The following is a 72,089-nucleotide window of genomic DNA, read 5'->3' on the forward strand; positions in this document are numbered from 1 at the left end:
TAATTCTCTGCCATGTGTCAAGTCTAAGACAACAGATAATTCTATAAAACATCCTTTTTGTATTTTATTGATTTGTCTATAAAATTTCATTCAAATGAAATTAATATTTATGCAAAAGATTTCGTAAATGCTGGGCGACGCAGTAGGTAGTCCTGTCGCCTCACAGCAAGAAGGTCTCTGGCCTCAGCTGGGTCAGTTGGCGTTTCTGTGTGGAGTTTGCATGTTCTCCCTGCGTTCGCGTGGGTTTCCTCCTGGTGCTCCGCTTTCCCCCATAGTCCAAAGACATGCGGTACAGTTGAATTGGGTAGGCTAAATTGTCCATAGTGTATGAGTGTGTATGGATGTTTCCCAGAGATGGGTTGCAGCTGGAAGGGCATCTGCTGCGTAAAACATGTGCTGGATAAGTTGGCGGTTCATTCTGCTGAGGCAACCACAGATTAATAAAGGGACTAAGCTGAAAAGAAAATGAATGAATGAATGAATGATTTTCTTAAACGATCTTAGCATATCACTCCTGTATCACTCCAGAAAACAACAAAAATTTATTATATATATATATATATATATATATATATATATATAATATATATATATATATATATATATATATATATATATATATATATATATATATATATATATATATATATATATATACACTAGGGTGCCCCTGGTGACTGCTAAACAAAAACATTACAGAAAAGGTAAATCACACTCTAATTTAATCTCTCTTTTGTATTTACACTGTACTAATCTAGTAGGGTTTGCTTTTGCTTTTATTTTTATCAGGTAATCCCAGTAAATGCCTGGATGCAGAAAAATACAGATAGAACTCTACATGAGGCAATAGTTAATTGTTTTAAAGTAACATTTTTGAATTAACAGTGGCTTCTGAAGTTTAGATGGTTAACGTTAGCTGCAGATGTGAACCTGTGGCAGAAGAAAGCAGTTCCTCACACAAAAGGATTTATGAGACCCCCTGTGGTTGAGTTAATTTTTTATTTACATAATTAGGCTTTCAAACTGTTGTATAAATCCAAAATCACACTCATAACACTGTGTCATGGCTGTATATCAGCACTGCTGTGCTGCATTTTACTATGCAGTGCAAATATACAGCCACATCACTGTGTTTTTATGTTATATAAACAAATGTTTATCCATAAAGTTACACTGTAAAACCCAATAAATTAACTCAAACTGTTTTAAAATAAAATGGGTTGAGTACTGTAACTTAAAATCAAACTATCAGTCAAAGTATCTTCAATAAAAAGTTAAATAATAAATTAAATAACTTATTTCATTTGGTGATTTTCACTGTTTACAATGTATCATTTAAAATTGATATCCTCTCCTTATTTTGCTTTTGCATTTCTTTAATTATTATTATTATTATTATTATTATTATTATTATTATTATTATTATTATTGTTGTTGTTGTTGTTGTTATTGTTATTATTATTATTATTGTTGTTGTTGTTATTATATTATTATTATTATTGTTGTTGTTGTTGTTGTTATTGTTATTATTATTATTGTTATTATTATTATTATTATTATTATTATTATTGTTGTTGTTGTTGTTGTTGTTGTTGTTGTTATTATTATTGTTATTATTATTATTATTATTGTTATTATTATTATTATTATTATTATTATTATTATTATTTTTGTTGTTGTTGTTGTTGTTATTGTTATTATTATTATTATTATTATTATTATTATTATTATTATTATTATTATTATTATTATTATTATTATTATTATTATTGTTGTTGTTATTATGTTATTATTATTATTGTTGTTGTTGTTGTTATTGTTATTATTATTATTATTATTATTATTATTATTGTTATTGTTATTATTATTATTATTATTATTATTATTATTGTTATTATTATTATTATTATTATTATTATTATTATTATTATAGTATGAAAACATATTAAGGAATTGAATTTTTTCTTTTACAAATGTAGTTATTACAATAAAGGCTTTACATTCTTTCAAGCTTCATTATAGTTCATAGTGTTGCAGAAAGAAAATCTCAAGAGGAATTTACAGGGTGAACCATAGTCATTTGTGTCTTTAGGGCAGTGTATAAGGACAGAAGCTGCTTTTCAGATCACCTGAGCAGCTAAAATTCTCCCTACAGGGCAGAAAAGATGGGAATGTTGGCATCATAATCCGAGTGATGTCTGAAATGGAGCAGAAACATCTCAGAACGGTTGTGTTGCAGTAACTGAGACTCCACTGAAATGTCAGCATCTTTAGGGCTGTAGAGATGGATGATGGGATGCGATTGTCTCCTTGAGCCTCCTTATTTTTCCTCTAGTATCCATATTTTTCCCTTTTTCTTTTGCATTTTTCCCTCTATTTCCATGTTCATAATATCCAAAAATATGCTTCTATTCTGCGTTTTTAATGACATTGCCAAGTGTGCCGCTTCCCTAATGCTATATTAATCCTCATAGAATCATTGAGGCGCTGTTCACTCGTCCTCTGTTTCTCACTGTGAACGATATTGTCTGGTTGGAATTGCTAAATCCCCCCCACTTGACTGTGTCGAGAGGCTGTGTGGTGATAAATTACGTTGGTTGTTAGAAGAAGGTTAGTCTTAATGGCATGTATCTAAGGGAGGTTTTGAAAGCTAGGGTTGTCATGGTTTGTGTAAACGTTCAATAACAGTTGCTTGATGGGTTCAATGAGTCTCTAAGATGTGTTTCACAGATTGTTGGTAGGCAAGACTGGGTGGAGGCTGTGGTCAGAATTGTGCTGGTTTTGATGTAAATGTAATGTAATAGCAATTACTCGCATCCAAAATAAAAGTCTTTTTTGACATAATATGTGTGTGTATTATATATTTATTATGCATATGTTATACACACACATATAATTGAAGTAAAAATTATTAGCCCTCCTGTGAATTTGTTTTCCTTTTTAATATTTCCCAAATTATGTTTAAAAGAAAAAAAATGTTTCACAGTATTTCCTATAATATTTTTTCTTCTGGAGAAAGTCTGTTTTGTTTTATTTTGGCTAGAATGAAAGCAGTTTTCATTTTTTTTTAAACCAATTTAAGGTTAATATTATTAGCCCCTTAAGCAATATTTCCGATTGTGTACAGAATAAAACCATCGTTAAACAATAACTTGCCTAATTACCCTAAATTGCCTAATTAACCTAATTAAACTAGTTAAGCCTTTAATGTCACTTTAAGCTGAATAGTATCTGAAAAATATCTAGTAAAATTATATTTACAGTGATCATGGCAAAGATAAAATAAATCAGTTATAAACAGTACGCACACATATATTATGTCAAAACACACTTTTATTTTGGATGTTATTAATTGCGATAAATTTTTGCCAAGCACTAATAATATCTAAAACGGCAATGTGGCTATAACATAATAAGAAAATTGTAAACAGCAATGCATAATGCTAATTAAAGATCAAGTTTTGAAAGAATACAGTAGGGAATTTACTAAATGTCTTCATGGAACATAATGTTTACGTAATACTTATATATTTATTATTATTTTTGGAATAAAATTAATCCATAGATAAGTTTGATTATAAAAAATAATTAAATAAATAATCCTGCTAATGTAGACGTTGGACTGAAGGGCAGAGGGTTGCTGAAGAACTACTGAGAGATTTCAGTTGCTGTCTGGGCTTTCACTGCCTTTTTACACCTCCCTTTCTTCATGTGTTCAATACTTTTTCCATACGTCATTTCAATTTTATTACATATAACTTAATTTGTAAACTAATTAGATTTGCTTGCATAAATGGATTTCTTTGGTTGTTACCAACATACAAAAAATTTATGAAAATTCAGTGGCACCTTTAGGAATGTTTTCTGAGAAAAAACATGTGTTCAATACTTATTTTCCTCATTTTATATATATATAGAGAGAAGATCTTTTTCAACACATTTCTAAACATAATAGTTTTAGTAACTCATTTCTAAAAACATTTATTTTATCTTTGCCATGATGACAGTAAATAAAATGTTACTAGCTATTTTTCAAGACCCTTCTATACAGCTTAAAGTGACATTTAAGGCTTAACTAAGTTAATTAGGATAACTAGGCAGGTTAGGGTAATTAGGCAAGTTATTGTATAATGATGGTTTGTTCTGTAGACTATCGGGGAAAAAAGCTTAAAGTGGCTAATAATTTTGACCTTAAAATGACATTTAAAAAATTAAAAACTGCTTTTATTCTAGCTGAAATAAAACAAATAAACTTTCTCCAGAAGAAAAAAAATTATCAGACATACTGTGAAAATTTCCTTGCTCTGTTAAACATCATTTGGGAAAAATTTTAAAAAGGAAAAAAATTCAAAGGGGGGCGAATAATTCTGACTTCAACTGTACATATAAATGGAGCTTGCTATCTTCACTCCCAGACCCTGCAAGCATTGGATGTTGAGCTGCTCACATGCAAATGAAAAATATGACATTGCAATATTTTGTTCTGCTGCAATTATATTGTGATATGTATAAAATTTCACTAGATAAATTGGAAAGATTTAATTAATAAAGATGTTTTGTCTTTTTTAATCCAGTGCATCTGCATAAATTATAATTAATCAGCAAAAATAAACAAATAAACAGTGCTTTATGGTTTTCTGCAGTCTAACAGTACAGAAATTTAACAATCAAATGTAAAAAAACATAGTCATCATTGTGTGAATAATTAAAAAAATAATAATATTTAATAATATCTATATCCTCTAATCTTTTTTAAAAAGAAATTTAATCCTGTGATGTGACTATTAAAGATACACAAACTGCGATATCAATGCTCAAACAATATATTGTTCAGCCCTACCTCATTAGCCATGTTTAGATTTCACTTTAATTTATTATACATCCCTACACACGCATGCAAAAACGTGTGTTGTGTCTATGCATGGTGGAAATTCACAAATTAAAAACAGCTTAATGATGTTGGACTGATGTTTCTCTCAAGCGTTCTTCTTGTTCTTATTAGGAATTCCTAGCTTTACACAACCAAAGATACAATATCTCTAGAAGGGATCAGGAGCTGCTAATTAGCGCAGATGCAGAGGCTGCTGCCCTGATCTGAACGAAGGAATCATTAATGAGAACTCAGACCCTGTGGAGAGCGGGGAACGGGTAATCGTGCGTGAACACAACACAGATGAAAGAATTCAACGTCTTCATCAACACATATCTCTGCTGTTGCTCGCACACAGCTGTCAGTAAAAATATATTCTGGAAAACATCAAATATGGGAATAAGGAGAGTGCTCGTATTGGGGGAGGGTATTTGAGAAAACATTTGAGAATACTTGAGAAAACATGAAGCGACATTAAGGGGTAGTTCACTCAAACATTTACATTTACTTTTTAATCACAATCAAGTGGTTCCAAGCATTTATGCATTAATTTGAACACAAAAGAAGATATTTTGACAAATGTTGGGAACTGGTAAACATCTACAGTCATATACAGCAAACAACTTGATGTCAACATGACATTAGATTAGATTAGATAGAGTCAACTTTATTGTCATTACACGAAATGCAGTTTAGGTCTAACCAGGTGTGCAATAGCAGCAAGTGCGGGATATAGGTATAAGTGCAATTATAGAAAGCTTTGGTAATATTAACAGATGGAGGAACTATGAACATAATATACAACTCGTATTAACTAGAATCAGATATTTACAAATAGATGAACATACTGTACAGTTTGATATTAATAATCAGGGATTAGCAAATAGATATGAACATAATATTCAGGTTGTTATTTGCTATAAACAGGAATTACAAATAGATATGGAGGTATGTATATCATACATTTATAAATGTATATTTGCAGTGTGTATTTAGATTACAAATGGTATGTACAATGTAGTACAATGATTATGTGCTGTATTATATTACAGTGATGTCAACGTGACATATTAAAAACACGTCAAAATGCAAATCAGTTTGATGTTGACTGACTACCTTGTAGGGCTGCTCGATTTTGGGAACAATCATAATCACGATTATTTTGGTCATAATTGTAATCACGATTATTCAAAACGATTATCAGTTGAAGTCAAAATAATTTGCCCTTCTGTGAATTTTCTTTTTTTATAAATATTTCACAAATTATGTTTTACAGAGCAAGGAATTTTTCACAGTATTTCCTATAATATTTTTTCTTCTGGAGAAAGGCTTATTTGTTATATTTTGGCTAGAAGAAAAGCAGGTTTAAATATTTTGAAACCTATTTTAAGGTCAATATTATTATCCCTTTAAGCAATATATATTTTTGATTGTCTGCAGAAGAAACTACTGTTATACAATGACTTGCCTAATTACACTAATTAAGCCTTTGAATCGCATTTTAATCTGAATACTTGTATCTTGAAAAATATCTAGTAGAATATTATGTGCTGTCATCAGAGCAAAGATAAAAAAAATAGAAATGAGTTATTAAAACTACTATGTTTAGAAATGTGTTGAAAAAAATCTTCAGAATTTGGGGGAAAAGGGTCGCTAATGTTACGGAAGCAGATGGACAAACGGAGTGAGTTGGTAAGTATAAATGTTTATTTAAACAGCGGAGCAACTAAAGGATTATAAGGGGCATGTGAATAGAGTCTGGGATGATTATCAGTCCTTATCCTCAGCAGGATGGATGAACAGCAAGGAGGAAGACCGAATGCACACACCAGATGACTTGCGGGGAGACAGACTGAAGACACACACACTCACACTCTTAGACAGGACGCTGGGAACACTGGACAGACTGGAAACAAACAGAGATTAGGTAAATATTCAGTGGCAAGATAAAGGTAGCAAATACTGAGAGAGTATCAGCTCAGAGTCCGCTTCGTATGAACGAGACCGGACAATGAGTGAAGTGAAGGTGTGTGTTTATATAGTGTGCCAAGGTGATAGGGTGCAGCTGTGCTTGATTAAAACTCAGGTGATGATGGGCGCTGTGTGGAATTGGTGGAAGAGCCTGGCCAATCCGTGACATTACCCCCCTCCCCAGGGCCCGCTCCTGAGGGCCTAACCCTCCGACGCCGTGGTGGTCTACCTCGTCCACGAGGTGCCGGGAACTCGGGGTGATTGGAATGGAACTCTTCCATAAGTACGGGGTCTAAAATGTCAGATCTGGGGACCCACGATCTTTCCTCTGGTCCATATCCCTCCCAATCCACGAGGTATTCAAGCTGACCACCACGACGTCGGGACCGTAGAATTTCCTTGACGGTATAAATGGAACCTTCTTCCAGCATCATTGGGGGAGGAGGTTCCTCTTCGTGGCCAGGCTCTGTGGAGGGAATCAAAGGTTCGTGATAGGGTTTGAGAAGAGAAACGTGAAATGTGGGATGGATCCTGTGTGGTGGTAATTGTAGTTTGTAGGTGACGGGGTTGACCTGTTCCAGGATGTTAAAGGGACCAACAAATCTGGGACTAAGTTTTCGGCAGGGCAGTCGCAAGCGGATGTCTCTGGTGGAGAGCCAAACTTTCTGTCCCGGAGCATAGATAGGACCTGGAATCCTCCTCCTGTCGGACACCTCCTTGGCTCTGCGAACTGCCCTCTGGAGATGGTGATGAGCATCGTCCCAGACCCTCTCACTCTCCCGGAACCAGTAATCCACTGCGGGGACATCAGAAGGTTCGCCATCCCAGGGAAAGAGTGGAGGTTGGAATCCCAGGATGCACTGGAATGGCGTAAGTCCGGTGGTAGGTTGCCGCAGGGAATTCTGGGCGTATTCCGCCCAGCCCAGAAACTGGCTCCAGGAGTTCTGATGACCGTGACAGAAGGTCCTGAGGAACCGCCCCACTTCTTGAATCTTCCTCTCTGTCTGGCCGTTGGTCTGTGGGTGATAGCCAGACGAGAGGCTGACGGTCACACCTAGGAGTCTGAAGAAGGCTTTCCATAGTCTGGAGATGAACTGGGGTCCTCGGTCCGAGACTATATCTTCAGGTAACCCAAAGCATCGGAAGACATGGTTGAATAGGTTTTCGGCGGTTTCTAGGGCTGTGGGCAGACCCTTCAAGGGAATCAGACGGCAGAATTTGGAAAATCGATCGACAATGACTAAAATGCAGGTATTACCTTCAGATGATGGGAGGTCTGTCATGAAGTCAACTCCTAGGTGTGACCAGGGGCGGTTCGGGATGGGCAAGGGAAGGAGTTTGCCTGCAGGTAGATGTCGAGGACTCTTTGACTTGGCACATTCTCTACAGCCTTGCACGTACCGTCTCACATCCCTTGCCATATCCGGCCACCAAAAGCGTTGGGATAGCAGCGAGAGGGTATTGTTGGCCCCGGGATGCCCAGTGCCCAGAGATGTATGAGTGGAATGGATGAGAACTACCTGTTGATTTTCTGGGATAAACTGCCGATTAGGGGGGCAGCCCGGCGGAGGTATGGTGTCAGGAGTGGCGACGGCTGGAGGAGCAGACCATTTGATGGGACAGATAACAATGTGATCTGGGAGAATCTTGGCCGGGGTTTCAATGGTGATTTGAGGATCATAAATTCTGGATAGTGCATCTGCTCGAACATTTTTAGATCCTGGTCGATAGGCTATGGAAAAATGGAATCTGGAGAAGAACAGTGACCAGCGGGCCTGGCGAGGACAGAGTCGTTTAGCATCTTTGAGGTATTGCAAATTCTTATGATCTGTGATTACCTGGAAGGGGTGTTTGGCACCCTCCAGCCAATGTCGCCACTCTTCCAGGGCGAGCTTGATGGCGAGAAGTTCTCGATTCCCGATGTCGTAATTCCTCTCCGCCGGGCTAAGCTTCCGAGAGAAATAGGCACATGGATGGAGTAACTTGGGAGTACCGCGGAACTGAGAGAGGATGGCTCCTACTCCAGTGGTGGGGCATCTACTTCTACCACGAACGGTAGGTCTGGATCAGGGTGAGTCAGGAGTGGAGCTTGTGTAAAGGCTTCCTTAAGGTTTTGGAAGGCTGCGGCGGCCTCGGGAGGCCAGGATAGTTTTTTGGGTTTGTTCTTGAGAAGGTTGGTGAGTGGAGCGGTGACGATACTGTAATTGTGAATAAAACGTCGATAGAAATTTGCAAATCCTAGAAATCTTTGAAGTTCCTTGATGGTTGTGGGTTCTGGCCAGGAGACAACAGAAGTGACCTTCCCCTCGTCCATACGAACCCCTTGATCATCAATGATATATCCCAAGAACTGAACAGAGGATAGATGGAATGAGCATTTTTCAGCCTTGAGATATAGGTGGTGTTGCCTGAGGGTTCGTAGGACCTCCGCAACGTGTTGGCGATGTTCGGCCTCACTCCGGGAGTAAATCAAGATATCATCTATGTAGACAATGACGAAGTGATGGAGGAACTCCCGGAGGACTTCATGGATGAAGTTCTGGAATACGGAGGGGGCGTTGACCAGACCATAGGGCATGACTAAATATTCGTAGTGGCCAGTAGGGGTCACAAAAGCCGTTTTCCACTCGTCCCCCTCACGTATTTTTACCAGATTATACGCGCTGCGGAGGTCCAACTTAGTGAAGATCTTGGCGGATCGAAGTTGCTCTAGGGCTGCAGGGACGAAAGGAAGGGGATATCGGAATTTGACTGTACCTTTATTGAGAGTTCTGTAGTCGATGCACGGCCGCAGCCCTCCATCCTTCTTTGCAATGAAGAAGAAGCTGGATGCTGCGGGTGACGTGGAAGAACGGATATACCCCTGACTCAGAGCCTCCTGAATATACTCCTCCATGGCCTTAGTCTCCGGAAGTGACAACGGGTAGATTCTACCTCTGGGAATTGGAGCATCAGGAACTAGGTCTATGGCACAGTCCCATGGCCGATGTGGAGGTAGCTGGGAAGCTCTCTTGGGGCAAAACACGTCCTTGTAAGCGGTGTAGACTTCAGGAATCTGAACGGATCGTTTCTCGATGGGGCTTTCGACTGACGTGACGCAAACAGATAGGGGTTTACGATTCTGTAACGGTAGATCAGGAAAACAGGTTGGTGTACAGCCTTCACCCCATTTCTTTATTTCTCCTGTACCCCAAGAGATGATGGGATCATGCTTCACCAGCCACGGGCGCCCTAGTATGATATCCATGGTGGCGCCCTCCAGAACCAGGAATTGAATCTCCTCTTGATGTAACAGCCCAATGTGGAGACTGACGGATTCACATTTACAATGAACACGGGCCTGTGATTGGATATGGTTGGTTATGTGTTGAATCTGGTAGATTTGCATCGAGGCTTCGGTGCGGAGCTGGAGTTGGCGACAGAGGGCATACGAGATGAAATTTCCAGCTGACCCGGAGTCGATAAGGGCAGTGGCTGAAACAGAGAAAGATTGGGTAGATAACTGAACTTTGGTAGTGAGAGGATGCATCTTTTCAATGTTCGAACTGAACACACTCACCGAGGAGCTTATGGGACGGAGTGGACAGTTCAGTCTGACATGTCCTCCTGCACCACAGTATATACACAGACCCCGGGTCAGCCTCCTCTGTCGCTCAGCGGCCGTGAGTCGACCAGATTCAATGATCAGGGGTTCTGGTTCTGGAGGGATTACTGGCGCAGAGGGGCGGAGGAGTGCTTGAGGTACTGGATCTGGGTTATACTGGTAGATCTTCAAACGATCCGAACATCGAAGAGAAAGTTGGATAAATTTCTCCAAACCCATCGTATCATCTAGGGCTGCTAGCTGTAGACGAAGTTTTGGTTCCAAGCCGAGCCGGTAAGTGGTGAGGAGAGATCGCTCATTCCATCCACTAGCAGCAGCCAGAGTGCGGAACCGAAGGGCATAGTCCTGTGTGGACATAGTTCCTTGTTTGAGATGGTATAGTTGTTCTCCAGCTGCTACCTCTTCATCAGAGTGACCAAAAACCTCCTTGAAATATTCCGTGAAAGCTTGAATGGAATGAGTTTCCGGTCCAGCTTGTTGCCAAATGGTCTCAGCCCACCGGAGAGCAGATCCAGAGAGAAGCGATATGATAAAAGCGATTTTGGATCGATCTGTGGGGTATAAAGCAGGTTGCATGGTGAATACAAGAGAGCATTGTAATAAAAATCCGTTGCACTCCTCCGCCCCGCCAGAGTAGGGCGCTGGTCCGGCCATGGGACTGGATGAGTTGGTGGGTGACGAAGAAGTGCTCGGTGCTGGTGGTGCATCGGGAAGTGGTGCAGATGATAGCAAAACCCTCTTCAAGGAGTCCACCAGTTCTTGAATTGGATCGAGAGTGCTCATGCTGTTTAGCTGTATTTGGTCCGGTCTTCTGTTACAGAAGCAGATGGACAAACGGAGTGAGTTGGTAAGTATAAATGTTTATTTAAACAGCGGAGCAACTAAAGGATGATAAGGGGCATGTGAATAGAGTCCGGGATGATTATCAGTCCTTATCCTCAGCAGGATGGATGAACAGCAAGGAGGAAGACCGAATGCACACACCAGATGACTTGCGGGGAGACAGACTGAAGACACACACTCACACTCTTAGACAGGACGCTGGGAACACTGGACAGACTGGAAACAAACAGAGATTAGGTAAATATTCAGTGGCAAGATAAAGGTAGCAAATACTGAGAGAGTATCAGCTCAGAGTCCGCTTCGTATGAACGAGACCGGACAATGAGTGAAGTGAAGGTGTGTGTTTATATAGTGTGCCAAGGTGATAGGGTGCAGCTGTGCTTGATTAAAACTCAGGTGATGATGGGCGCTGTGTGGAATTGGTGGAAGAGCCTGGCCAATCCGTGACAACTTGGGACTTAATTTGTCCATTTTTTAATATAAATGTACACTTTAAAGTGTACTATAAGTGTGTGTATATTCTACAGTTAGTTAAGTTTTTCATAGGCTATTGCAAGTGAACTATTAGTATACTGGTAGTTTACTTTTGTCAGACTTGTAAATAATTAGCTTGTGAGGGAAGGAAATAAAGAAAGTCATGATGTGACTCAAGCCATGCAAGTACAAAGTAGTGAACACACACAACACACTCAATTAACAGTTTTTCAAAAAAATAAATAAAAGAAAATAAACCAAAAGAAAACGGTAGCACTTTAGTTTAAGTACCATTTCCCATATTAACAACTGGTTTATTATCTGCTTGTTATTAAGATATTGGCTGTAAATTCGTAATCCTATGATCCTATTCTACACCTAGTCATATCCAATACCTAACTCAACTACTACCTTACTAACTATTAATAAGCAGCAAAGTAGTAGTTTATCGAGTTAAAGGTTTCGGTTAATGGTTTATTAATAGTAAGAATTGTACCTTAAAGGGCTCCTATCATGTAAAATTTACTTTTGTAAGCTGTTAGGACAGAACTTTGTGTAGGTATAGTGTGTGTCCACAGTCATTTAGGAATGATGTAAACACAAGTCTCTTTTAAATTTGCTGATGTTAAAATATGATTTAAATCCCAGTGATTGTGATGCCCACCGCAATGTGACGTAGTAGTGTAGTTTTCCGATAGAGATGAGCATATAAACATGTCCACAGAACAGGATTAGCAGAGAAACTGGGATTAAAAGATCTGTTCCAACTATCTGTGATCAGCTGCACCTCAAGAATGAGTGTTACAATTGTAAAGCGTTTTTAACACAGTTTATGTAATTAATAAAGAAATGTAAAATCTCTATGTAATTTATAATCACTGGAATCACTACAGCTGCATAGTGTCAGTACAACTATAAACGAAGACGCTTCATTTACACTATTGTGGACATTAAATCAGGTTTATTTTGTACAATAGGCCTTTTTCACGAACGGTCGAACTCACATCCGGTAGAGCGATAGTTGTGTATCCATACTTCCGGCCGAAGCAACGGAGTCCGATACGCTATAGTTTTCACTACCTCTTTGAAAACTTTGCAAACATTTACCATTTACAGTGGATGTTTATTGTCTTGTGGACTGACATTCTATTGCTCCACGCTCTAAACCTAATAAAAGATATAAGTTTTTCCACAAAAATTGCGTTTTTAATTATGAAGGTGGGTGACGATTCATATGTTAGAATGATTTAGGAAAGGCTGTTTACATTTGTGCAAATTGTACCTTTATCATAGCGTATGCTCTTAGTTTTAAACCTTTAAGAGATATAAGGGAGCTAACGTATATAATAATAAATGTTTCAATACATGTATAATATGTAAATGTATAATAAACATGCGATGTAATAAATATTTGATGAGAGGGAACCTGGACCTTTACTATTTCTGTACGTACATGGATGAATATTTTTAAGGGAGGGCAACAGGCTTCATTTGACTCATGCACTGTGTAAATGTATAACATGTTAATACTGCTGAAATAAATCAGTCTGGAATTGTTTGTTCATGTTTTTTATTCAATGTATTGTTTTCAAGATTTGTATCATACATTAAATATTACATTCGGTATAACATTAAATGTGTGTGTGTGTGTGTGAATGTAATATAATATATATATATATATATATATATATATATATATATATATATATATATATATATATATATACAGTTAAAGTTAGAATTATTAGCCCCCCTGTTTATTTTTTCCCCCAATTTCTGTTTAACAGAGAGATTTTTTTCAACACAGTTCTAAACATAATAGTTTTAATAACTCATTTCTAATAACTGATTTATTTTATCTTTGCCATGATGACAGTACATGATATTTAACTAGATATTTTTCTATATAGCTTAAATGACATTTAAAGGTTTTAAGTAGGTTAATTAGGGTGACTAGCCAGGTTAGGGTAATTAGGTAAGTTATTCTGTAGACTATCGAATTAAAATATAGCTTAAAGGGGCTTATAATTTTGACCTTAAAATGGTTTTTAAAAATTCAAAACTGCTTTTATTCTAGCTGAAATAAACAAATAAGACTAAAGAAAAATATTATCAGACATATTGTAAAAATTTCCCTGCTCTGTTAAACATCATTTGGGAAATGTTTAAAAAAGAAAAAAACATTTAAAGGGGGGCTAATAATTCTGACTTCAACCATATATGCGTTATGTACATATATATATATGTGTGTGTGTGTGCGTGTGTGCGTGTGTGTGTGTGTGTGTGTGTGTGTGTATATGTATATGTAAATTTTAAACAAAAAATTTGTAGCTATTTAATCACATTATGATGAATAATTATACCTGTAGCCACTTGTTTTCTGATTTTAAAAAAGACCTTGCACTTAAAAGGTTGCACATAGAATTTTACAGTCAAGACTACATTTGTAAAAATGACCTATTTATTTCAAAGGATTAATTATTATTTTGAGCTCACTACACATGAAATCTTAAGTTTATGCATTGTCATGGTACATAAGTGAAATTTACTCAAATTTTTAGTGATAGGTTACAGTTATGTACAATCAACTTTACTTAATTAAGTAAAAGACAACATTAGGGTTTACAGTGTAGGTTCTGGAGTCCATGGAAAATACTTTTGCCCTGACATAGGTGGAAGGTTCCAGGGCATCTCAACTGACTGCCTTAAACCACCTGGATCAGCTTAAATGAAATGGCCGAAGTGGATGCCTGACCTCTGTCAATCCAGCTGCAAGTTTGCTGTCTGAGCTATTGTTATTGACTGCTGCTGTGGATGTGCACCACAAGGATAGAATGGCAATTTGAGTATTATGCAAATAGATAACATTAACTTGAAACACTAAGATGTCATAGCAGTGGTTCCCAAAACTGGTCCTCATTTTTGTTTTCTGATAGCAGGGTGACAAGTTGTAACTGGTGTCTTTTATTCAGGTAGACTTGCAAAATATGTATATATAATATATATATATATATATATATATATATATATATATATATATATATATATATATAGATAATATATATATATATATATATATATATATATATGCTATTACAAAATGTACATATTGTCTTGTCCACACTGGTGGTTACTTTACATTCCCATTTAAGACTGATAATTAATTTTAAACTTTTATGAAGGTTGATGTTGCTGATTTCTTGGAATCTTTGTGTGCAGATGTTGACTGAAATGCCATTACCTGTTACAGCAAGGCAATGAGTTCATGACACTGGGATATCTGGACACACTTTACAATAAGTTTGCATTAGTTAATTTTATTTCACGTGTTTACAAACATAAACACAAAGAATGAACAAAACTTGTACAGCATTTATTAATAATCAGCATTTTCATAATTTATAAATGCATTATTAAAATTTAAAGTTGTGCATATTACAGTTTTTCTCAGTTGCTTTGATGCATTTCTCACAACACTATTTACATTTGCACAACAGTTTTCTCAAAAGTGCAATCTCTCATGCAACTCTCTGCTGTTTCATAACATTATTATTTGCTTATGTCATGTCAGTCAAAATGAACTAAACTTGTGAATGCTAAATAGTCATATATATATATATAAATTTTTTTATTGCAATGAAAAAAATGTACAGAGTAAACGGTCATAATGAAAACATGACAAAGTCGTTTGACTATCTTGTTCATAAACAATGGTGTCAGGGACTTTTCATCTTGATGACAATGACACTTTCATTGAGATGAATAGTTGCTTTTGAGGAATGATCTATCCATTTTGAGCAAGTGACATGCTTTTGCAGGTTATCAACTAGGTTTTGCAGTTTGTACTAATTGTTTTGAGAAATGCATTAACTGTTGTGCAAATGTAAACAGTGTTGTGAAAAATGCATCAAAGCGACTGAGAAAAACTGTAACATTAGTTAATGCACTGTGAGTTAACTTTATTTATAGTAGCTAATGCTGACAAAGATAAATACTGTGATAAATACATTGTTTGTTTATGTTAGCAAACACATAAACTATTATAAAGTGTTACCAGATATCTTTAGGACCATCCAGTCACCTGATCCAAAAAGTGTTGGCTGACAATATATTATTTCACATGCCCACTATAGAAAGAGGGAGAGAGAGCATTTTTACTACCAAATTTCAGTGTTCCCTAATGTCCCGAGTTCCCTGTCTGCCATTTTGATAACTGTGTGGTTTTCATTGTATAGTAGTTCTTCTTATTATTATTATCAATTATTATTATTATTATTATCATTATTATTCTTATAGTTTTTTTATTATTGTTGTTTTATATTTCCAATGCTCCTTGTTAGTAAGGATACATTCTTTGTTAGTAGGCTAGGCCTATAGGCTAATATGGGAGATCTGTTTTTATTTGTTCCACCACATGAACGGTGCCCCAGTCCAAAACAAGCATAAGCTCTGCGAAGATTATTCCGCGCAGTTTATTCAGTTGACTAGGGTTCTCCTCTGACCTGTCTTGAATGTACCTGTTGGCATAACGCCTTTTTGAATTAACCTGAAGGTTCCCCTGGAGGAGGGGCTCTGCTGTAATCCGTGGGGAGGCGGAACCTGACGCGTGATGTCACCGGCTCGTCATCATCAGCTGCTATAATCAGCCTACGCGTGTGGTGATTCCCAGTGTACGAAGGTTTATTTCTAAACGTCTCTCATCCCCGTATCTCTGAACATATTTACATCTCATCCAGGGGTTAGAAGAATAGCACTAGTCCAATCGGAACCATGTCTGTAGCGGGACTGAAGAAACAATTCCACAAAGCCACTCAGGTAAGATGCAACGGTACATGAATTCAGCATTCTGTTCTGTTGACCATTACGAGCCTGAAACGGGTTTGCTGCAGTGCTACAGCAGACAGTACAGCTTGTGTCCTGAATCGTAATGCGGCTCTTCACTCTGAACAGCGTGTGCTTCATTCAAAGCACCGTAATATAAACAAATAAGGCACTATATTGCCATCGGGCTAGTCGCTGTCAAAGCATTTCGTTCAGATGTTAAGATGAATGTGCGTTCATTGTTTTTTTCCGTACGCTTATCCGCGCCGTTGAAATGAAAACGCGTGAACATCAATATTTTAAGATGCGTAGATAAGGGCTGTTACATAATAGCTCATATCCTTAAATTGACCTCGATGCCCTCTAAAGCATTCGTGATGCTGTGACGCTAAATCCACGATGTTAAAGCCACCACATATAGCCTTTAGGTCCAATTTTATGCAATTGGAATTTTTACATTATAATATTTTTTTCATATTTAGACCCCAAAGTATGCTTGAATTTTCGTTTCAACCATTATCATTATTTTCTGTGTGTGTGTGTAAATTTCTGTATGTTTGTGTCAGTGGACTTAAAACCAGATTTAATATCTGGTTACCTTGTGAGGCTGCTTTACTATTGGTTTTTGCCTGTTCTGTCCATCTAGTGTCCTTGTTTAAGAATTCACCTTGCATTAATAGAGGAATGAGAGATGCATGTCTCACTGAGAGTTTGTGCAGACATAATTTGGGATTAAGATTGCGTAATTTTTAAGTATAAAATCTCAAACACGAAAAACATGACTTCAGCATCCCTTTACATTGTTCTTAATATGAAATTCTGTAACTTGCATATCACTGCCTGACATTAAACAACATAATCTGCCTCATTCTGACCAATCGTCAGGCTGTGACATCATCAGTGCACGCTGCAGAGTGGAGAGGGTGGCATGACTCAGAGCTGCTCTGTAGAACAGATGGTTCCTCAAACACACTGCTCCATCTCACAGCTTGCTGTGTACTTTATACACAGCCTTCTTGCAGTCGTGACAAAATATAGTGCCTGCTCTGTGAAATGCGGAGGCAGGTTTAACTAGTTTTACCTGCTTTATTCCTGGAAATTTGCTTGGATAGTTAATATTTGCTTGAATTTGAAACAAAGGTTTGTCCATTACTAACCAAAAAAATAAAATGTTTACAAACAGAAAATATATCATTCTGATTGTTTTCAAAATTGTGTACCTGAATAGGCCTTGAGAGACAACAAGTCTCTGTTTTTAAGAAATTTTATTTATGAGCACTTAGTATTAAAATGACAACAACAACAACAACAAAAAAAAAAAACATAGCATTTTCAGCACTCTTTAACACTTTAGGACACGCCATCTGGCTTTTCAGCCAATTGTGATTTGTTGCACAAAACTAAAGTGAGATTTCATGGAAACTGTCTCTGACTATTCTGTTTGGCTGTGTATGTAGTTATGCAGAGATTTTTTTTTAAATGTCTTTCTTATGAAAGTGATTTTTGTGAGAATACACACACACACACATTCTGTTTTCATAACTGCAAATTCATTTTGAGACTGTGTACAGAAAATGTAATTTCTATTTTATTACATGTAATGGATGAAAACTCTGCAATTAGACAACATCATTCTTGATTCTTTCACCATTGGGTGTTTAAGAACGTTTGATCACATTGTCACAAATTCGTGTTTTTTTTTTTCAGTTGTGAGCAGCACTGTACTTGGACGTGTAGAGATTTCTTTAGCTTCCATCTCTAGGTTTCTTTGATGTAAGGAACTATTTATGCACCACAGCGCCTGTCCCAAACATGGCTGATGTTTTATTCTGCTTTCCCCATTACAAATTCTGGACATTGCTTACTGCAGTGCACACATTTTTCTGTTGAAGTTTTTGTCAACTGTACCACATACTTGGCAGGCCAGTGTTTTTAAATGACCCTAAAGAGTGGGACATTTTACCTCCTAAAGAATGAGATGTTTTCCCTTAAAAATATAAAAATTTATTCTTTTATTGTTATGTATTTTATCACATCGCTACCTGCACTTGAACAGTATGTTCAACATTATCAGTGTAGTGCATCTAGCCATTTTTAAATGCTAATCAAATTGTGAGCTGTTTATTGTCCACCTACACAGAAATGAAGGATGTCTCAAATTGTAGATTGCAGAATATACCGTCTCCTAAAATAGTACTTTCAGGATGGAATGTCTTTTTATAGTGTTAAATAGGTGAGCCTGTAGTAAGGTGAGTACACAGTCACTAAAAAAAACATGCACTGGCAAGCTAGTTAATAGTATAGTGTCTAATGCAGGTAACTGGTGATCAGACCCTAACTGGCCTCAGGAGGAGATGGCTCCGGTTCAGAAAATGCAGCAGTGCTCAAAATGGGTAAAACATTTGTTCCAGCTGATTTACCTCAGATGTCAGATTTAGTTCCAGATGGCAGAGGGGCAAAAGCCTCTGAGTGAGAAAGGCCTTGCACAGTTTGGTAGAGAATAGGGAAGAAGACATTTGTTAGTTTTAAAGTGCTTTCACCCATATAGTAACTTATATTATTTAACTACAAATATAGTGATCATAACAAACATGTATCAATGGTTAACAAGCTCTATTTATTGCTGTACCACCAAAAAATAGAGTATTCAAATTTTATAAGCTTATTAACTTTATATCATAAGCCTTCTATCTTTAAATGATTCCCTAAGCCTACTTTGGTGATAAGTAGTAGTTTGCTCTTTCCTGGAACCAGCTCATTTGTTTTGTTCTAATCTCCAGCACCTGCAGGATTTAATTCAAGTCTATGCAGAGTCAGTGTTAGAATGAATTATTGTTAATTTCGAATGTTCTCATGTTCAATTTGAGTACAAACAGAACAGAAATGGTTTATTATTATTCTCAACACACACTACAGACCATTTCAATGTGGCTGGCCTATAAACATTTCCTGCTTGTTACCAAGCTATTTCATAACTGTAACAAGAGGCAATTTAATTATATCCTAATGTTAAAACGGCTGCCATAACATATTTAATCAATATGTGGACCTTTTGGATTCTTGGAAGCTATTGAAAATTAAAATGTAATACAGGAAATACATTAGGACGAATGTTATTGTTTATATCCATCAAAATAATCCATGAGAGAAAAATGAAAGATTTTTTTTCGTCTGCATGTTCACATAGGAAAATTGACATCGATAAATGGTGGTGCACAGAAACGCACTTTTACATAAATGGCTGATTTTTCATATATGGCACAGCAGCTGAATATTTAAACAAATACTTGGTTTAAACTTTATTTTAAGGTGTTCTTTTTGCAGTGCATCTTAATTCAAGTACTGAGTAGTAATAACTACATATACTTACTATATGATTACAGTTAGAATGCAGGTATAGTGGTAGTTGCATGCAATTATGTATAATTAATTGTAATTACTATGGTAAGTACATGGAACGTTTTAAAGGGACACCTTAAAATAAAGTGTTAGATAATATGGTTTTATTTACTGTTTGGCCTTTAAGTATCTTCATGCTGTCTGTTGAACTGACTGTGAATTTGCTTTAGATGAATCAGTGAAAGAGTGAATGTACTAGGGCTGTGCAATATATAGTTTCATCATTGATATCACAATGTTATCATTCGCAATAGTCACATCGTGAGTATTCACAATGTTGAGTCTGGATTATAATTGATCATTTTGCAAGTGTTTTTTGAGACTGTGTGAAGGTTTTAAATGGGGCAATTGTACCATTTTAAATTTAATAATAATTAATTTGATTGATTTGTCTATACGCTGAAGACTATGCAGTATTATTTACATTTGACTATTCAATTACTGTACACCTGAATACTGTTCGACTCCTCGGGAAAACAATAAAATTATTAAAATTATCTTTATTAATTGAACTATGCTTGTAGATTGTTTATTATATTTTATGCACTCCCAATTAATCTAAATTTATAAATTCTTTCCAAATAGTTATTCAACTCAAATTGTATTCATACAGCAATATATAGTGCACTATTAAAATATATTGCGATGTTATATTTTTTTCAATATCGTGCAGCATTAGAATTTACTGTATATCTATTCAAACCTGCAAACCCATTTGTAAGCTAAAAGGAAAAATAAAACTACATGAAGATTTATTAATAAATTATTGACCTCACGTTCATACAAGGGAAATACAGTGGACACATTGTAATGTTTAATTTTTGTTTGTTTTTGAATGCTTAGTAACTCCTATGAAATTTAATTAATAGGTTTTCAGTTGTCACTGGGTTTTTGAAATACCCTCATGTTCAGGTTATGCGACTTGTCTTCATCCTCAAAAACCATGAACAAAACCATGCAAGCTAAAACAAGATATGAAACCACATATGAAATGAGGACAAATAAAATGGTTTGTGCTGAACACCATGCAATTTCCGCTGTGTTTTTGGCCACCAACAGCTTTAACCATCAAAATGAAAATGTATACAAAATGTAATTCTGCATATTCTATGTATTTAGTTTATTTTGTAAACAAACTTTTTATATAAATGCATGTTTATGGCAAAAACTGAGAGCCATTAAAATATTTATGTTAGTAATAAGTTATGTTTTCTTTGGATTTGACCTGAATAAGTACATTTTTGTCATTTTAAAGGGCACCTACAGTGAAAAATCTACTTTTCAAGCTGTTCAGACAGACATATGGGCAGGTATAGTGTATAGACCATAGAGCGCAAAGCAACCGGGAATAAAAGGTCTGTTCAGTTCGCTTGAACCATCATCAAACGGGATCAAGAGTGAGTTTTACAACTTTAAAATGTTTAAAACAGAGCATGTGTGTAATGAATTACACCGATTTACTTCAGATTCACTTCATCAGCACAGCCATGTGTCAGAACAATTATAAAAGAAGATGCTTCAATCCCGCTTTGTGGACGTTAAATCAGGTTTATTTTGTACATTAACATAACAGATATTCATACAGCAGTGGAGATTAACCTGTAGCCTGTCACATTTGTCTGTGTCTGTGTGTGTGCGTGTCTCGTCCACGCTGTGTCTGTGTATCTGTGTGTGCGTGAACTTTGTAACGACATTGTGTGTGACTCATCATAGCAACTCTACAACAAATACTAATTGGTAAAGTTCTTACTGTAGTATTTCTCACAAACGTTACATCTTCTTACGAGATCTTCTTCCTTAATGTGTGTCTGTTGTCTGAATCTGCCGAGGGAGAAGATTAAGGCACGCAGAAAGGCACGTAGAAAAGGTGGGCGGGGAGGACTAGCCTTAAAGGAGCAGTACACCAAAACAGCCTCCTAGTGCAAAAATTTATAAATTAGAATTTAATAAAAGGTATAATAAAAAAGATGGGTGTTGAGCTGAAACTTTATAGACACAAAAGACTCATATTAAATCTGAAAAAAAAGGGTAACCTAGGTACCCTTTAAGCATTTATTTGGAGAAAATGATAATAGGTCAATATAAAATACTCCAAATATTGGTTTGGAAATATGTATAGATATTTAAAATATGCAATGTACTCGTCTTTTTCTAATATTTAAGCTCAGACAACATGGAATAATTTCCTTTGACCTATTGTCATTTTCGATGATAATGTACTTGCTTGAAATGTTGAAGATAGGTTATCAGTTCTTTACAAAATCACCTATTCAATAACACAGTTCTAAGTTTTAGATCTTCTCACTCTCAATATATTAAATGCTACTTCAAGCATGCTAATATGATTTCAGTACACTGCAAAAAAAAAAGTTCTAAGTTATAGTTTTTGTCTTGTTTCTAGTCCAAATGTCAAGAGGCATTTCCTAGACAAGCAACGGAATAAGTTTTTTTTTTTTTTCTTTAAAACAAGCAAAATAATGTTGCAGTGGGGTATGTAAAATAGTCTAGTTTTCACTTTTAAATAAAATCTATTTATTTAGCCCAATGACAGATTATTTTGTTTGTTTCAATTAAAACTCACTTAATTTTGACATTCATTCAATCATTTTCTTTTCGGCTTAGTCCCTTTATTAATCTGGGGACGCCACATCAGAATGAACGCCAATTTATCCAGCATATGTTTTACGCAGCGGATGCCCTTCTAGCTGCAACCCATCACTGAGAAACAGCCATACACAATCATTCACACACATACACTACGGACAATTTAGCTAACCCAGTTTACCAATTCCACATGTTTTTGGACTTGTGGGGAAACCGGAGCACCCGGAGGAAGCACACGCGAACACAAGAAGAACAAGCAAACTCCATACAGAGATGCCAACTGACCTAGCTGAGGCTCGAACCTGCGACCTTCTTGCTGTGAGGTGATTGTGCTTCCCACTGCACCACTGTGATGCCTTAATTTTGACATTATATTTCTAAAAACAAGACAATGTTTTTTTTATTTGTCCAGAAAATGCTTCTAGATTCAAGGATCTTTAGATATTTAAACTGGAATCAAACTCAAAGTAAGAATAGAGTAGTATTGTAGTGTATTTGTTTGGCAATATCTAAACCATATGTTTGGTGTCAAACTAATTTGAAGTCAGAGGAGATTTTTTTTAATGCCTGTGTGAAAGTCATGCAGGTTTGAAGCAAATAAATTGATAGAATAGTTTTTTGCCTTTAAATTATGCCCTTTAAATGTTTTAGTAATCAAAGATAAATTGATTTATTGATGTAAAATTAACATTTACTATATGGTGCACTCTTAACATGCACATTAGCGTGCTTCTCTTCCATTTTTGACTGTTCAGTAGCACTGTTACCTCATAGCCAGAAGGTTGCTGGTTGCAGTCAGGAGACCTTTCTGTGTGTTTTCATGTTTGTATGGGTTTCCTGTATGTGGTCTGGTTTCCCCTGAAGTGAATTAGAAACTGGTCGTAGTGTAAAAATGTGTACGTGTGTAAATGAGACAGAATGAAAGCGAGTGAGAGAGAGGAAGATACAGCAGCTCATCCTCCTAATAACCTGTGCAATCTACCAAGACCAGTTCAAATTAGCTTTGGGTCATAAACAGACAGCCCATGATAAGCAGGTGCAGGTAGATAACAAAATGGGCATAAGATGATTTCATTTGGACATTAGACACACAAAATCAATCAGTTGACAATCTGTTGACACAATCCAAGGTCTTTGGTTCAATAAGACATTCGGCAAGAAACGTCCTCCCATGTTTTATTTTTATAACATACCTAATACACGCTGCATAGAGTTGATGTCATAAGCCCACCGGTGAAATTGTCTTTTTCAAATATTTCCCAAGTGATGTTTAACAGGTAAAGGAGAATTTCACGGCATTTCCTTGGTTGTTTTTTTATTTTTTTTTATTTTTTAGTTTTTTATGAACAAAGTATTTTTTCTTTTAGGGTGGAATAAAACCAGTTTTTAAATTTTCTTTAATAATTTTACAGTCAACCCTCTTGAGAGATTTTTTTTCTAGATAGTCTACAGAACAAACCAGCATTATTCAATAACTTGCCTAATTATCCTAACTTCCCTAGGTAACATAACCTAGTTAAGCCTTTAAATTGCATTTTAAGCTGAAATAGGTAGAAATTTCAAGCAAAAAAAAAAAGAAGAAGAAAAATATTTTGCACCATTAAAAAAGACAAAAAAAATTGACAATTAGAAATTACAACTCCAAATTAGAAATTTTGGACAGTATGAAAAACGCAAATAAAAAAAAAGGAAAAAGGTGTCTAAATTTACTTTGACTTGTATTTCATTGCAGACAATAAACAAACATTATGTAATGTCTTCCTCATGATTATTATTATTATTATTATTTAAATAAACGCATATTCCAATTTTGGTTCTTGCAACGCATTTTTAAAGAAGTTGGGACAGGAACAATTTAGAGTTAGTGTTAAAAATGTTTTGTAAAATCTATTGAACATGTTAGCCCTATTACCCAAGTGTTTAATGGAAAAAATATTTTTTATTTCTCTGTGAAACAATACTTGGGAAAGAGGGCTAATGATTTTGCCTAAACCAGAAGCGAGTGTTGTGTCACATAAAAAGTGAACAGAGATGATAATAATCACACAGATAATGTATAGAGTCAATTTCACACATTCTCTATATGATTGAGTTTGCTAGCAAACAGAACAAACCTAACAGTAAAATAACAGTTGATTTGATGAGTCCAGTTAACACAGCCTAGTTTCATCTCTGTGCAGACTTTAAGAGGATCTATGCGTCAATGTGTGTGTTTTAGTGTAAAATAGTTTATTAATATTAAGAGTAAACCTCAAGGTACTGCTTAAAATAATTGTTTTTAAAAAAATCCATGACCCTTTAAATAATACTGTAGATACCAGTTAACGAACAATCACAGAAAGTTCCATATTTATTTGAAAGCTCCCCTATCATAAAAGATGGGTCTGAAATGTTAGGCATGTTAGGCATTAATGCTAGCTGCTAAAATATTTATGCACACACCTTACAATTGAGCGAAGATTAACTGGTCACCCTAGCTGAGCCTGGTTTCTCCCAAGGTTTGTTCCCCATTTCTGTAAATTTTTGGAGTTTTGGTTTATTGTTGCTTGTTGTAGAGAATTGCACTTCAGAGAATTGATCTTCAACAGTGACATTTGTATTAACTAAACTGAATCAATTATACGGTAATATATAGCTACAGTATTCTACCACAACATTGTTCACTGTCTGATATGCTGAAATGTTCCAAAATCTGAAAGCTCATTATGGCTTTATATTCTCTTTTCTTTATGTTCAGCTACTTTGAAACCATCTACATTGTAAAAGTGCTTTGACTTTCTCACGACTTTTACTTTTGTTCTGTTCTGCATCCCAGTCATCACTTAGTTGTAGTCTGAGGATGCTGTATGTGCCAGGACAGGGGCTCATCCTGCTGTTACATAAGAGCAGTGAGGCTTAAAAATTACATCACCATCACCATTACATCCCAAAGCATCAAAATGACACTCGATTGACATCAGAATATGTCCTTGGTATTTTATGAATATTAGGGTTTATGCACTGAAATAATGTGCTCCTCTTGCTTTATATAATAATGTATATTCTGTAAGATGTGTATACATTTTTATAAAGCTATATCTTTGCTTTGTTATTCTGCATTCAATGCTTTTTTGGCACCCTTAGCATTAAATCAAACATGCAATCCAGCAAGGGCTTTCACATGTTCTGAGATGCTTGTTTACAGGCTCTCCACTTGTTTTAGTTAGCCTTTTTGGACTGTTTTATCATACTTTTTATTTTATAGTGCAGCATATTTACTGTCCTCTCTATATGCAACACCCTAACTGTTTTGATTGTTAATAGCGTGAACTTTTTTTTTTTTAAGCTGCTTTAATGAATGATAATTTCAGTGGAAAGTGGTGTGCAAATAAGCTTAAATTAAATTGAACAAAAAGAATGTTTGTTAGAATAGTTGTTGTAGATTGTGTGTGCGTGTGTATGTGTGGTATGTATGTATGTATGTATATATATAAATAAATTCAGAGTATAATATATATCTACTCTACAAAATAGAATAGACAGACTCTTGCCTCCTCTAGCCATCTTTATGCATGAGCTTTCTCAGCTGTCCTTAATTATATACACGCACACACACACGCACACACACACACACACACACACACATACATACTTAGACACACGCTCAATAATAATAGGAGTCAGATACTGCTGTGTGTCCCAGCCCAAGGGATGCACACCCCTTTCTGTCATGCAGACAATCACAAATCAAGGGAGGACATCCTCCCATAACCTCCGTTATTTGTCCATCTATCTGTTCTATTTATAAACTGTTAATCTTTGGTGGTTGTAATCCAGAAGGCACAGACTCAGGGGAATATTTTAAGACCGCCCGACTGGAAGGTGGGGGTGGAGTTTCTGTACTCCATGCGCTGCTGTCACATTGGGCTTCATGTGACTGCCATCCACCTAGTCAGTGGCACAGCATTTCTTTTCCATTGCAGGTAAAAAGGTTTTCATGAAACATTTAGCAACCCCTGATTTGAGCATTAGAGCCTATATGTGGATATGTGAGTTTATCCACCTTTCCTTCTCTCTTGCTCTCCTATCAGAGCCACTCTTCTGCAGACTGTGTTTGCTGTAGATAGCATGAACTGAAATGATGGAGAACCTGTATGTGAGATTCATGTCAATGTCAGTATGTGGCCCTGCAGCACAAAGGACAGAATGCGTTGCTTTAGCCTTTTGCGGGGTTAGTTATTGTGATCTCGCGATTGCAATAGAAATACTGGGAAATGTGTCTAGACTGATGGCATTTCATGCTGTTCAGCTTTATAATCTTAAAATGTGAGCAAAATCACCTGTTTTTTCGTCACTTTAGACATTATGCTAGAGAATCATTTAAATATAGCTCTAAACTGACGTTGGTGAAGTAGCAACGTTTTCTGTTGTTTTGATGACAGCTGCAGATGTAATGGCGGAAGAAACTAGTTCCTCATACAAAAGGACTCTCTGTCTTTGATTTTCTTTTTTTATATACACAGTTATGTTGTCGAACTGTTGTATAAATGCAATAGCACACTCGTAGCAGTGCGATGTGGCTGTATATAGTCACTGGTGGGACACTAGGGCAAGAGCCACCATATCTGCGGGGCCTTGGAAAGCGAGTGTGGAATCATGGGAGTCTATATTCATAGCTATTCAAATGTATTCAAAACTCATCAATATTATGGAAGTATGAAGCAGGCTGAAAACCATTAAAGCACATCGAGACCACTGAAGCAACTGAGTCTAAGAGCTTTATTATGCCACAGATGACCACTTCCAGTTCATCTGGTCATAAGTATGTGGGGAAAGTATGCAGCACTGTCTTATCATTATAATTACATTTTGAAGTTCTCTTTTAGTGCTGATCTGTGCAAGAATAAAACAAACAACATATTAAAGATTCTTTGGTGTTTCTTTTGTGTTTTTCATAAACCAAGCTAGAAATTGGTGACGTAGGTATGTCAACACAGGACATGGTCTGTTTCGCTAATTTCAGTGGCTTATTTCTCTGAATTTGAACATTCTTCTGAACATTTGGAATAATGCAAGTAAGCAAAATATATAACTCTGTTCTAGTGGTTTTTGGATATTTTAACGATTCTTTTTACATATTTGGCCATTTTAAAGTCTCTTTACTTTTTATATGCAAAATAAATACAAATTTGGTATTTCAAATTATGACTGTCATAAACTAAAGTGTACTTTTTAGAATTATTACCAATTTTATTATACTGAAACCTAGGTTTGATTTAAATAAATGCAAGCACATTTGTGTAGTTAGAACTATATACAGTTGAACTCAGAATTATTTGCATCCCCCCCCCTCCCCCTGTTTATTTTTTTCCTCCCAATTTCTGTTTAACGGAGAGAACTTAAATGTGTTTAGAATTCTAAATGTGTTTAGAAACACATTTCTAAACATAATAGTTTTAATAACTCATTTCTAATAACTGATTTATTTTATCTTTTCCATGATGACAGTAAATATTTTATTAGATATTTTTCAAGACACTTCTATACAGCTTAATGTGATATTTAAAGGCTTAACTAGGTTAATAAGTTTAACTAGGCAAGTTAGGGTAATCAGGCAAGTTATTGTATAGTGATGGTTTGTTCTGTAGACAGTCAGACAAAAAAAAATTGCTTTAAAGGGGCTAATCATTTTGATCTTAAAATGGTTCTTAAAAAAATTAAAACCGCTTTTATTCTTGCCAAAATAAAACAAACAAGACTTTCTCAAGAAAAAAAATATTATCAGACATACTGTGAAAATTACCTTGCTCTATTAGACATCATTTGGGAAATATTTAAAGGGGGGCTAGTAATTCTGACTTCAAGTGTGTGTGTGTGTCTGTGTGTGTCTGTGTGTGTCTGTGTCTGTGTGAGTGAGTGAGTGAGTGAGTGACTGAGATAGTGCATTTTATCCAGTGCTGAGTTCTGGCTGGAAGGACATCTGCTGCATAAAACATATGCCAGAGTAATTGGTGGTTCATTTCATTGTGGCTTAGTCCCTGATAAATCAGCGAGTGAGTTAGAAAAATTGCAACAAATTACAGTCTAAGTTATTGGTGTCATCTGGCAAAACATTGGTCATTGTAGTAATGAATGATAACTTTTGTAGGATATCCAGTTATACAGGTGCATGTTCAAAGTAATTTCGTTCATCTGTAATTCACTGATTCCCATCCAGCTCATATTTCTCACAAATTTGTTAAAGTTATGTAGAGGTAATCTTAGAGCCAAAGACTTTCTTTACAAATGAGATTCAGTAATTTAATCTACTGTAGGGTCCATTATGGTATGGCCTCTTACAAATTTCAATGGCTTCACAGGCTCTCTGTCTGATGGCTGAGGATCCACTGCAAACTTGATCTCATTCCCCTGTGGAGAAAATTGGGAGAATAAAGATTTTTATCCTACGGTACATATCATTTTAGGTGTTTATTGGCATTGATCAGGTCTTAAAAATATACTACATTTACTGTACTGAAGTAGCTTGGTGAACAGAGAATCTCTAGATACTACAAAAAAAAAACAATGTAATGCAAATGCATTGTATTGCAAATACAAAATGTTTTTAAATGTTATTTACTATGCTGTACTGCCATAAAATGCATTAATACATTGTTTAAACTGTTCTTTGATGTCTACATAAAGTATGTGGCTTAGGTATGTGCAAAACAATCTCCACAAATGTTTTTTTCAAGCCCCTTTAGAACCCCTCTGAATTGCCCCTAGAATGTAAAAGCTATATTTTTACCTTATTTGGAAGGGATATGGATATTAACAAGCTCTGCATTATTCCACCAGAGCTCTCTATATCTACAATCTCTGGCAAAAAATATCGGCACTCTTGGAAGATGTTCATTCAAATGTATAATTGTGTCAAAAAAAGCAAACACACACATGCCACAAAACTATTATCAGTAACAATCCTACCTTCTGGCTGTATGAAACACTTAAAAAAAAAAAAAAAAAGAAAGAACACAGCCATTTTTACAGATCAAACAGAGGACAATTATATGGAATCAACCTGTACTTTGCCATTTTAAAACGAATAACTGTATTAGATTACAACAGCTTATTAGTCTATATATATATACACACACAGTTATTTTCCTCCCTGCAAATAAGAAAAGGGAATTAAATACAATAGAATAAAAATATGAAACATCTATGATATCATCATTCTATGAAACATATGGTGAAAAATCTGCTTTTCAAGCAGTTTGGACAGACTTATGTGTAGGTATAGTGTAGACCGTCATATTGGGGTGATATAAACACACCCAGTCCCTTTTTTCAATTTAACAACATAAAAACGGTGGACCAATTGGAGTGATTTTCAGACTGACCGCAATTTGACGTAGGAGTGTGGTCCCCCCGCTCACTGAATTGAATGACAGCTGCATATTAACATGTCCCGGTAGTCACCTGGTAGTGTATAGTCATACCAACAAGACAGGTCGTGCACAAAGCAACCGGGAATAAAAGATCTATTCAGTTTGCTAGGATCATTAATCATCAACAAATGTTATCAAGAGTGAGTTTTACAAGTTTAAAATGTTTTAAAACAGTGATTGTGTGTAATGAATTACAGCGATTTACTTTAGCTTTACTTTATCACCACAGTCAGAACAATTATAAAGGAATATGCTTCAATCCCGGTTTGTGGACATTAATCAGGTTATTTTGTACATTAACATAACAGATATTCATACAGCAGTGGATATTGTGTATGTGTGTCTGTGTGTGTGCGTGTGCGTGTGTGTGTGTGTGTGTGTGTGTGTGTGTGTGTGTGTGTGTGCGTGTGTGTGTCTGCGCTAGGTATATGTGTGTGTGTGTGTGTGTGTTTGTGTGTGTGTCTGCACTATGTATGTGTGTGTGTGTGTGCGTGTGTGTGTATCTGTGTGTGTGCACGTGAACTTTGTAACGACATTGTGTGTGACTCATCGTTGCAACTCAACAAATGCATCAAATACTCATTGGTAAAGTTCTTACTGTAGTATTTCTCACAAACGCTACATGAGATCTTCCTTTGTCTGTCTGTTGTCTGAATCAGCTGAGGGAGGAGATTAAGGCACGCTGAAAGGCATGTAGAAACGTTGGGCGGGGAGGACTAGTACAACAAAACTGCAAGCTGATGCAAAAAGGTATAAAATAGAAACTTATAAAAAGGTATAATAAAAAATCTGATATGTGTTTTGAGCTGAAACTTTACAGACACATTCTGGAGACACAAAAGACTTGTATTAAATCTGAAAAAAGGAGTAACCTAGGTGCTCTGCTCATCTCTGAGGCTGAGCGCACATACAACATCATGCAGTCTCTTTCACGCTTTTAAAAACATGAATGATTCGAATCTACATCAATGAATGATGCGCATCCCGTGCTGCTGCAAATTTTACATTACAGTACATGTATTTAGTAATGTTCATGTGAAAATGAGCTTTGCAGAGCAACAAATGTGAACAACAGGAAAGGGGCGGTAAATGATGCAATAATCTCGAGTAATGCTTTTTCATAATCGTTAGAAGCCAAAATCGAAACTGAATTTTTCGATTAATTGCACAGCCATAGTAAGGGTTGAGTGCTGTCAAAAGATGCATAAATGTGCATTAAACACTCAATGGTGACTGCAGTTGGTGCCTCATTACAAACATACACGTGTGTCTATTACCACATTACAATTGCATATAGTACAACATGTATCATACGTTAAATAAACCAAAAAAATTTTTACACTGTCTTTATAACCTCAGTGCTAATTACTGTCCAGTTTTGAAATAGGAGTCCCACATACATTAGGAAGTACAAGAAGCTGTATCAAAATAAGGGAAACAATATAGTTGTAATCTTACTAGGAAACGTTCTTTCATCCCACCTCATTTTTTTTTCAAAAACTAAGAAACAGAAGAAATTCTGCAACAATAATGACACGGCATATAGTGTAATATTTGTGCAAGCCTTCTATCTGACTGAATTGTCCAAGGGCTTTTGATGTGATTTCCAAGGATTTTTCCATTTTGCCCTTGCCTCTGTGGAGGTCTGTGTATGTCTGTGCGCTGTGTTGTGGAAAATAGAAGCCTCTTTTGTGCTTCTGCTTTGCTCACAGGATTTATTGTCTTTAATACAAAGAAAGACTAAATATTTAAATGCAGTGATGAAAACAATTCTCATATCTAGATCTGAGTGTAAATATTCTTTTTGACATATATAATAAAGTTTATGGTCATTACAAGACCTCAGAGAGTCTAATTACTTCCCTGGAGATTGTTGCTGTATTTAAGGAGAGCAATGGGAAATAAGATGTGTTCTTGTAGAAAAAGCTAAGCTGATAGAAAATGGAAATAGAAATTGGTTTCTGGTTATGGAAATACTGCATGTAATTTTGCCCACCTAAATTCGTTCTGGGTAAAGAATCCTGTAAGACAATCGACTGTTTTCTGAGCAGACATTGCTTGCTGTCCCTAACAATGCGTGTGATGTCAACTAGTAACTGATTTCTTGAGAAGTGTTGTCAGAAGAACCCAAAAAGATTAAAAATCTAGCGTTGGACACCGCTGTTCACGCAATAAAATATGATACTATTGTGACGTCTGAATCTGATAATATATGTTCAAAAAAAAGGGCTGCACAGGGCGCAGTGGGTAGCACATTCACCTCACAGCAAGAAGGTTGCTGGTTCGAGCCTCGGCTGGGACAGTTGGCATTTTCTGTGTGGAGTTTGCATGTTCGCCTCGTGTTGGCGTGGGTTTCCCCCGGGTGCTCCAGTTTCCCCCACAAGTCCAAAAACATGCACTATAGGTGAATTGGGTAAGCTAAATTGTCCTTAGTGAATGATTGTGTATGGATGTTTCCCAGTGATGTTGCACCTGGAAGGGCATCCGCTGCGTAAAACATATGCTGTGTAAGTTGGTGGTTCATTCCGTTGTGGCGACCCCAGATTAATAAAGGGACTAAGCCGAAAAGAAAATTAATGAATGTACAAAAAAAGCAAACTCATGTACTTGCACTCCACAAAGTTATCCATTAAGCTTAAGCTCCATTACAGTATTATTTATAAAATAGTGTTTGTCTGTCAGACCTTTTTGTTTCCTTTGCAATTAGAATTGTTTAAACCACCATCATAATGTCAGAACATAATGAAAACAGGTTAGTCAGGTTGAGTCTGTTATCATGCCATATATTGGCATCAAAGTCTTTGTTTTCATGAATGATTTCAATTATTGTTATTATGCTAGAGCAGGGTATTTGATGTGCAAATAAAATCCAAATTAAATGATCATGCCACACCTTGTTCAGTTTTTATTTATAATAGTTCAAAGCGAATACTTCTAGAATGTCATTCCCATCAAGGTTATTAAACATATAGTTTTGTTTTGGGGGTTTTTCTGTGTATTTAATAAACATGTGATGAAAAACATTTTCCAGGGGGGAAACTTTCAGTAATAACAAGCCTGCGTTTAAGTACTGTAATCAGCATTCATTTTCTTTTCCTTGCTATGATACCAGACTAGGATTAATGATGGAGGAGGAAATGTAGGCCAGTAATCATTTTAAAAATGAGGCTGGGATAGTGCGGTCATCCATCAGTATTTTGATTTATGATCATTTCTTTTTAATGAAATGGCATGGGTCAACAGAGATTAAACACCCTTGCTACTGTATGCTTTCCGTCGAAAATGAAATCATTCATTCATTTATGGGCTCCCAGATCTTAACAGGAAAGTCATTTATGAAAGGGAAGTTCACCCAAGTGAAAGATAATCTTTTATTTTATAGTGAATGTCATTTGTTGAATCGATCCCATTTAATTTGTTTGCCCGTTTTAATTGGCCCTGGTTAAAGTGATTGACTGAATTGGTTGCATAATATTCAATATATTTTATTTGTAATTATACTGTTCAATCGTTTTAAAAGAGCTATTGTGTAGAACAGTTGATGTTAATCTAATTAATTGCTTATCTGTGTCCACATTTACATTTTATTTTCTTCATCTTACATAATCAGCATTTTTTTGTTTTGTTTTGTTTGTTTTTTTACATTTCACATTAAAAATAGATTTAATAAATAATAGCATTAATAAAATAGCATTAATAAAAAGTACCTCCAAATCTCCCGCAATCACCATGGTTGTTTTACATGCTTATGTCCGTCATAAATGCCTGATTTCACTGTGTTTGCTTAGCTTTAATTAGTTTTTCATTAGTCATCCATCTTCCCTGTGACTAATAATTTGTTTTGAGCCTTTCACCATCTTCCTTGGTGGCCATTTTGTTCCAATCCCATGGGATTTATTAGTATCTTTGCCCTCAAATCTTCTTAGCACAGTGATGGCTGAATCTTGAGAGAGAAGGTGTTCAGTTTAAGTATGTAGCTGTGAGTAAAGCCTGTAGCAAAGTCATATCTTTGGCAGACAAGGGAAGAAGTTTAATGGTTTGTAAGTATTTAAGTATACTGCAATAGTGATCGTATCATTTTCAAATGACAACAAACAGCAGAGCTTTAAATAATTAAATGATATACTCAATATATAATTAAATATTTTATATATTTAGCATTCACTTGGATTAGCAGACTAGTCATGTGTAGAATTAGCTTTCTGTTGAAGTGCTATTTTAGTATATTACTACAGTAATCACCTTTAATAGATTAAACATTTACAGAAGGACCTTTTAGTGAGAACCAGTAAGTCACACCTGTTAAGTTTTGTTACTTTAAGTCTGAACTTTGTTATTAATTACTTACCTGAACTAAAATAAAAATGTATTTCTATTACACATTTAAAACCGACAGTTTTTATGCCCAATTACTTTACAAACAAAACACACACGTGTCCCCTAATGTTTACCCTAATGTCATTACAATCCCCTGAGACTGTTCCATGAACAGAAACAGTCCAGAGACGTTCAAAGTCCAGAAAAGGAACCGACAACATTCCATGTGACTTCAGTGAGTCAACTGTAGTCCGACGAAGCTACAAGAAAATTTTTGTTTGCCAAAAAACCTGTAAAAACAACTTTGTTTTCCTTTTGTCTTCAACTTTAGTTAGGGTGTGCATTTTCATCATGGGCAATATGACGCGAGTGTGTGTGTGTGCGCGCGTGTGTGTGTGGGTGCGCGTGTGTGCATGTGTGTGTGTGTGTGTGTGTGTTATGCTGCTGACTCTAATGGCATTAGCTCATACTGCCCATAGTAAACACACACTCTGAGGATGAGGGTCAGTAATTAATGACGGAATGTTCATTTTAGCATAATTTAACCCTTTTAATATCCAAATTAGATGCTTGTGATCAATGTCTTTTGGTTTACAATGTGAAATTCTATCATGTTAGGTGGATGTGTAAAGAAATTAAAAACCTGCCCATGAAGGGATTCCTCTGAAGAGAGTCCTCTGTGTCAGCTTGGAGAATAATAAATATGTCATTTAAAATATTTAAAGAAATTTTCACACAATGTTATTTTACTTAAGTCAATGGGTGAAGTTTCTTTCTCCACTGTCACCTTGCTTAGTTTGGGATTGATGGAGCTGTGCATAGATGGAGTTGCAAATGTTGCGTTTCAACATTTGCATAGCATTTTTTTAATTGACTAGAACTTTATCTATGTTGAGCTGCTGTGACACTATCTACATTGTAAAAAGCACTATATAAATAAGATTTCAAGAGTTTACGTTTAGATAATGCTCGACTATAATAGCAGGTTTGGCATGCTGTCCCGGGAGAGAACCCTAAGCTCAGAGATGGATGAGCCCAAGGTTCCCGCCTGGTCAATGAGCGTTAGGAGGGATACGAGATCAGGTATTTCTTGAGTGCCCCGATTATGCTTTGGCTAATATGTAGTTTCTGATTGATTCAGTGTATGTATGTGTGTGTATATATATGTATATATATATGTATGTGTGTGTGTGTGTGTGTGTGTGTGTGTGTGTGTGTGTGTGTGTGTGTGTGTGTGTGTGTGTGTGTGTGTGTGTGTGTGTATGCCGACTGGCTCAATTAGAACTTGAACCTTTGGCCCTCCTGTTGCGAGTCAGTAGCGCTAGCCACTGAGCTGCCGTGTAGCCTAATCATAAAATGAGGAGGAGGAAGAAGGGAAGGATAGAGGGGAGTTTTCCAAAAGCGAAGATAGGTAATGTTTAGGCAGAATATTTATAGTAGTTTTAGAATGATCTGATAGGCTAGCTATTGATTAGCGATAAGGATCAGCTGTAGTCGATCATAGCACGTGCTCCTCTCGAAATTAGTTTGTGAAACTTCACAAAGTAAATTGAATTAAAAGGAGTGTGGTGTTGAATAAAGCATCCTTTGTTTTAGGTAGATCTTGGTGCAATTACTTCTAGTATGACGTAATGACATGCCTGTCAATAATTTTATATAATGGCTCGGTTTCAAAAGACGCTGTTCAGGCCTTGACTTTTCCTAAAAATCTGTTGCAAAAGGCAACACATAGGCTATGTTTAGGCTAGCCATCATGTGCTCTTTGTGCTATTTCTCATATTTTGGCCATTTCACTAATTCTGAACAACATGTTTACATTAATTATTTTGATGGGTGCAGCCATGTCACTCTAGCCCAAGCCTGGTCACCCACTGAAGCGTAGCAGGATTGAGCCTGGTCATTTACTGGATGGGAGACAATCTAGGAAAAGTTGGAATTGGTGTTAGTAATGCAAGCCGGAGCTGCTCAACCTGTGATCTAAGTTGGTGCTAAAGTGTAGCCATGGGGACATTTGTTGTAAGAAGCACCATTTTTTGGGTGAGATGTTAAACTGAGATTTTGGACTTGTGCTCTTGGACTTTTGTGTTCTGTAATAATCCCATACCACTTTTCATAAACCCAACTGTCTAAATTCAGCCATTCTTTGCCTGTAATAACCTACTGTTAATCCCCCACACTGAATTGGCTCTATAACTTTTTCTCCTCTCCACCTGTATCTGGTGTGTGGTGAAGCACTGGAGTGCCTAAACTTGTGACTGCCATCACATCATCCAAGTGCACATTGATGGTGTTTAGAAGAGACCCCCTCATGTGATTGTAAAGTGCGTTTAGGTGTTCATCAATATACGTTTAAAACGCTATATATATTCAGTTTGCTTTGCATTTTAGGTACTTGGAAATCAACTCCATGGTCTACAAGACATTTCATGTTATTCATTGTCATTGAATTGTGCTGTGTGGAAAGGTTTATGACCTGTTTGTTCAATTAGGCCAACCATGTACATGTAATACTCCAACATTGGACATTTTGTTGGCTTCCTAGTAAACTATTTATTTCAAACAAAGGAGACATCAAAACATGTACTAGTAATGCACCAGAGGCAGGGTTAGAAACCAGTGTATTGTGGACTGAAACTGTGAAGCAGTTAATCTTAGGATATATTTCAGAATTGTCAAAAGGAAAATGAAATAAATCAAATGAAAATAAACGTGTTGTTTTCATTTTGCAGAGAGTCAGTGAGAAGGTTGGAGGGGCAGAGGGAACTAAATTAGATGAAGACTTTACGGAAATGGAAAAGGTAAGTTACCTTCAGTGAGAGTTCTGAAGAAGCATAGCTCTGAGAATGTTTGATGTCAGAAGTGTCAAAAATATAAAACTCTTTTTATACATCACATTTATGCATCTTTTTTTATTAATAAGATTTCCATTGATGGGATGGTTTGTTGGGATAGGACTATATTTGGCTGTGATACAATTACTTGAAAATCTGGAATCTGAAGGTTAAAAAAAGTTTTAAAAAAATGAGAGAATTCGAAAAGTTTTTAGCAATACACCTTAATAATTTTAAAAAATTACATTTTGATACAATTACAGTTGGAAATTCACAAAAAAATCCTTAAGGAATTTGATCTTTACTTGATTTTTTTCAAAAAAGAAAAATCTAAAATTTTGCCAAAAATATACCAGTGGAAACAAGACTTGTTCTGTGGTTCAAGGTCACATTTATAAAGCCTAATTCCAAAAAAGATTACACTCCCTAATGTTATTTCAAGAGTTCCCACTTAGATATGCTTGGCGTATAAAGCTGGTTTGGCATGCTGTCCCGGGAGAGAACCCTGAGCTCGGAGATCTTTGAGCCCAGGGCTCCCGCCCGGTCGATAAGCATATCAGGGGATCCGAGATCAGGTAGGTCTCGAGAGTTCCCCCTTTTGAAAAGGGAGGAAAAGGAGGAGATGGGGTGGAAGGGGGGATTCTTCCAAATAAAGATAAAACATTAGGGAGAAAATGATCCATTTATAGTAAACTAGGATCGCTCTGATTGGATTATTACTGATTACAGATGAGTGGCCAGACGTGCTCAATCATATCACGTGCTCCTCTCGAAATTTGGTTTATGAAACTTCACATAAAAATGCAATACAAAGATAGTTGGGATGGGTGAATGGATGTCAACGAAAAAGGAATTGTAGGCAACAATGGTACCACCAGAGCACTACAAATCATATATAAACACAGTGCGGTGATGTATTTGTCTTTTATAGCACTTAACTTGACCTATAGTTAGTCGACTCCAAATAAAAGATTTACTCACCCTTCATTCTCCAAAATCTTTCATTTATTTCTAAACTGTAGCTAATCTGGGAGATTTCTGTCCCTCTACTGAAGGTCTGTTCACCTAGATCTCTGTCTTTATTATTTAACAGCTCCATGACTTGAACTGTTTTTGTCAGATAAAAGAGACATATTAAATGTATGGATGCTGTAAATATTGATCAGCATATAAACAGAGTTTACATGTGAAGTTCCTTATCAATTTAAATCGAATAGTAATATGAAATGACACAGTTTCTTCAGAGGACTCAATTACTATGGTTTTATTATTTTATCTTTACAAATGCTTGAAGCGTTTGGGTACATTTTTCTTTGTTTTTTTTTTTTTTTTTTTTTTTTTAAACTAGTGTGTGTGCAAAAATAGTTTTTACAGTGTATGTTTGTGTGCGTGTGTGATTGTGTGGTTATGTGTGTGTATGCGTGCGCGCTCGTTCAGGTTTATGTATGTATGTACACTACCGGTCAAAAGTTTGGTGTGTGTTTTTTTTTTTTTTTTTTTTTTTTTTTTTGATTATCAATTTTATTTAATAATTTAAATAAAATTATTCTTTTTGTCAAGGCAGCATTTATTAAATGTAAAAGAAAAATGTTAAATACTTATTGATAAATATTGATAATTGATAATAATTAATTAAATAATTTTTATTATTGTATGTATTTTCAAATGAAATTATTACTCAAGTCATTATTGCTATTGCTATTATTACTATTACCATTAATAAAAATAAGAACAATAACAGCTATTAGAGTGATATCTGAAGGATCATGTGACTCTAACTGGAGTAATGAAGCTGAAAATTCATCATTAAAATAACCAGAATAAATGATTAAATTAAATTATAAACTACTTTTATTTATTTTATTACAGTTATATTTTATTTATTTTATTACAGTTTTTTATAGTATAGTATTTTATAGTTCTGGAGATGTACTAATTTCTTAGGGGTGTGGAACAACATAAGGGTATTTAAATGATTATTATTGTGTCAAATACTGCTTTTGCTGTATGGGAAATTAATTATACCTCCCTGTATTATAAATGTTCAATTTTTTTTTCCTTCTTCTTCTTCTTCTTCTTTACTGTATTATAGAAAGTTGACACGACCACAAGGGCAGTATTAGACATTATGACGAAGACAACAGAGTACCTTCAGCCAAATCCAGGTAATGGAGGTGCTTTTTGGTATATCAGTAATTTACTAAATAAACATGTCATTTAATGTATGGTTGTGTCTTATTTGTGCTGTTTGTTTATGTAGCAACTCGTGCCAAGATGAGCATGATGAGCTCCATGTCTAAAATTCGTGGAGGAGATAAAGGTCCCGGCTACACACAGACTGAAACAACCCTGGGAGAGGCCATGCAAAAGGCTGGCAGGGAACTTGGGGAGGAATCCAGCTTTGGTAATGCATACTTTGTAGAAAAATGGAAATTATCTGCTATAGTGAGGTCATTTGCCTCTGCAACAAGCTCATGGTTGCTTGATTAAAATATAAACAATTTATCATCTCTCTGCTTCCATGTAAAAAGCAAAAATCCACAGCTATCTTAATTCATTAATAGTAATAATGTAAACTTGGTAGTGTTTAGATAGTATCACAGATTTAACACACCAACAAATCTAAATTTCAGACTGCAAACATAGTTCAACACGAAGCACAACCCAAATGATCAAAGATGTTTTCACAAGTGAAGATCATTTGGTGTGAAACCGACATGTTTCAAAGAAATGATTGGTCAATGACACATCTGTTGGGTAACACTATGAGGAACAATTTAGCTTTGCAAGTTCAATGTGGCTTTATCTGTACTGTCATTACACACGAACACATTTTACACATGGAAAAGTAGATCATTTATCTGTGCATAATGCTTGAAATCAGTTAAACTGAGTTTAACTGGTAATCTAGTGAAATTATAAATGTTTTTAAATATATGGTCATTCCTTTTTGAATAGGGCCTTTAAACGATTAATCGTATCCATAACAAAAGTCTGCATTCACATAATAAACATTCACTGCACATGCATATATATTATGTATGTATTTTTACATTTTCTGAAATACATTCACACACGTATGAGTGTATGTGTTTGTTTATATTTATATGCATATACATATAAATAATATATGCACACAGAAATTGTGTAAATGCAAATTTACATTTTGGATGGAATTTAATCATGATTAATCATTCAACAGCACTATTTCATAATCATGATGCAAAGCCTCAAAATTTGCAAACACAGTAATCACTGTTTGCAGATTAGAGCACATTTAATATTGTTTTTGAAGGTTTAAAATTATATTTATTTATTTATTTATTTATTTATTTATTTATTTATTTATTTATTTATTTATTTATTTGAAGTCAGAATTATTAGCCCCCCTTTGAATTTTTTTTTTCTTTTTTAAATATTTCCCAAATGATGTTTAATAGAGAAAGGAAATTTTCACAGTATGTCTGATAATATTTTTTTTTCTTCTGGAGAAAGTCTTATTTGTTTTATTTTGGCTAGAATAAAAGGAGTTTTAAATTTAAGAACCATTTTAAGGTCAAAATTATTAGCCCCTTTAAGTTATATTTTTTTCAATTCTCACAGAACAAGCCATCGTGTGTGTTTATATATATATATATATATTTATAAGTAGATGATTTCAATTGCAGCCTTTCCCTTTAAATGTTCTTGAGCTGCCTAATTTGAGTATACCAGCTTATTGCATATGACAAACCCTACATTTATGAATACCCTGTTGTCTGTATTGAGAAATCTGTGCGTAACAGTTTTGCCTCTGAAAGTAAAGCATGTGTTGTATTCTTGTGTTTCACAGGGGTGGCTCTGATTGATGTTGGAGAAGCCATGCGAGAGCTTGGTGAAGTAAAAGATGCTCTAGACATGGAGGTCAAGCAAAACTTTATTGATCCCTTGCAGAATATTCATGATAAAGACTTAAAAGAAATCCAGGTGAGACATGAAAACACTTCTAAAGCAATAGTTTTGTCATTAAAATATAGTCATCCTGTAAGACTCTGTCTTATAATTTATAAAAATGTCTTGTTTTGTGCCCTCAAGGTGTAAAATCATAGTTGCTTTTCTTTTGCATTGTGGAATTTCATTGTAAATGGAGGGGAAACGGTATATTGTTCAGCAAACATGCATAATTTAGACTCATTTAAATGCTCTGAAATAGTTCTGAGCCACATCTTAATTCAATTAGTGTCACAGCCTAGCATTAATCATGGCATTTAATGACTCGCCATTACAACTCATGTAAATAGCTACATTGCCAATGTTCTGTTTCTGTTGTCACATTTAAGTGTGGATTGTTTTTGTGAAGTTGTTGGACTGGGTATGGGAGAAAACTATATACTGAATTGAACACCCAGCAAATTGCTAAATCCCATTTAATGGTTAATAAGGTGTGTATTGGATTTTATAACATCAGTCCTTCAACCACACAATAAAATCATAATTTCTGTGTCGCATAAAGTCAAATGATCACCAAAGTCCTGGAAAGTTTAACATTTGTTCCGTATACACACTCTGATTCTACAGTAGCTCAAGATGAAGTAAAAAAGAAAGTAACTTGATGCTTCAAATAAAGATTGTGTTAATAACATCATTAGAAGTTGTTACAACTTTTGAAAAGGAGTCTCAAAGTGAACATTTTTGAAGATTGTACCTTCTCTCAGCTAAACTACACAAGTGTACTTTTCAAAAAACTCGGATGTCATGAACATGCATATTACATTTAGTCTATACTCTTGTGCCAGTATTTGTGTGCATGCATGTTAATTTGTAAAGAACATCACACACTACTGGCATGGCATTTTTAGTGTTTTTCATCCCCTGGATCTCTATGAACAAGGTTAAGTTTGGCAATGTCATTGCCTGTAAATGTAAAAGAACAGTATTCCCCATAAACAGCCATGAATCATTATTTCTTGATATTCATTCAAGGACTAATTTATTCAGTAATGAATTAAGGACTTTATAAATGAATAATTGCATCATTCAGATTTAAAAATAAATAAATAAATCATTCAGATTCTTAACTTCTTTTTTTTCAAATTGATTAACATTTCAGAGTCTCTAGTAAATAACGTTTATAAAAATTAAATAAAGTAAATTAAACTTTAATAAAATTATTTTCTTTGTCTATTCAGAATTGAAGGACAATCATAATTTATGCTTAAACATTTAAAGTCTGCTTGTGAATTTTAGATTAGTAAGATTATGTATCCTAATTTTGAGAGTTCCTAGTTCCAGCCATTTTAAAGAGTTTGTACACCCAAAAATGAAAATCATGTTATTAATCACTCACCGTCATGTCAATCCAAATGAAGACATTTTAGGTGAAATTCTAGAGCTCCGTCATCCTCCGTAAACGGCAAGGTCCCTGAATTGTCCAGAAAGGTAACATCCTCGAAACAGACCATATGCATCAGCGATTCTGAATCGGAATAAAATTCAGCTACAAGAATAAACATAAAAAATAATTCAGCAGTATCTTATCATCAATATCAGTTTATTGTACAAGCATATCACCACAACCTCCCTAGTGTCTGTGTTCAACTTCCTCGATCCTCTTTGTTTGAAACAAAGCATCCGAGGTAATACATTAGTGGTACAGTATGTAAATGCACAACCTATACTGACACTGAGGAGAAGAAACTGTTGAATAAAGTCATTTTTCTTTATGTGTGCACAAAAGTATTCTTGTAGCTTGAAAATATTCCAATTATGAAGACAATACGTCTCGAAGATGTTTTTGGTACTTTTTTTGGACTGGTCTGGAACCTTACTGTCTATAGAGGATCTCTATAGACTATAGAGGGAGCTCTCAGATTTCACCTGAAGTATTTTAATTTGTATTCAGAAGATGAATAAAGGTCTTGGGGGTTTGGAACAACATGAGGGTCAGTAAATAACCTTATTTAAATTTTTTTGATGAACTAACACTTTAATAGAGGCACCGCATTAGAATCTACATCAGTGTAACTGAATGTGTCACTAGAGTTCAGTAACTGGACAACAGTTTTCATTTTCCATGTTTCATGACAGCATCACCTGAAGAAGCTGGAGGGGCGACGGTTGGACTTTGACTATAAGAAGAAAAGGCAAGGAAAAGTCACAGACGATGAGATCAAACAGGCCCTGGAGAAGTTTGACGACTCCAAGGATATTGCTGAACAAAGCATGTTTAATCTTTTGGAGAACGATGTAAGATCTGTGACCTGTCCTCTGCTTGCACTTGCTCACCATCCATTTCATGCTTCTGTAGACTCTGATTGTGCTTTATCTGTGCCTTTTGTGTCATATGCTGTGTCCAGTGAGTCTTTCTTTCCTCTTACTTCACAGGTTTCACCCTTTTCCATTGATCACTGCATCTCATCCAATGGCTATGTTTACATGGTTGGCAGTCTGATTGCTGCCAATACTCAAAGTAATGATTAAGATGTTTACTTGACACGGGCAAACCTTTTTCAGTGCCGTTTACATGATTCCTGCCATTATTAGAATCGTTTGTTAAGAGTTATGATGTTTTTGCTTTTAAAATAGGCTTCAAGTGCTCCCGGCGTACATGGACCTGTTGGCCAGTCCTAGGGTACACGGTCTCCCTCTTTTCCTAGAAGCCACACTTCTGGGAAGCTCAGGAATCTGAGATTATGCATATAACATTACATAACATGGGCATCATGCGTTTTGTTGGTGATCGGAAATGCCAGAATGGTATATTCCCGAACATCTGAGTGCATGATGCCATGAAGTGTGGCTTCTTCTGATCCAGCATGTTTTCGACCCATGCATGCGCGTGTAGTCAGATGAAAAATGCAGTGCTCTACATATTTTACTGTGACTTATGATAACTCCAAACATGAACTTCATCATAACCACAGTATTGTTTACATGAACTCGCTCGCAGTACTTCACAGTACTGTTGTGATTGCATTGTAAGGGTGCATGTAAATGTAGCCATTGTTTGCTAGTCTTGACCTTCACGTGCGATCATCGAGGCGTTATTTGTGTTCATGTGTAATAGTTATTAATGTTCTAACTGTGTTTCACCAGATTGAACAAGTGAGTCAGCTTTCTGCTCTGGTCCAAGCTCAAGTCAACTACCACAGACAGGCGGCAGAGATCCTTCAGCAGCTGTCCAGCAAGATCGAGGACAGGTCTGGATTCTGGAACAAACCATAGAGTTAAAATATTAAATCCTTACTAAACAATTTATAAAGGGATAGTTCACCCAAAAATGATAATGTATTCACCTGAGGTTTGGAAAAAACTTTGGACAATTTTCTGTTATACCATCTCAAGGTTTGTTTGTTTTTTTTTTACGTGTTGTCAAAGACTTGCACCTACATCCAAGTATGCTATGGACCAGTGCAGTGGCTTATTTATATCCACAGAAAAGAAAGATATCCAAAGATGCCTTTAAGTTATAAAGAAACCTGTGTTTCTGAAACTAATTAAGATGTTACTGCTAATTATTTTCAGTTTAGACCGCTAAAACATGCAGTTTAGTCTAAGACTAGCCTAAATATTTGTCTGAAACTGCAGAGGAAATGATGCCATCACCTAGCTTCATTTAGTTCAAGCTGCTTATCTACTATTGGTGTATCCTAAACATTTTGTATTTAGTTTTGTAATTGATGACAGAAAAGTAATGTCATCACTCAATGCTTTCTAGACTTTCCTGCCAGAGCAAATTAAATCACTTGGAGCTAGTCACATGCTTTCTCTATCAGTGCTTTACAGATTATTCTGCCTTTTTATAACCGATGTAACAGAGTTGACCAGAATGTAAGGATAGACACGTATGCAAATTATTAAATTGTTTTAAAAATGTACTCCCAATTCTAGAATTATTATTATTATATAAATGCATTTTACTAATTTATGAGGTCTAGTACGGTCTAAACTTTTTTTTCCCTTCTCTTTTCTTTTCACAGAATAAGAGAGGCATCTTGTAAGCCAAAAAGAGATTATGTGCCCAAACCTCGCACCTCTTTGGATTTCAGTGAGAATCACAATGGGAGTATTGGCCACAGTGGTCCTTCTCGGTCACCAGGTAAAGCAATAATATTAATAATTTGAATGAATAAATCAATTTTTTTTTTTTTTTTTTTTTTTTTTTTTTTGGTCTGTATGCTAAAGAATCTTGTTTGTTTCAGCTCCAATGGACCAGCCTTGCTGTCGGGCACTTTACGATTTTGACCCAGAAAATGAGGGTGAGCTTGGCTTCAAGGAAGGTGACATCATCACCTTAACCAGCAAGATTGACGACAATTGGTATGAAGGAATGGTGAACGGGCAATCTGGGTTCTTCCCTGTCAACTACGTGGATATCCTGGTCGCTTTGCCTCATTAAGTCTCCTGCATGCACCTTACCGTGACCTGACCAATCAAACCAGTTCTTGACGAGAGCAAAAGTCACCAAAACAAACAGCACAAAATGCTCTGTTATGGTTATTTGCGCATAGGAAATAAGCAGTTATGAGTGCCCTTTCACAAAATAATATTCCTGACTGGGAATGACACTATTTTGTTGTATTATTAATTTATTTAATGTATTTTATCTTCTCTTTTTTTTTGAGGTTGATCAAACCTCTGCATTGCCTGCTGCTATGCCTCCTGTATGTTCAGACGTTGTGTGTGTTTTATTCTTTTTTGCCTGTTTCTCTTTGCAACAACAAACCATGATTGGTCTCTTTATCACACCCTTTTAAAAAAGAAAATGTGTGAAATAAAATATCTCTAATTTATTTTGGTATTATCTAGCGTAATGTATAAGTGAAGGATGATGGCAGACAAACATCAGAGGTGTTTCCTTTTTTCATTACTTTGAAATTGCAATAACTACACAACCAATATCCGTTCACACCTTAAATGGTCATAGAGTGAAATGTTCCACTGTTCCTTTAATGTCCTGCAACTGGTTTTAGCCTTTAAGTGGTGTTAGATTTGACTATTTAAATAGATGAATATTTAGCAACAAAGAGAAGAAAAAAAACTGAGATGAGGAAAGTTCTGTGACTCATTTATTTGTTGTGTTACAGTGTATTTTCAGTCACGTAAGATTCTGTATGGCCCATAAATAGCATGGGCCTTTTTCAGCTTTCCATATCACATTCCATAGATGTTAAGCTGGTCACCTAAACACAACCCAAGAACCGTTTTATGAAACAATGTGTGCGTGTGTACATATATGTGACTATAATAATGCCTGAGTGTGGTGATTTCTGAACCCATGAAACTGTGCTTCTATTTATTTCATGTTTTTCTTTCTTGCTTTAGTAATGAAGTGTTTAAATTGATCAAATAAATACATATGTTAAAGAAATGACAACCATTTTCCACACTCCCCCATATGCCATTGAGCCAATAGTGTTTACAGTCAGATCAACAAATAACAGAAAGTATTTTAGCACTGCAAGAGTTACACACATCACCCCTTGTTAAATTTGAATGAGTTTCCGATTGTAAATGATATATAAATATAATGATGTTATATGGTCTGAAAATTCACAGACAGAACTAAATACGTTCTAAAAAATGTTTAATGTATTATTGAGTTCTCCTTTATATATATATATATAAGCATAGATTGTATTGACAGGACATTCCAATCTTTTCTGAATTGTGTCGTTCTCCTCAATGAGGTCTGTACAGTCATTCTTGCGTTTTATTTCCTGTTTGTGTATAGTCATATAACTATAGTACCATGTGTTATTTTTGGATCAGTGTTAAAGAGTTACCATTAGATAGAAATCAGGCACTGGAGTGAAACGTGCTGGGGGAGTGTTTATTCGTGAAGCTCTACATATCAACTCCTCTTTAGCATGACTTTTTCAGTGGCTCATCTGAATGAATAAGCTTGTACTGAGAACGAAAAAAAAATTGTGCAACTACAATAAATACAACCGTTGAATGGCCCATGTGGAGTGTGTGTATTTTTTGAATGACCAGTAGGTGATGCTGCCACAACACAAACTGAATATTCTCTGTGAAACTGAAATATCGGTCCGCTTATCAAGCACAGTTTATGCTTGGGTATAATATTAACTATTAAGTAATACATTTGGAACAGTTTTATATTGAAAGTTTAGGCTATTAACTTAAAAAATCTAAATATTTGTTTCAGTGTTGTCTATGTATACTTGTATTAAAAAAATACCTGAATAAAATGATTAATACCGTCCTAGCTATATCTGTTCTAATATTTACAACAGAACCATAATGTTTGCACCTAACTTTGTTTTTCATGGATTTCAAAATTATCATGGCATTTTCATTATTTAAAAACTATTTCCCAAGCGCTGTTTAGTTTAGATTTAACGACTAATTTCTAATAACTAGTTTATTTTGTCTTTGCCGTGTTTTTTCTAGTTATTTTACAAGATAATAATATACAGCTTAAAGTGCAATTTAAAAGCTCAACTAGGTAATTAGGTGAAGGCTTTTTGTTGTTGTTGTTTTATTGTGTTTATTCCAGCTCAACTAAAAAAAAAATAAGGCTTTCTCAAGAAGAAAATGTCCTTGTTCTGTTAAACATCACTTGGTAAATATTTCACAAGGCTAATACTTTTGCCTTTAACTATATGTACATATCAGTTGAAAACAACTAATATTATAAAATTTGACCTTGGACACATCTAATCATGTATATGAAAATTTTAAATCTGATCCGTAAGTTTTGTTTGAAAGCTAGAGATCAGAGACCAAAATGACACTCAGTCTTCGTAAAGTACTTGAAAAGTTATTGTACTTACTAAGAAATGCAATATTTCATTCTGAAACAGCAGGGTTTCAATTAACTAAGAGTTTCTTGCTGGAAGTTTTCAAAAATAAAATCCATAAAACTACTAGTAATCAATGGTTATGTTCAGACGAAACATAATCAAAATTTTTGTTTGTAATAAACATGCAAGTTTAATTAAACCATCAAGGTAAAGGTTTATTAAACATTGGCGTATTTAAACATTGCAATTGCAATAATTGCAAAACAAACATCATTCATGTCTTTCCTGGATAGTGTGAAATGTTTGTTTAATGTCCTAAAACAAATTTTGTATCTCCTGTATGCTTCTTGTCAAGCTTTCCTTATCAGAATTTCAGCATGCTAAGATAAAAATATATAATAATAATAAATAAATACATTATTAAGTGATTGTGCATATTTACAATACTGTGCAAACCCTTTTGGTGTATTGTGTCAGCAGGAAATATCACTTTATATTTCCAAACTATTTTTCTATTAATTGTAATACTCCAGAGAGGTTTTTGATTGCAGAAGTAGTTTGACATCAGACAGTGCTCCACACAGAGTTCGTCTCATTCAGTCTGACTGGAAGACATTTTAAACACAAATAATGGTCACACCAAATGTTGATTTAATTTAGTTAATAGAAATTAATTGATAAATATTTATGTCATCAAAAAAAATAATAATACTGACTTCATAGCATTTTTAAACAAGTGACTGTACTGCTGTCAAATACCTTCTGCAAACAAAAATCTCAACTTGTTGGATTTAAGAGCAACATTATTTATTGACACACTACAGCAAAAGATCGAAATGAGTTAATACACTTGAACAGTATTGAATATATTAATAAAAAAATACTAATATATAAAATATAGAAATATAATAATATCTCTGTGTTTCTGGATTAACTGGATTATTAGTTATTGAATAACATTTTTTTATTTATATGTACATATTTGTTTTATTTTATCAAATTTTTGATAACATCTCTTTCAAATAAAAAAATGCACTTTTGGTTAGAAAGTTTTCATTTGTTGTGACTAAAAATCAGGATTATTTCTATAAAATTGTGATTTCCAAATTCTTCTTAAAACAACAACAAAAAAGTATTGTTCAGCCAAAAAGTTATTGAATCAATAAACAAAACATGCTTTGGTGGAAACATATTTTAACATATTTAAAAAAAAATGTTTTAATCAAACAGATAACCATAAATCGTAAATTGTAAACACAGGGTATTTTTTCCATGTATCCTACAGTTGTATTTAGAAAGTGATAAAATTATTACAATTTCATGGTTTCTCACTTGTACTAGTTTAGCAGCCATAGCAGCACTATGTGTAGAAAATCTGCATCAACAGTCAGTTGTGTTAGCAGAAACGCATGATGAGCTACAAGAGCAAATTCTTGGCTACAAGACTCAGTTGTAACAACAAGACTTTTGTTTAGTTCATCAGTGAAATATTTTACCATCAAACCCAAGAAAATATAGTTGTTTTATATACTTTAGTTTCAGTATGCCTAGATCAGGGGTGCCTAAACTCAGTCCTGGAGGTCCAGTGTTCTGCAGTTTAGCTCAAACGCCAATAAGACACAATTGAACCAGCTAATCAAGCTCTTAAGCATACTAAAAACATTCTCGCAGATATATTTAAAATATTTTTAGCAAGTTAGAGCTAAACTCTGCAGAACAACAGACCTCTAGGACCAAGTTTGGCCCCTGATCTATAGATCTTGGAAGATGAAGACCTCAATGCCAAAGAAGTTTTTACCTGTCATGAAACCTGTAGCCCTACTGTAATATTTTTCTTTTTCAAATATTTCCCAAATGATGTTTATCAGAGAAAGAATTTTTTCACAGTTCATTCATTAATTTCCTTTTCGGCTAGTCCCTTTATTAATTGGGGTTGCTACAGCGGAATGAATCGCCAACTTATCCAGCATATGTTTTGCAAAGCGCAGCCCTTCCAGGCGCACCCAGTACTGGGTAATTTTTCCACAGTATTTACTATAATGCCTTTTTCTTCTAGAGAGAGTGTTATTTGTTTTGTTTTTTAGGTAGAAAAAAAAATTTTAAGGTCAATATTATTAGCAATAACTTAACAAAAACTTTATCTACAGAACAAACTATACAATGATTTGCCTAATTACCCAAGCTTACCTTATTAGTTAATCCTTTCAATTGCACTTTAAGCTGAATACTAGTATCTTAAAAAAATATCTAAGAACATATTATTTACTGTCATTGTGGCAAAGATAAAAGAAATTGGTTATTAGAAATTAGTTATTAAAATATTAAATAAAAACATACAGAGGGGTCTAAAAACTCAGGAGGGCTAATAGTTATTTGACTGTATGTCGTTTTAGTAGCAGTATTATTTAGTTTGAATCACATTTTTCATGCTTTTTTATCTCAAAGATATAAAAAAAAAAGTTTCCCCGCATAAAGAAATAAACAAACGTATAATCAAAAACGTCTTGCTTTCCATTTTTGGCACCCGTGACCCATATGAGTGGATTTTCCAAAACTAATATCAGTGAGCAAAAGCTTTGAGCCGCTGCTTCTCTCCTCCTCCACCTGCGTGTTTGCGTTCCGCCCAGACACTGGCACGCCAGCGATGTGTCACTTCATCCTACTACTGTACTTACAGTCAGCGAGGCATATCACATCCACCCTAGCTCTACTCCACCCCACTCGCTCTCACGCGCCACAGTGTCAACATTTACCCTGTTCCCAGACTCACTGCGTGTCGGCAAACACACCGAAAACTAACAGTGCGCGTTGCACACACTGTGACTGAAAGTACATATTTATACATTTGCTTGAATTTTACGTTGTGTGTTCTGCCTGTAATGTATCTCTGTGTGTTTGTTTGTCTAAAGGATGATGTACAATCAATCACTATCCCGAATTAAACCCTGACAGGATGATCAACGCCAAAATATAAAGGTTTTGGTTTGCAGAAAAGAAATATTCAGCTAGCATGTTCCTATGTTTAACTGTATCGATATAGCATATGCAATACTACTGACCTATAGCGTGCATTACTTAGTCCTGTCATGGGGAAGGAACGAAGCAATTTTTTCTGTTTGATATTTGTCCTTAAGCAGTTTCACTTTGAAATATAATACCATTATAATATTATAATCAGTGACGGTTCTAGTATAAATAACACCCTGGACGAACCACCCCATACCACTCACCCCTTATATTGTTAAATTTATTTTTCAATAAATTTTGCAATTTATTTATATTTATTATAAATAAATACAATTATTATTAATATTTATTCATTCATTCATTTTCTTTTCGACTTAGTCTCTTTATTAATCTGGGGTCGCCACAGCCAAATGAACCACCAATTTATCCAGCATATGTTTTACACAGCGGATGGCCCTTCCAGCTGCAACCCATCACTGGGAAATATCCATACACAATCATTCACACACATACATTATGGACAATTTAGCTTGCCCAATTCACCTACAACACGTCTTTGGACTTGTGAGGGAAACCAGAGCACCCAGGGGAAACCCACCCGAACACAGGGAGAACATGCAAACTCCACACAGAAATGCCAAATGACCCAGCCAAGGCTCGAACCACCGACCTTCCTGCTGTGAGGAGAACGTTTAACACACTGCGCCACCGTGCAGCCCTATTATTAAGATTATTATACAACTATTATTCTAAATAAATAAAACAACTTGAGTGATATGCTAAGATCACTTAAGAAATCTTTTGCATGAAAATTAATTATGACAATTCTATAGAATACAAAAAATAAATGTTTTATAGAATTATCTGTTGTCTTAGACCCGACAAATGGCAGATAATTGATGTTATGAAGTTTTACCTCCCTGACTCTTTATCCTTCCTTTCTGCTTTATAGCCATGCTCGGTGAAAGTATCATCATCATCATATTACATAAACTTTTGTTTAGTCAACTTGCAAAACTCAATGTGTGCCGACACATCTACACAAAAGGCCGTTACTCCGGTTTCACAGCGCATGAGCGGTGTGTATGCAAACAACAGGGAGGCGCGCGGCAATGGTTTTCTGCGCGTATGCAGTTGTTTTCACCAGCGTTGTTTTGGTTGCACGTAGAATAACAAACGTGTGCTGAAGACGCCAAATGTGAATGGCCCTTAACGTCTTTATTGTGGGATATGCTTTTACTAGGTGACTTTTTTTTCTTTTTTTTGCACCATCTCCCCGTGCCGCCCCCAGCAAGATGCCGCTGTAGGCGATCGCCCATATTGCCCATGCCTAATTGCCTGTCACTGATTATAATACCATAATAATACCATAAATCATTTTGATAACACTTTGTAGTGAAGTCTAATTAGTTATGAACTATGTTATACTGCAAAAAAATTGTAAAATAAATGCATTTAGAGCTATTTATTTTTTTATTATTATTCTCATTTACACTTTCATAGTGATATTTCTACTTAATCTAATCCACACAATTTAGGTCATTACAGCAATATCAAATTCTTTTGATTTCATTCATTTCTGCTTTTAGATGTCAACATTTTTAAGTTACTATTTGTTTTGTTTTTCTTCATGGCAAAAAAAAATGTTAATAAGATTAGCGAACACTAGTTTACCTAATGTTGGAACTAGTTTAGGCTAGCAAAATATATTTACAGTATTAACCGCTTTTTAATCAAAACATAAATTAAACTAACAGTTGGATTTCATACCTTTATATTAACTTAGACCTTTTACTGCTTGAAAACTTACATGTGATAAAAAAGGTGACAATCACTGAACACTTGAGTGAGTTCATGCGTGATTAATAGTATTATTTAGGATGCCATGCTTAATTTTTCATTGTTAGTTCATGCTAACTAATGTAGCTAATATTTGCAATCTTAAAAATGTTACTTTACTGTAAAGCAATATATAGTAAATATGTTATATATAGTAAAATAATATTTTTCTCATAATGTTAACAAACACATTAAAAATGCTAATTGAATTTTAATGTCAACTGACTACCTTGATGTCGAAACAGCAACGCCTTTCATCAAAATACACGTCAAAAATCAATTACAGGTCAGGTATGTTTTTTGATGCACATTTTACGATGTCAGTTTGATGTTGTTTTGACATCAAGGTAGTTTTACATGCATTATAAGGATAGAAAATTCAGTTTACATTTGTAATTTAATTTTCTTATGTAATACTTTTGTGTTTTTGTGTTTTGTGTTTATTTGGTGGTAAAAAAGGGCATCAATGTGGGGAAGTCAAATAGACATTAATGTTTTGACATCAAATCGATTTGCATTTTACATGTTTTTTTATATCGTTTTGACATCAAGATGCCTGCTGGAAAATCTCTTCTGGACATTTAAAAAACATCCAAAGAGTTAAACAGGTCATCAGATTGCATCTGTAATTACTGCAATTAAGACTTTTTCTAAACGTCAGAAATATTTGATGCAGTCTCTGGAAGATGCAGAGGATTGGCAGAGTGTGTTAGCCTGTGTTCTTACATGTTCAACTTGCTGGTGTTCTCACATACTTTCTCTTTTAAACAGCAGGCTGAGCTCTCATCACCAGGCAAGGGCTGATAATTCCTTGTCTTTCAGCTCCCCTCAAAAGAGCTTGTGATTGGAGATGACAAATGAGGCGGTAAGACAGGTCAGACTGCAACAAGCTCAGGTGTGCTAACATGACTGTTAGAGCGTCACTGCACGAATGCGCATCGCCAACAATAGTTTGTTTGAAAGCCTTATTTCTAAATCAATCTTTTAATATAGATCTTTTTTTCAATTGTTTTTACAATTTGATTTCAATTGTTTTTAAGAAACAGAATGAAAATTGGAGATGCATTTATGATTCAGTAAAACTGCCCTTTATAACAATGAGACAAAGAATATGTACTCCATTCTCTTTCTGAATAAATAAACGAATCAAGTCTATCTGAAAACCACAAATAGTGCAAAGCAAGAGTTAAATTGGGAGAGAACAAAACAGCAAGCTAAGGGTGAAGGCCAGAAGTGGCAGTAGGAATGTGTGTGTGGGTGGAAGACAGAGAGACCTCACTGAATATTGTGTCTGCTAAAGTGTACCTGTCTGCTCCAGTGCTCTCAAAGTGGGCCTGGAGCCTGTTTAATGAGCAAATGTCCAAACCTGTGTCATGTCTCCAGTCAATCAGGATTTGTGCAGGAATTTAGATAAGGTCTGAAGGTAAACAGTGCACAGAATCTGGTCCCAGTATTCCACAACAATAATTTATGAATATTATTTTCTATGAGTAAAAAGTAACAGTTACTTAGAAACATTGCAGTTTCACATCAGTATTTCTTTTTTTTTTTTTTTTTTTTTTTTTTTGCTTTTTGTTTTTGTCCCTAGCGATTGTGCACAACAATTCAATAAATAATAAGGAAATATTGCATTATATTTGACACAAGATTGGGCACTATTTTTATGATCTAAAAGCATAGTTGAAAGCGCTTAGCTCAAGTGCACACAGGGCATGTCAGTATACACTTCTGCATCCTGCGCATGGTCTTTTCTTTTAATGAGTAATGGGTTTATTTGGGTGTAACGTGCTATAAACTACTAAGTTCCATCTCCCTTTGCATTTAAAATCCAGTTGCTCTTGTGGCAGGTTCGTTATATGAATGGTGGAATTCGAAAGTCCAAGTACGAATGCTTCTCCAGAGTAGATTTCTACAGGAAAAACCTGCGCACTATTTTCATAAATAGCTTTATATATGTTTGTGTGCTGCTGCGTGTCACTGTATGTGTAATAAGCAAAGTACTAATGCCCTCATTAAATAACAAAAAATAAGTCAAATCCATCATAAATAGCATTTAAAAATAGAATTTTTTGTCCCAAATCATAGCATGTTGAAATGAGTATTCCAAACGAACCTGGATGATCCACTATTTCTGTAAAAAATTTGATGTGCAGATCTGTGCATACTTTAATGTTTTATATTACCCACAATACATTTCATGTTGGATGTGAATTTGATTAGAACTACAAACATGGGGAAAAGTGTTAACAAAGTATAAACATGGCAGATGTCCAAGACTGATGGTTAGTGGAGAGGCTTTGGTAAAGAAAAAAAATCTGTTGCCTTCAGGAATATATTTAATTGACTTTTTCCATGTTATATTTCATATGCAACAGCGTGCAGTGTGAATTTTCATAAAGACAGCTCAGGTCATTAACATCTGATTGTATATTTATGGAAACACCAGAACCTAGTCTCTCTCGTTTTTTTTTTTTTTTTTTTATTCACTTCGTCAATTGGTGTTTTTTTCCGCTCACCACAGTGTTTGAACCTTCAGCAGTGAAATTTAAACAACACTGAACTAAACTAAACTGAACTTCAACTTTGAAATCTGGACTTTACTAGAACTATGTCAAGCTGCTTTGACACGACCTACATTGTGAAAAGCGCTATATAATTAAACATGAATTGAATTGAATTTTTCTGTATGAAAGACTTGCAAATGGGCAGATTAACCTACTGACACATCTCCAATAGGTAGGTATTTAAATATGAACAAAAATGTGGATGATGGGACAGGATGATTGACAGGGTGTGTAACGGCCCATTAATGTGGTAACTGTATGTATCAATGGCTGCATTGCATTCTTCACAACAAAGTACATATTTTTAGGATATATATTTTTAAGGAGAATTGGGAATCTGTCTTTAGTTTGGTTTGAATAACTCCACATGCTACATGTTTACCCAATTATATTTCATGACCCAAGGTTGCCTTGGTGGAAAACACAATAGAAATGCCTATAGTATTTCAGTCATGAAAGCTATCTCAACGTATGTAGCCGTGGCCGAAAATTAGACATTTTTCTGAGGACAGAAGCAACATTGAAGATGATATGCAGATTCAGCGTTATAAAAATCAACATTAGGTGGTTTTTAATTACCAAATGATATAAATATTACAAATGTAAACAGTAGTTGAACCGTTTACATTGTAAGGCTCAGTCATCAGGCATGCTCACTCCTGTTGGTGTCATCAATCTGGCACTTTAAAAATGTCTCCAATATTTTGAATTTGGACTGCAATACCTAATGCAACCACTAAAATATTGGCATTAGAAATGGCGTGGGACGAGCTTGAAGTGATTTCACTTCCTCTTGGGGAAAACTCTGGAAAGTAGTGAGGGATGTCATCATTTTTCTCAATAAATTGAACAAAATGTTTATGATACATCAACAGTTTATTCATTATATGATGAAAATGACTGAAATTCTATTTTAGACATGACATATGGAATCTGGTTTGAAAGTTAACATCTTGAGCTAAAGCACAAAATGGTGGAAAATGTCAACGATGCCATTGTCCACTCTGTTAGTGATTTTAACTATAATTTAAACAACAATTATTAACCGAATCAAATGTTCACTATCACATGTACACATTTGCATTATTTTACACTAATAATGGATACAGTTTACTGGAAATTATATGTTTGATTTATGCCAGTTTAATCAATTCACAATTCTAGAAGGATATATATATATATATATATATATATATATATATATATATATATATATATATATATATGAAATGTTTTCCAGACATTGCGCTTCTTCAGCTTGATTTCACATGCGACACCATAACAACACCAAATATGATTGACAGGAATACAGTGGGGAGATGAGTGACAGGTGGACACATATTTGGGTGCAGCTTCAGAAAAAACAAAGCAGCCGTTCACCCTCAGTGTCAGCTAAAGCAGCAGGCACACAGCATGCAAAACAGCTCAGTGAAGGCACCATTTGTTGTGCAAATATACTAGTATATGCAAATGAAGCCACACACACATATACTTTGACATGGCATGGGTCAGCCACAAATAAGCATGACAAGAACAAAACACAATACCGACTGTCCGATTTATTGATGTACTTACAGATAAAAATGTGGACTGGGTTATTTTTTTCCACAGTCAAACATAACACCTGTATAACATCACAAAGTGATATGAGGTTAGTTACCTTTCTGTGAACCAAATGGAAGGAATGGGAATGACATGTCACGGCTTGGGAATGCTATAGATCTGTTCGTATGGTAAAGGAAAAGAGAGCTAAGAGAACTCTTCTTTTTTACACAGCTCCTGCAAAGTGGCAACTATCTCTTTATTTGTGTGATGAGGTGTTTGCAATATAAGACTGTGTTCCAAGAAAGTCCCATAGACTGATCATACATGCAAGTCTAAACCCAGAATGCACCTGCTGTAGTGTAACCCAAGGCGATGGGAGTTGTTTATTGATAGAGATTAGTCTGATTGTCAAAGTGTTTCCCTATCCAGGGTGAGTCTGTCTCTTTAGGACAATAACTCACCTTTTCACCCAACCTCTGAACCAAAATGTGATAAACCAATATAGTGAATCTTAGTTCAGTCTGATGGAAAAGAAAAAAAGCTTGGCAGTTTTATTGTCTGCTGCTGTAACTATTTTCTATTAACAGTTCCCGGAGAACAAGGTTTTGATTGAAATGACAGTTAAATTATCACTGAATATTTGAGAGTCGTTAATCAGGGTCTAAAGTACAGGAAATTAGTGTATCATGAAATCATAATCAGACTACTGGCAGTAATAATAGGGTAAATCCATCCCACAAAGCAAAGAAAATCAAGTGTGTGAGAGCTTGAATACTTGTGCGCAAGATCTGGCTTGTGTTGGCTCTTTGCTTTAAGAACAGGTAATCCAGTAGTGTCAGTGATTGAGGAGATACAAATCCTGCAGTAACAGACATGCAGGTGGCACTGGAAAAGAAATGCATACCATGCAATTTTTTTCTCTCTATGTGTCTTTGTCAGGCATCCCCAAATGCCAACCATCCAGCTCACTCTCATTCGCTTTAAAAGAATTGATGATAGATAGATAGATAGATAGATAGATAGATAGATAGATAGATAGATAGATAGATAGATAGATAGATAGATAGATAGATAGATAGATAGATAGATAGATAGATAGATAGATAGATAGACAGATGTCAAACATCATGTTTTTCTTCTTTTTGCAATGTATAGTTATGAGTTTGAGTAAAATATTGTTTTGGTTTTATTTTGTAAACCGCTGATGACACCTTTTCAATTATAACATTGTCATTTAGAGCATTACTTGACAAAATAATATTTCAGATATGATTCTATTCAGTTTAAAAATTATAATATTAGGTAGTTATAGTTTAAAAACTTTGAAAACATGAAAACAAGTTTTAGACTACAATAAAAGTCTATTTTTTACTCTAGTTTAGCACACATTTTTCTATTAGACATTTTATTAATCAAGCACACATATGATGCATTTATATACAGTGTTTCTGTAGCAATGTTTAATGTGAAAGCATATGAATATGAGACACACAAGCTGTCAGTTATAAGCACTTAATTTCACCCTGCACATGTTTGGCAGCTCAGTGTGGGTTTAACAGTGCAAAAGGGGTGTTAAGCTCTGCTCCAAAGCAGGGTTTCATAGCCCCAGGTGAAACGCAGTGCTAATCCCAATTCTCATATAAAAGTGTGAAATGATCCTTTACCCAAGATTAAAAGCTGTCTTTTAAACAACCACAAGCCAGGGTAGTGCAATTTGAAGGGGAAAAAACCTCAACTAAAACTGTAATGAGATTTATTTGACACGCAGAGTTGCTTATAGACAGAATGTCTAAAGGGAACCATCCAAATAAATTGTCTTTCCAGCCCTCTTCAGCAGTGAGATCAGGATTCCTCAGCTGACATGTTTTCTTCCTTAATATTTCATTTCTTAAGCTCAAGATGTTTTAATAAGATTTCAAAACCATGTTTGTTATATTAAAAGGTTCAACATGTTAAACAGTCAAATCCTGCCAACACTTAACTAAATCTGCAGGAGCTGAAAGATTAGACACTGAATGACATTCATGAGAGACGTACAGTGTGCAGAACAGTAGACATCATGCATGAAATCATAAACAAAAGACATACACACATATCTGGGTTATATTCTACAAATTTGTTCTATGGCTTCCAGCAGTTAAAGTTTCAATCACCACTCTGTCATTTGAAACAATATCCATGATTGGCAAATAAACAAATGCGATAAATCTCAAGGTCGAGGACTGTGAAACTTCACTTCATCATTAAGTCCCAGTGAGGTGTGGTCACATCTGTCCTCTTAGACAACCAGTTTCACTAATGAGAGAGAACATTCCATGGAGAACATTGAACCTTCACATTCACAATACAACTGGATTGAGCAAGCCATTCAGAAGCAGGCAGGGGGAAAGAGAATGAGCGTTTGAGCCAAAGAAATCTAAATGCGTCTGCAGAAAAGTACTCAAAGTCATGAAAACTGATGTGCATCGTTGAACAAATTGTCTTTTGATTCTTTAGAGGCCATGATACAAAGATCACGCTATTACATCAAAGGCTTAGTTCACCCAAAACTGTAAATTCTGTTACTCACCCTCATGTTTAAATCCAAGAAATCCTTTTTTCATCTTTAGAACGCAAATTAAGATATTTTAGATGAAATCCGAGAGTTCTCTTACCCTCCACAGACAATAATGCTCAGAGTGCAGGAAGAAACATTGTCAAAACATTCCATGTGACTTCTTTAACTCTAATCATACAATGCTCCACGAATACTTTTGTTTTCCAGAAAAACTATAAAAAAGACTTTAGTGTTTACTAAGTTTACGTAGTGTTTACTAAGGACAATATGAAGTATTGCCATTAGAGTCACCATCGCAACATGCAAGCCTTGTATTGCCCAATGTAAATACACCCCCTGACTGAGGGTGCTTTCACACCTAGACTTTTGTTTTGGAACCTGGCACGTTTCCCCAGTTAGCAAGGTTCGTTTGGCATATGTGAATCCAGCAATTACGCTCGTATCCATGCCAAATCAATCGGTCTTAGATCGCCTGAATAAGGGGGTTTTGGCTCGATTGAAACAAACTCTGGAGCGGATAAATTGTAGTGAGAAAGCAATACGAACCAAACCAGGATATATCACAGTGTATTATGGATATGTAATATGGCTATATGAAGAGATAATTATGAATAGGGAGGGATGTCAATCCTACTCGTAAATGTGCACTTCATGTCAAATACAAAAGTTAAAGCATGTAAACTATTAACGAGAGCAGTTTATCTGTTAGGAAATTTGACCGAACAGCAGTCTTGGTTTATCTGTTCTCTATAATGTAAAGCCTATAATGCATAAGCCAACTGCTATGTATGAGAAAGTCTTACCTCTGATTTATATCTGGTGCCAATGTATGTGGGTGTCACTATTCAAAATTAAATTGCAGCTTTTTTATAATGTCTTATTGCTCATTGTCATAAATTAAAATAAGGACGCATGACAGCTGAGCGGGACTCTAAAAAAAAAAAAAAAAAAACGTGAAATTCTGACCAATGTGAGGAGAGTTTACTCGCATGTGACTTGTAGCTATTTTGGTCCGTTTAAAAACTTTGCTGTGTGAAAGCGAACCACGCCAAGAAAAAAAGTGCAAAATTGTAACTTTTAATCCTTGTTTCGGAACAAAAGAATTGATCCACTGGTGTGAAAGCACCCTGAGACACCCTTTTTTGGCTTACAAACTTGTTTATGGAGCTTTGTATGATTACAGTTGAACCACTGAAGTCACATAGAGTGTTTTCATAATGTTTTGGTTGCTATTCTGGACTGTCTCTGAACCGTTATTCTCAACAGAATATGAGGAAGCACTTAAATTTCATCTACAATTTGTGTTCTAATTTTAAATGACTCAGGGGATTGAAACTATATGAGGGGAAGTAACTAATAACTAAACTTTCATTTTTGCATGAACTTATAACCTTTAAAGAGAATTCAGCAATCAATGAGACTGAATGTTTATTATTATTATTATTATGATTAAATGTTGAAAAACTTCGACATATGCTATCAATGTCTGATGCAGAAAAGCTTATTCATGCTTTCATGACCTCTCGATTAGATTATTGTAATGCGTTACTAGGCGGTTGCCCTGCTGGCCTAATTAACAAACTTCAGCTGGGTCAAAATGCAGCTGCTATGCAGCTGCTACAGTGCTTTCTAGAACAAAGAAATATGATCATATTACTCCAGTTCTTTCATCATCGCATTGGCTCCCTATTAAATATTGTATAAATTGTCAGACTACCTACAAAACCCTGAACGGCTTAGATTCCCAGTATTTGAGGGAGCTCCTGGTGTATTTTAGCCCATCACGCCCTCTATGGTCAATTAATTCTGGACAATTGATTATTCCCTGAATATCAAATTGAACTGTAGAATTTTCTTATATCTGGGACCTAATCTCTGGAACAGCCTTCCTAGCATAGTTTGGGAATCAGACACACTCTGTCTAAATTAAAGACACATCTCTTTGCATTAGCATAGACATAGAACACAAATGCTGTTGAAATCCAAATCCTCTAAAGGATTGTTAGTCTGCATTATTTACTAGAGCCGGGAACACTTCCTAAAAGACATTATAATTTGAACGACATCTGCGCTTATGTTAGTCTGTTTTTATTATTCCCGAGGTTTCCATAATCCTGGACCAGGCCGTATCCTGAGCAACTGCTGAGGTGGTCATGGAGGAGTGGAGAGCATGAGATTGATTCCTGTAAGACCCCAGTGACAGACTAATCCTCGCATTGATCCTGAAGGGCCAGCCTGTACACCAGCTGGTGACATCTCCCACCTGCAGCATCTCCATGATGGACGTCCAGCGTTCTCCAGCCTCTGGCGCCTAGACTGCAGCTCTGCACAAGACGTTTGGCCATAGGAAAAATGGTCGTGGCCAACTGAGCCTGGATTCTCTCAAGGTTTCCTCCTGGTGCTCTGGTTTCTCCCACAGTCTAAAGGGGTTTGCAAGGTTAATTGGATAAACTAAATTGGCCGTACAAAGAAAAGTGAGTGAGTGCTAAAAACGTAATTTAGAAGACTTTAAAAATGATTTTCCCAATGTTTTTTTTTATTTTAACCAGCCTTCCAAATAGTTTTATTTAAATAGTTATGAAAATAAATACGAAAATCTTTACATCTAGTCCTTCTGTTGTTTTATTTTATAATTTTTTTGGTTTGTTTGCTTTTTGTTTTTTAATAGAATGTCATGCGTGAGATACTGTGGAAAACAATGGTCTATTCTGTGGTTACATACAACCCCAAATCAGAAAAAGTTGGGACAGTAAAACGCAAATAAAAAAAAGTGATTTCTAAATTTACTTTGACTTGTATTTCATTGCAGAGAATACCACAAACATTATTTAATGTGTTCATCAAGATTTTCTTTTTTTTTTTTATTTAAATAAACATGTATTCCAATTTTGGTTCCTGCACCACATTAAAAAAAGTTGGAATAGTAAAGCATTTACCACTTTGTAATGTTGCCATTCCTTTTCACAACAATTAAAATAAATGTTTAGGGACTGAAGACACCAAGTGAAGAAGTGTTGCAGGTGTAATTTGGTCCCATTCTTCCTGCAAACAAGTCTTAAGATGGGCAACAGTATGGGGTCTTCATTGCTGCATTTTGCGCTTCAAAATGCGCCACAGATTCTCTGTTGGAGACAGGTTGGGACTGCAAGCAGTCCAGTCAAGTACCTGTATCCTCTTCTTTCGCAGCCAGGACTTTGTAATGTGTGCAGAATGTGGATTTGCATTGTCTTGTTGAAATATGTATGGGCGTCCCTGGAAAAAGAAGGCAGTATATTGTGTTTTAAATCTTTGTGTACGTTTCAGCCTGGTGCTATCACAGAAGTGCAAGTTACCTTTCCCAAATGCACTGACACAACCCCAAATCATGACAGACCCTGGTTTTTGAACTTGTTGCTGGTAACAGTCTGGATGACCCTTTTCTTCTTTGGTCATACAGTGTCCATTTCTCCCAAAAATACATGAAATGCTGATTCATCTGACCACAGTACATGTTTCCACTGTGTGGTTGTCCATCCCAGATGCCGCTGAGCCCAGAGAAGGTGACGGCACTTCTGAACACTGTTAACATAGGGCTTCTTTTTGACATGGTACAGTTTTAACTGCCATGTGTGGATGTAACCATGCATTGTGGTACATGACAGACATTTGCCAATGTAGTTCTGAGCCCATGTGGTGATATCACTTTTAAACAAATGATGATTCTTGATGCTGCCTGAGAAATCAGGGATCATGGTTGTTCATCTTAGGCTTGCACCCTTGTTCTTTATGCACAAAAATTCCTCCAGATTCCTTGAATCTTTTAATTATGTTATTAACTGTTGAAGGTGAAATGTCCAAATATCTTCCTATCTTTCTTTGAGGAAAATTGTTTTTAAACATTTCAATAATTTTCTCAAGTATTTGTTGGCAAACTGGCGATCCTCTGCCCACCTTTGCTCATAAAGGACTCGACCTTTCTTGGATACATCAACTCTTTCAAATTACATCAACCAATTTATCTGATTACTATGCCTAAATTGCTCCTGTCCAAACTTTTTTTGGAATGTGTTGCAAGTCTGAATGACAGAAAATGATGTTTATTTACAAATGAAATGAAGTTGACCTGACAAAACATGAAATATTTTGTGTTACAATTGTCTGAAATGAAATACAAGTCACAGTAAATTTGGACATCACTACTAGGGTTGGGGTTGTATAAAAACAACAGTAGTATAGTGAAATGGAAAACATGGCCTATGTGAAAAGCCCTTTAAACTTAATTTGTTTTAGTTTAATTCTTTAATTTAATTTACAGCAGACATCAAATCCATAGGTACTAAAAGCAGACATCAAAAGAAAATAATTAAAAAATTCAGTTGTTTCAAAATGTTGATTTTTTTGGGAACTGTAAGTCATACAGTCCCAATAGAAATGGATGTGCTGTGGAATATCAAATCTAATTTAAAGTTGTTGTTTTTTAAGAATATGTATCATTGACTGTATTTCATGAAAGCATGTTTGACGTCAGGTTTTTCAGTGTATGTTTTTGACTGTTTAATTGTAGTGTGCATATAGGTAGTGATGTAGAGAACAGTGCTGATTGGCTGTGTCAATACAGACAGGTGGCTGCCGTGTGGAGGCTCATAAAGAGTGAACGTTAACCGGGAGAGCCAGCATTCTGCTTCAGTTATGTAAACTGGCTAGGCCTGAGAACCAGTCAACCGGCACTGGGGCTTTGCATTGCCAATGGCAAAGCTCGGGCTAAATGCAAACAATATACATGTTCAGGTACACACAAATAAACAAACAGACATACAGCCATGACGACAGCAATGTAAAACAAACAAATAAATAAATAGGTAATTCTCTCGCAGTTCCCACGTATAGGAAATGAAAGAACAGGCGTTCACCAATGCAGTTTCTCAAACACTGTACAACAAGTTGAATTTTCAGTATCCATTACACCTGTCTTCAGGATCCTTATAACTGATCAGATGTGGCATTTATGATTACACAAAAATGCTGTGTTGAAAACTTCATGATTGCAAAACAGCAGTCTTAAAAGATATGATTGGGTATATAGTCTGTGGCACTGGAAGGTTTATTATTTGTAATCAATTTAAGGTCTAAAACAAAGTCAGATTGCAACATGCATCCAATATTAATACAATGTGCAATTTTTGTCAGTTGGTTTGCAGGAGCAATTTTTTGCTAAAATGACTCTTTCTCAAGTTTGCAAAACATTTTTACATGTTTCCCCCCTTTTTATTGTTTATGCAAACATTAATTGAAAACCTTAAAGGTGCCATATAATTAAAACCTGTACCTAGGTATAGCTAAATAATAAGAGTTCAGTACATGGAAATGACCTACCCTGAGCCTCTGATTATTTTTTCCGTTGTTCTCATGTAAATCACGTTGCCAATTGAAAGACAGACTGATGATCCACACAAGATCATTGCATACCCCAGGCAGTGTCTGATTACCAGCAGCGTTTCCTATTGAGATTGCAACAATATATATTTTTAAGTTTATCTAAGCTTGTATTTTACGTGTATGTGTGACTCTTATTTTGAAAACAGAACAGGCTTTAAAGATGGGTTTTTGAAAATGACCTTCCATGCAGTGTGTAACACAGCTCTAAGTGAATGGAAACATCCAGCTGAGATTTAAGTCTGAAAGTGCATCATGTTTAAAAATATTGATTCTTCAAGGAAAGAGTCGACTCAGAGTCAAATGAATAATTAGTTTTGTGTTTGAATCTTTGGCCTGTTCGTATCAATGTCGACAGGAGACATCGTCAAATATGAAGTGCTGGATCTGGTAAAACGTGAATGTGCCCTTCAGTGGTGTAGTCCTAAAAAAAGGTGGTGTACTATTCCCAACCCAAATTTTAAATGAAAGTAGGCAAATAAACGACGAAAGTCAATGTTTCTTTGATTCATTAGCTATATATATATATATATATATATATATATATATATATATATATATAATTCAACATCAGCTACCTGTAACTATTAACCTCCACGAAAGGAAAAACAAATACTACGTCAATGTTGTAAATGGTTACAGGTTTCCAGCTTTCTTCAAAATATCTTCTTTTGTGTTCAACAGAAGGAAAAAAGACAAACCGGTTTGGAACATAGCACACTTCTTCAAAAATTCTTCAAACAGTAGATAGCTTATTTAATCATTTTAATTTTGAAACTTACTTTTTTATTGCCTTATTACTTTACATTTAATAGGTTCCTTTAAACATCAATCAGCCATTATGTTTGATTGTCACATTTGTGCATGCTTGTTTTAAACCAAGCTATTAGGAGTCTGTCTTCTGCTGTCGCTATTGTATACTAGTAGTTTCCCTTTTAAATTGCATATTGTTACGTGTGTAAGAAAGAATTTAAAATAATACACTTAAATTTTTTTTACTAATATGGTAGTGTTGTATACCAAACTAGCAGTATTCCACTGTATTTCATAGACAGGCAAAGGCATTTGAGTTCTGAATGAGCCAAATATGCTCAACATACCTGTTTACCGTAGTACAAATCATTTTCTATATTCAATTAATTTTTTCCATATATTAAATTAATAAAACGGCCACTTTATAAATTCAAAATGGCATAAATATGAACATATAAAAATTGACATATTTCACAATCATAATATAAGTCATAATAGGAAAAATAAATAATATGATACAACACGTAATGTTTCACTCTGTCACTCTGATATGCATTTAAAATGAGAACATTCACAGAGCGGTTCTGTCAATGTGTTTAATCCTGTGCATGAATGTATGCTATAGTTAATGCCACATGCACTGTAATGTTTTTTTTTTTTTTCATAGTTAATTTTGAAATAAACAGCGAAATGTTCGTTAAGAGCTGCATTTTCGCTGGAGGAAACAGCTGTGATGTTGAGGGGATCGAGCGCCAGGGAAACAGTAGATGGGGAAACCCGATTGCTCCTCCATGACCCATTGGGGTACAAGTGATACAAGTGTTTCTGTATATGCAGATATTATAACAATCTTTCGATAAACACACACACCTTGTGCTCTCGCACTGATCAGCTGTGATATGCTGATTAAATATAAAACTAGCCGAAAATGGAGCGGCGGAAGTCTGCCCCCGTTTTCATATCAAAATAATTTTTACAAAATATTTTGCAAATCGCAAAACGTTTAGGAGGGCTGAATAGATAAAAATAAATATAGGAGGGCTAAAGTGACGCCCATTCTGTTTTATAATTTTACCTGAGCGTTTAAGCGAGACATCATCACTCAGTTGACTTGTCGTGGTCAAACTCACGAAATTTTCTCACAGCTGCTGCATTCGTCAGGGGGCGGAGATTGGCACAATTTATACAAAATGCACCAATCGTAACAAATTAAGATGCGAGTTAAAAAAAAACATTTGGTATACAGTTAAAGGGGACGTGCAATTTAGGGAATCAGCAAAACAAGTGAGTATACCGAGGGTATACGCAATTATTGATCCTCAGAAGTGGTAATACCCAAACAGCTCATAGAAAAAAGTAGGCATACGGCGTATACGTGAGTATAGCAAGGACTACACCACTGGTGCCCTTCCCTTCAAACACTCGTAGAGCACAGGGTATCATGGGATTGATCATGATGTGAAGATTACTATCACTGAGAGATGGCAAGAGATGCGGCTATGGGGAATAAAGGGTTAAAGTCAACACAATCTCGCGGCAATTCGTAACTTTTTGATTTAGTGGCTAACTCGTATGAATTCGTACAATCTAATTCGTACAGTTTAGTATGATTTGCTCATCCCCCGATGACGGTTGGGTTTAGGGATGGGGTTAGGTGCCACGCTCCTTTTTAAAATCGTACAGTTTCATACGACTGAACTCATACGAATTCATACGAATTAGCCACTAAACTGACAAAACGTAAAATACTTACGTTTTCTCGTGAGATCAGGCTGGTTAAAGTTCATTTTTACAACAACGCCACAGTATACCGTGTGCTGTGTTTGATCCTGTTATTTTTCTGATTATTGATACAATAATCTACGCTGCAACGCGGGATTCACCGGGCGTTTGCTATTAAAGGAAGGAGTATCAGAGACTATTAATGTATGGGACTTTGTCAGTAAATGTTACACAGAGATGTAACATTGGACATTTCTTCTTCCTCCAGATCTAGTGAGTGTTTTTTCATACACAAGCTGTAAGTGTGATTAAATGGTTGGCTCGTTTTCTGTAGTTTGCAAAATAGGGGAGAGTGGGGTAAAGTGAGTCACTTTTTACGTTTGCTCCCCTGTAAGTGAGCTAAAATGAAATATTGGTAAAACTTACACATTTCTCATTAATTCAGAATGTTTTCTAGCAATGGAATTTATCAGACTGTATTTAGGATAAAGTAAATCTACTTCATAACCATATTGGGCATTTCTCTTCATCTCGCTCTGAACGCACTCGACCAATCACAACAGACTTAGTCACTGGACCAATCAGCACAGATTAGCATCGCACTAAGTAGGGGTTTGGATGCTGAACAAATTAAATAGGACTCTTTGGGATAATTAAGTTTAAAAAAAAAAAAACATTTTATAAGACAATTAAAGTGTTTTTTGACCTTGCATGCATATCAGCCTGTTGTTGGAGACCTCCAAAACCAAAATATGTCCTTTTAAAATGCATAATAAGGGCTTTTTGAGGAAGAGAAAGGGAGCAGTTTTGTGAAGCAGGTAGCCATGTATGACTATGGAGTGTTCACAGCTTATCCAAATGCAAAATGCAGTATATAGATTTATTCGATGCCACCTGAACAGGCATATGGTCTGTTGAAATGTATTTTATAAATTTAATGTGTATATTGTGAAATTTGTTGTGCATGTTTGTAATGAGGCAACAGACACATAAATGGCAAAACATACATGTTTAATGCACATTTATGCATGATGTCATATCACTCAGCTCTTTCTGTGACTTTTTTGAAGTGAAAGGCACCAATAAACTTCTGGGCTGATCTGTTTTTGTGGAGCTTGATATGAATTCTTGCCTGTGTTTTCATACATGTTAAACATAAAATTGAGTATAATTATCATTTAGCCTATATTTATCCACAACCCAAGCACATTAGGTTTTCTGGTGGCATAAAGATAGCTCACTCACTCGTATAAACCTCTTCAGTTGAAAGTAAAAGTCATTTAGTACAGAATCTACTCAGTTTGATAAAATATTTTTGACAATTAAAAGATGATGTTAGCCTGAAAGCCTACGTTTCACCCTCCCTGCGAATCACCACGAAACACCATGCCTGGTGAACGCATAAGCAGCACCATAGACAACACTACACTGTAAAAACCACATCTGTTAATTAACAATTTGCATATTTTCCATTTTCTGCTCATTTACAGTTGCATTATGGGACCTTGATCTCTGCTCTGTCATTTTTTGATGGTGACATTTCAACTCTACACTTTTATTGACATTTTAGGAGTTTGAAATTATTTAATGTATAAGAAGTTATATAAAGAGAAATAAGTCTGAAAACTTACAGAAAATATACTAAAATCCAGAAATGACAGAAAATATAAGGTTTTTGTACCTTAATAAACAACACCAACCCAGACAATATATTACTATATATACTAATAAAAATGTTTTAAAAAGTCACTTTTTAAAACTTTTCAAGGTTAAAAGTTGTTGGAAAAAATATCAAGGTCCCATAATGCAATTCAAAAGCATAAATAAATGGGAATAATTAAAACTAAAAACATGAATCAGAAAATACGGAAAACAGCTAATTAAAGGATATTTTTACAGTGCCGGTAACACTCAACAGAGAGAGATCTTCAGTTAGTAATTACAACATCTGAAACAAAAAGAATGTAAGTGTTGATGCTTTGTTGATGTCATTCTATGTCCGAACCACATCTGTGAACGTGCTGAGGATCAGTGTTGGGGAAAGTTAAGTAATGCATTAAATATTGATTTACTCCCCAAAAAAGTAACTAGTTGCTGCACTTAGTTACTTATTTGGTAAGTGATGTGTTACATTATTTTTGAGTTTCTTTTGTATTACTTTTACCTTTGCTGAGGCTTGATTTCTTTTAGAACTTGCAGTTTTTTTTGCTCTGCAATTAACAATGCAATGTATAACCTACACATTCATTTACTTAAAAAAACACATTAAAAAATAATAATGTAGGATAATGTTATCTTCTGAGAGCTTCCTGACACTAGAGTTATGCATGCCATGCATATACAGATCATCTACTTATTAACTTTTTGTCTTATTAGTTTTGTAAAATCACTGTCTATCGAGACAATCCATTTTTTTCTTTTTTCAATGCGTTAAAAATAATGATTGCATTCTCTTATCATTGTGTGCATGATTCAATGTGACTATGATCATTTTATTTCAGCATTTTTTTCCCTTTTTTAAAAAAACTTTACTTTTTACTTAAAAAAGTAATATTATTTAACATTACTTGTAATGCGTTACCCCTGACACTGATGATGATGTAATCCATTCTGCCAGATTGTTAGCAATTATTTATTTTGAATAAAACAGAAAATTGGGGAAAAAATAAACAGGGGGCTAATAATTCTGAATTCAACTGTAGTTTCAGTGCTCAGCATATATAAGTACACCCCTCACAAATCTATCTTTTAAATTCAGATTTTTAATAGGAAGCTATACTATATTATATTTGTGCATAAACATTAGATTAGTCAGCACTGAAGCCAAATCTAGAGCTTATCTAACAAAAACAACTTATGATAACGCTCCTAAAACTAGTACACCCAAATTTATATGCTATAGAAAAAAAATACAAATTCAAAGAGGAAAAAAGAAGCAAAAAAAAAATGTAGTTGACATTTTGTAGGTTGTAATTTCATAAGTTCATAAGTTAAATCTGTTTTAAATATTCAGATCCTGATGATCTTTAATAGTTGAAGATCAAGTAAGAGACAAATTCACATAAAGCTGCAGAATGTCAAGACTCCAGACTTTTAAAGTGCTAAACTCACAGTGAGATTTAAAGAGACTGTGACAGAAGCAAATGAGTGGCCCTGCTAAACACTCAACGCCTGAGCAATTAGTCAGCTCTATTATTCTAAAGCAGCAAGCATGAGGAACACTTAGAACAAACCAACACAAATAAACTGTCAGCAGCAGCATAGGCTTGTTTAGAGAGCTGTCAGCTATGCTAACACTAACAAAAACACACCAGATTTGTTTAATTACAGTTGAAATGATTGTAAAATAATAAAGAGTTTGCTGAACACAACAGGCTAAAGTAACAAGCCGTGGATTTGATCAAATTATTGACCAATACCTTCTTTTGTATAATGAATAAAACAGATTAGATAACCCGAGGTGAAATTGTAACATCTAAATTAACTGGTTTTACTCATGTGAAAAACATTTACCAACTCGTTCATGTTGTCCCAACACAAATCAATTACGTTTACTTAACAAACTGAAGTGGATTTAACATAAAACAATTAAGTTGTCCCCAAAACATCTCAAGAATTATGTTATTTCAGTTCATTTTACATATGTTTTCTTAGTGTATCGACATTATATCAACTAAAAAAATCGTATGCATTAAACCAGATAGAAACAGTCCTTTATCTGATTATGGCAAAGGAACAGGAAAACAGATCAAGGAAAAAAAGGTTTGCTGTTTACACATGAAACAAACTATCTAAAGTGACTTTCTAAATAAATACTGAAATTTTCTTTTGCATGTTGCCATTTTTTTTGAACCTGAAGAGTGAGGAGAGTGTCAGAGGCTTTTGCATGGCTTACAATGACAAAACTCTTATTTACATAATTCATTAATGGATGGCCTCTTGGACCATTTCAGTTTGTATGATATTGGGGGGTGGGAGGGGCGGACTCTATTCACATCGGTTAATACATTTGAAAAGAATAAAAGTACCAGAAACACTACCAGTCAAAAGTTTGGGGTCAGTGCAATTTTTAAATGTTTTAAAATAAGCTTATCCTGTACACCAAGGCTGCATTTATTTAATCGAAAATACAATACAAATTGTAAAATTGTGAAATGTTATTGAGCTATAAAATCAAAAGTAGTTTATAATTTAATTTGATCTTTTATTCCAGTGATTTTAAAGATGAATTTTCAGCTTCATTACTCCAGTCACATGATCCTTCAGAAATCACTCTAATTCTTATTGCTGTTGTTGTTATTATTATTATTATTATTAATGGTAATAGTAATAAAAGCAATAATGACCGGACTAATAATTTTATTTGAAAATACATACAATAAGTAATAAATAAATATTTAACAATTTAACATTTTCTTTTACATTTAATAAATGATGCATTGACAAACAGAATAATTTTCCTTAAAAAAAAAAAACGTGGGGAAAAAAAAGGACCCCAAACTTTTGACCAGTAGTGTAGGTTTCTTTATGTGTATCTAAAAAGCCTTTATTTATTTATTTCTTGCAAAAAAACAGACAAATGTTTGTTCATCAATACAGAAATATTCATTTTAGTTCATTTTTTTTATAAATATCTAAATGGTTTTTATTTTATATGACTAGAAAACCCATTGAATCCAAATGCTGTCTATTTTACTGTTTTAAATAATGTTTCAAATTAAATGGCTAACTTTTCCATTAAGTCTTGCAGTAAAGGTGTAAAATATCAAGTTAATATATTATATATACACGTGTGTGTGTGTGTGTGTGGGTTCAAATAAATGTGGTTTTAATTTAGGA

At 35.2% G+C, this 72,089-nt stretch overlaps 1 protein-coding gene across 1 annotated transcript; it reads left to right on the forward strand.

Moving 5' to 3' along the window:
• The first annotated feature begins 16,385 nt into the window (after window positions 1-16,385).
• Window positions 16,386-47,079, forward strand: sh3gl2a (SH3 domain containing GRB2 like 2a, endophilin A1). Its single transcript, XM_056459117.1, has 9 exons — window positions 16,386-16,577; window positions 37,042-37,110; window positions 39,236-39,308; window positions 39,404-39,547; window positions 40,976-41,109; window positions 43,210-43,368; window positions 44,218-44,321; window positions 45,102-45,220; window positions 45,324-47,079. The coding sequence occupies exons 1-9, from the start codon at window positions 16,533-16,535 to the stop codon at window positions 45,518-45,520; spliced, it is 1,044 nt and encodes a 347-aa protein (XP_056315092.1). The 5' UTR covers window positions 16,386-16,532; the 3' UTR covers window positions 45,521-47,079.
• The last annotated feature ends 25,010 nt before the right edge of the window (window positions 47,080-72,089 follow it).

Source organism: Danio aesculapii, chromosome 1 (genome assembly GCF_903798145.1).
Source record: "Danio aesculapii chromosome 1, fDanAes4.1, whole genome shotgun sequence".
NCBI classification, from domain to species: domain Eukaryota; kingdom Metazoa; phylum Chordata; class Actinopteri; order Cypriniformes; family Danionidae; genus Danio; species Danio aesculapii.

Bases quoted from the DNA above. Each gene is read 5' to 3' on its own strand.
- sh3gl2a (XM_056459117.1), top strand. From the start codon at position 16,533: ATGTCTGTAGCGGGACTGAAGAAACAATTCCACAAAGCCACTCAG. The intron at 16,578-37,041 runs GTAAGATGCAAC...TTCATTTTGCAG, and splicing joins AATTCCACAAAGCCACTCAG to AGAGTCAGTGAGAAGGTTGG. The intron at 39,309-39,403 runs GTAATGGAGGTG...TTGTTTATGTAG, and splicing joins GTACCTTCAGCCAAATCCAG to CAACTCGTGCCAAGATGAGC.